Raw genomic sequence first — 72,089 nt, 5'->3', positions numbered from 1 at the left:
GCTGCAACTGCTTCCCGATAGAGTTGGTCGGCGCAAATTAGTGCATCTTTCTTGTTGGAGGGGACGGTGATGATGTTCATCGGCCCGGGCATCTTCAGGATGTTCTAGGTGTAGTGTGAAGCCGCCATGAACTTGGCTAGTGCCGGGCGGCCGAGGATCCCGTTGCAAGGCAAGGTGATCTCGGCTACATCGAAAACAATCATTTCCGTCCTGTGGTTCAGCTCGCCTCCGAATGTCACGGGCAGCGTGACCTTTCCCTTTGGCTGGCTCCTCCCCAGGTTAACCCCTTGGAACGTGTCCGTCTCCTCGAGGTCTCTGCAGCCTTTTGACCACAATAGGCGAGACCAAGTTCAGGCTGGCCCCGCCGTCAACCAACATCTTTGTCACCTTGAGGTTGCGGATTGTTGGTGAAACCAACAACGGCAAGCACCCGACCGCAGTAGTGCGGTCAGGGTGGTCCTCGTTGTCGAAGATGATGGGCGTGCTGGACCATTTCAACGGCTTCCGTGCGTCGAACGATGGCTCCACCACCATCATCTCACGCACCCACTGCTTGAGTTGGCGGTGGGACATATGCAGCGAGGCGCGACCATCGATGCACATGGCCTTTGTGGCTTTCTGAAACTCGTGGTCGCCGGACTCATCATCCTTGTCATGATAATCGTCTTCCTGCTTCTTGCCGCGGCCTCAAGTGGGCCTCTCCTACTGATTATCCTTGCCGCGGCGGCCTCCTTGGCCGCCATGTTTCTTGCCGGATCCCTCGGCACCATCTGGGCCTTTCTCCTTGTCCCGCTGCTCATACTCAGCTTTTTGCTTCTCGGCGAGCAGCTCTACCCGCCGGCAGTTTTGGAGATCATGGCCCTTGGTGCGGTGGATCTTGCAATACTGCTTGTCGGAGCCCCCTGGCTTATCGGCAGCCGGCAAGGCTCAGCAAGCAGCACACCCGGCAACCTCCTTGCCGGGGTCACTTGCCTTGGGTTTCTTGGTGGCGCCGGTATCGTCGGATCCCTCAACGGCAAGCATGGTCTTGCTCCTGCACTTCCTGTTACGGCCCGGGTGGCGGTATCATCCGTGGAGTTGGTTTCCGCACCGGCGTCTTTGCCGGGGTACTTCCTTCCCTCTTTAGCGCGAGCACACCGATCGGCCAGAACATAAAGTTCAGCCACATCTCTTACCTTGTTCATTGCCATCTCTTCATGCATCTTACGATTGCGCACATTCTGATGGAATGCACTGATCACAGTGGCAGGATGAACATAGGGGATGTTGTACTGCACTCGGCTGAACCTTTGGATGTACTTGCGCAAGTTCTCCCCTTCCTTCTGGGGGATGATGTGTAAATCACTCACCTGGCCATGAGCCTAGTGACCTCCGGTAAAGGCGCCAACAAACTCATGGCACAAATCCGCGCAAGAAGAGATGGAATCCACCGGCAAGTGCATCAACCATGACATAACATTAGGCTTGAGTGCCAATGGGAAGTAATTGGCAAGCACCTTATCATCGCAGGCCCCAGCAGCTTGCATCGCGATGGTGTAGATGCTGAGGAACTCTAACGGGTGAGTCTTGCCGTTGTACTTCTCGCCAATGTCAGGCTTGAACGTACGGTGGGAGGGCCACTGGAACTGCCGCAACTCACGGGTGAAAGCCGGACAATCCACCTCGTAGGGTAGGCCACCATAGCCTCCCCGCACTGGGTGGTCCGTAGCAGGCCCTGCCCGCCTGTCCGACTAGTGGCACGCGTGACGTCGGCACTCGATGGTAGTTCGAGCGTCCTCATTGTAAGAGCATATTTATCCCTTAAGTGTTTTGGCGATTGATGACAATGCTTTTGCGGACTAATACTGTGCCTTTAGTTTCTCACACGCTTCATCTCTAGGCACGAGATGATTTGGTGCCCCTCGAAGACTATTGAAGACGGTGTTGTTCTACGTTTCTCTTTGGTGGATTTGAGTCGTAGGAGAGCCGTACTATTAAGAGGGGGTCCGCGTCGGAAAGGTTCGGGTGGAATCAACACATACACATGTCCTTCCTTTCCTTTGCACTTTGGAGCATCTCTCCGTCATCCTAGTTGTGTCTAATCTGACGGCAACTGCTGTACTTGCGGTAGTACTGCTCTAAGGAGCGGTAGTACCGCTGGGAGTCACGGTAGTACCGCTCCTCTGGAGCCTTAGTACCGTGGCTCCCAGGCCTAGTGCCACTCCGATACGGTAGTAGGGGCGGATGTAATTTTTTACATCCGTGCCCCCACGGTAGTACCGCACGTCCTGCGCGGTAGTACCGCGGGAGGCCACGGTAGTACCGCTCCCCCGGAGTCGTAGTACCGTGGCCCTCATACCTAGTACCGCTGCGTCACGGTAGTAGGAGCGGATGTAATTTTTTACATCCGCGACTCCACGGTAGTACCGCGCCTCGTGGGCGGTAGTACCGCGTTGGATTTTTGCACTGTTTCATTTTCAGCGGAAGTAGGCACGGATGTAATTTATTTCATCCGCGCTCTTCGTAGGCAGTGACTTTCCTGCCTTGCGGTATTACCGCAAGGGGGAGCGGTAGTACCGCACAAGCGGTAGTACTGCACCCAAGTCAGGCAAGTCCAGGCCTCTGCTGCTGCCGCAGAAGTACCGTGGTCCTACACGGTAGTACCGCGTGGCCTTGCGGTAGTACCGTGCCCCTAGAGCGGTAGTAGCGCTTGTCGCAGGCTGAACTTGTGGATAACAGTTGGATCTTTTCCATGACTATAAAAGGGGCGTCTCCTACCTCTAGTTGACTACCCCTTCCACCTCCAAGCTCCATTGTTGCTCCAAGCTCCATTTTGGCCCGATCTCTCTCCCTAGCCAATCAAACTTGTTGATTTGCTCGGGATTGGGTGACAAGGGCCCGATATACACTTCCACCAAGAGATATTCGATTCCCCCACTAATCCCTAGCGGATCTTGTTACTCTTGGGTGTTTGAGCACCCTAGACGGTTTAGGTCACCTCGAAGCCATACTCCATTGTGGTGAAGCTTCGTGGTGTTGTTGGGAGCCTACAAGTGTTGTGGAGATTGCCCCATCCTTGTTTGTAAAGGTTCGGTCACCGCCTTCAAGGGCACCAATAGTGGAATCACGACATCTCGCATTGTGTGAGGGCGTGAGGAGATTACGGTGGCCCTAGTGGCTTCTTGGGGAGCATTGTGCCTCCACACCACTCTAACGGAGACGTACTTCCCCTTAAAAGGAAGTAACTTCGGTAACACATCCTCGTCTTCACCGGCTCCACTCTTGGTTATTTCATGCCTTTACTTTTGCAAGCTTACTTGTGTTGTATCTATTGCTTGCTTGTGTGCTAGTTGTCATTGCATCATATAGGTTGTCCACGTAGTTGCATATCTAGACAACCTATTTTGTTGCAAGGTTTAAATTGTTAAAGAAAAGCTTAAAAATTGTTAGTTGCCTATTCACCCCCCCTCTAGTCAACCATATCGATCCTTTCAATTGGTATCAGAGCCTCGTCCCTTTTTAAGGACTTTGCCGTCCGAAGAGTATGGTTGGCACCAACGACGGTGCAGAGGAGCACTCCGGTGTGAATCCTATCTCTTCTACGGCCGATGGGGGAACCTCGGTCTCACATGAGAAATTCAATGTGGCTTTAGACACATTGAAAACCTCCATGACGGCCGAGGTTAAAAGCATGTTTTCTGAATTCCTAGAAGGACTTAAACTATCCACCTCGCCGATGAAAGTGGGTGATCCCACTAACAAGGTGATGGATGCCACCTCCGACAAGGGGGAAGCTAATAGTGAAAAAGATCCTTCTACTAGTGGTAGAAATGGCTCCGGCATCTATGCCCATGTGGAACCTCCTACTTATGGTGGACCGATTCCTACTACTCATTTAAATCATGCCGGCCCCCCTCCTAAGATTGTTAAAAATGAGGATTTTGATGCTTGGGTTTATCGTTTCAAGCGTCATTTAAAACATGTGAATATTAATCTTTGGAGAATTATAGAAGAAGGTTTCTATCCACATGACCCAAGCAACTTCACCCCTCGAGAAGCCGCGGATAATCAATTCAATGAGAGTGCTCTCTTCATCATCCAAGATGCAATCCTTCCCGAAGATCTCCCTCATCTTCGTCCTCATGCCATGGCTAAAGACGCATGGAAATGTGTTGTGTCTCTCTATCGAGTAAGTGCTAGCATTCAACGCTCCAACTATGAAGTGGTGCAAGATGAAGCCGATGAGTTTGCAATGAAAGAAGATGAAGAACCTCGTGAGCTCTTTCGAAGAGTGACCAAACTCGCGGTCGCACTCCGAGATCATGGGAGCAAGGACACGGATGAAAATTGGATCAAGCGCAAGTTCCTCAAGGCCATGATGCCCTACAACAAGGCCATGTCCTCCGTCATTCGTCAAAGACCGGACTTCCACTCCATGACCTCAAGTGAAGTGTTGGATGAGTTCGTTGCAATGAGCATCTTGGACAAGACTGCCGACAATGCGGTGCTCCGTTCTCAATGGGCAAAGAAGCCCAACCTTGCCTTGAAGGCCAAGGTTGTTGTGGAAGAAGAAGAAGAAGAGGAAGATGAGGAGAGCAACCCCGAAGACACGAAGTATGATTATCATGAGCACATGGATCTTGCCTCAAGACAATTTTGGAGTAAGAAGAATACAAGACCCAGCTTCAACAAGAACAAATCAAGTGGCCTCAAGGGCAAGCAACGAGTTAGAACTTGTTTCAACTATGGCAATGTAAGCCATTTCGTTGTGGATTGTCCTTACGAGAAGCGGGAAGACAATGGTGGCAAGTTCATCTGAAAAGACAAAGCCAAGTCCTTCCCAAACAAGAACAACTTCACCAAGAAGACTCCTACACGCAGGTTGGTAGTTCAAGAAGAATACCGTGAGGATGACGATGATGATGAAGATAGTGAAGCAACGGCTATGGCATCCGTTGCCATTGCCACAACTCCCCGGGTGTCTCTCTTTGATTCACCCAACGAGAACATCACCGCCAAGTGCCTCATGGCTAAAGCCACCAACAAGGTAACCCCCAACATCAAAACCACCATTATCCCTAATCCTCCTTCAACGGATGGCTTTGATGATGGTAAGGGGTCTAATGAGGAGGTAAATGAATTTGAGTCCTTAATGAGTAAGCTCAAGGGCAAATCCAAGAAGCACTTCGTTGCTCTCTTGGAACAACTTGGTGAAGCCAATGACATGATCGAGGCTCATGAAGAAACCATCTCTAAGATGGAAGGTCATAGTCGTGACTATGCCGATGAGATATCGGATCTCTCTAATGCTCTTGAGGAAGAGCGTGGGCATCGTTTGGCTCTTGTGGAGTCACACAACGATGACCATGCCAAATTAAAGAAAGATCTTGATCATGCTCTTGTTGTGTCTCGTGTTCTAACTTCTGAGAAGGCTAAACTTGGGGTTGATCATGCTAGACTCAAGGAGAAATTTGATGTACTTGACAAGGCCCATAAGGTCTTGAAAGGTGCTCATGCAAACCTCAAGGAGTCTCATGCTCAACTCCAAGTTAAGCTAACCAAGGAAAAGGCCACATTTCCTCACATGGTCTTAATTGATAATGCAAATGCTACTAACCCATGTTGTGAGCATGTGCATCTTGTGGAGGAGAATGCCAAGTTGAAGGAACAACTCGAGAAAGGTCTTATGTCATGCATACAAGGCGAGAAGAACCTAAATGACCTTTTGAGCAATCAAAAGGAAGTTGTGGGCAAGGAGGGAGTTGGGTTCTCACCCAAGTCCAAGAACAAAAAGAAGAACAAGACCAAACGACCTCCCCCGCTCAAGCAAACCTTTGTGAAGGAGGGAGAGGGTGCTCCTAAGGAGAAGAAGAACAATGCAAAGAGTGGTGATGCTAAAGAGCGCAAAGCCAACTCTCCCAACAAAGCCGACGACTTTAACCCCTCTTATGTGTTGTGCCGTGCTAGTGATGGGCATGTTTATGCTAAATTTGTTGGTTCTTCTTATGAGTACATTGAATGGTCTATTTGGGTTCCTAAGACCCTTGTTACTAACATCAAAGGACCCGTTACTAAATGGGTACCTAAAACCAAGAATTGATCTCTTGTAGGTGTTTGCTTCCGGTGGGCGATCATGGTTGCTTGACAGTGGAGCAACAAATCATATGACCGGGAGCAAGGACTTGGTGGTGGACGTGCAAAAGATCCCATCTATGCCCACCAATGTCGAGTGGGGTGATGCCTCACATTCTAAGGTATTGGGTCTTGGCAAGGTTGTCATTTCTCATGATCTAACTATCGAGAAAGTCATGCTTGTTGAGTCCCTTGCATTCAATTTACTTTCCGTTCGTCAACTCGCACTCATGGGCTTTGCCACCTTCTTTGACATTGATACCGTGGCCCTCTTGTGGAGCAAGACTCTTAAAGTAGCCTTTGTTGGGCATGTCGAGAACGTTCTCTATGTGATTAACTTTTCGGAGCAACCCACTAAGACCGCGACATGCCTAATGGCTAAAGTTGATGTGGGATGGCTTTGGCATCGCCGTTTAGCCCATGTCAATATGAGATCTTTGCAAAGTCTTCTCAAGGGAGACCATGTTCGTGGACTAACAAATGTTAGTTTTGCCAAAGATCATGCTTGCAGTGCTTGTATCGAAGGAAAGCTTCATGAGACGGCTCACCCTCCCACGACTATCATCTACTCAAAGAGACCTTGGAGCTCCTGCACATGGACCTCTTTGGGCCTCCATCCTTTGATAGTCTTGGGGGTAGAAAGTATTGCTTGGTGATTGTGGATGATTATTCAAGATACACTTGGGGTATACTTCTTCAAGAGGAAGAGTGAGACTCAACAAACCATCATCGACTTTGCAAATGAAGCTCAACGTCAACACAATGCAAAGATCTTGACAATAAGAAGTGACAACGGCACCGAGTTCAAGAACTACACCTTGGACGAGTTCCTTAGTGATGAGGGGATCAAGCATCAATATTTTGCACCATATACCCCTCAACAAAATGGTGTTGCGGAGAGGAAGAACCGGACATTGAGGGATGCGGCAAGGACCATTATGGCGGAGTTCAAGTCTCCATACAACTTTTGGGCCGAAGCCATCAACACCGCATGTCATGCATCCAATCGGCTCTATCTCCGCAAAGGCTTGAACAAGACTCCTTATGAGATACTCACCAGAAACAAGCCCAATCTCAAGTACTTCCGGGTGTTCGGGTGTAAGTGTTTCATTCTCAAGAAAGGTGTTCATTTGTCTAAATTTGAGGCTAGAGCTTATGAGGGCATATTTGTTGGTTATGCTACAAACTCTCATGCTTACCGTGTTCTCAACAAGTCCACCGGACTCATTGAGGAGACGTGTAACATGGAGTTTGACGAAAATAACGGCTCCCAAGTGGAGAAAAGTGGTACTTGTGATGTAGGTGATGAAATTCCTCCCCAAGCCATAAGAAGAATGGGTATTGGTCATATTCTACCCATTGAGGAACCCCTTGTGGCCGAAGGAGAAGGATAATGTTCCACTCAAGTGGAGCCTTCACCTACTCAAGACCCACACGCTTCCGAAGAACAAAGTGTAGGCCCTCAACCTTGGGAACAAGACCAAGGGAAAGATCAATCTCAAGATGATGGTGAACCTCCAAATGATGCCCAAGGTCAGGTTCTCCCCCTCGAGCAAGTTCAAGATCATGAGCATGCTCAAGATCAAGAACAAGCTCAAGACGGCGCTCAAGATGATCAAGTTAACCCTCCTCCTTCCACATCCGAGGAGGAATTAGAGCGCCGTGCCGCGAAGATTGCTTCCAAGCTCACCACCAAAGGCCATCTCAAGGAGAATGTGGTTGGAAGCCTAAGAAAGGGGGTAAGCACTCGTAGACAATTAGCAAACTATTGTGAACATCACGCGTTTGTCTCTTGTGTTGAACCCCAAAAGGTCTATGAGGCGCTCGAAGACTCGGATTGGCTCAATGCCATGCATGAAGAACTCAACAACTTCGAGTACAACAAGGTGTGGAGGTTGGTGCCAAGGCCTTCGGGGAACCATAACGTCATTGGAACCAAGTGGATCTTCAAGAACAAGCAAGATGATCATGGGAACATCATTCGCAACAAGGCAAGATTGGTAGCACAAGGCTACTCCCAAGTCGAGGGTATCGACTACAGTGAAACCTTTGCTCCCGTTGCTCCCCTTGAATCCATTCGTTTGTTGATTTCTTATGCTTCCCATCACAACTTTAAGTTACAACAAATGGATGTGAAAAGTGCTTTTCTTAATGGTCGTATTAATGAGTTGGTTTATGTCAAGCAACCCCCCGGGTTCGAGGATCCCTACTTCCCGGATCATGTGTATCAACTCGATAAGGCACTCTATGGCCTTAAACAACCCCCACGTGTGCGGTATGACCACCTTACCGAGTTGTTACAAGATCGTGGATTTGAAGTAGGGCAAATCGATCCCACTCTTTTTACTAAGAAGGTCAAAGGGGAGTTGTTTGTGTGCCAACTATATGTTGACCACATTATCTTTGGTTCCCCTAACAATGCTTTCAATGAAGAATTTGCCGCTCTCATGACCTCTAAGTTCAAGATGTCTCCGATGGGAGAGTTGAAGTTCTTCCTTGGTTTTGATATCAAACAAAGAAGAGAAGGTACCTTCATTAACCAAGCCAAATACACTCAAGACATGCTTAAGAGATTCAAGCTAAGTGATGTCAAGCCGGCCTCTACTCCGATGCCCACTAAGTGCCAACTTGACATTGATCCCAATGGTAAAGCGGTGGATCAAAAGGTATATCGCTCTATGATTGGTTCCTTGCTTTACCTTTGTGCATCTAGACCGGATATCATGTTGAGTGTGGGAATGTGTGCACGGTTCCAAGCCGCACCAAAGGAAAGCCACTTTGTGGCGGTCAAGCGAATCTTTTGATATTTGGCTCATACCCCAAACTTTGGCCTATGGTACCCAAGAGGAGCTAACTTCAAGCTTGAAGGATTCACAGATTCTGATTGGGCGGGAGACAAGGTGGATAGGAAGTCCACTTCCGGAGGGTGCCAATTTCTTGGTTGCTCTTTGGTAAGTTCGTCTTCTAAGAAGCAAGGTTGTGTCTCTCTCTCGTCCACCGAAGCGGAATATGTGGCGGCCAGTAGTTGTTGTGCACAACTCTTATGGATGAGGCAAACTTTAAAGGACTACGGTGTCCTTTGTGACAAAGTGCCTCTTTGGTGTGACAATGAAAGTGCCATCAAGATTTCTCTCAACCCGGTGCAACACTTCAAGACGAAGCATATTGAGATTCGGTATCACTTCATCTGGGATCATATTCGGCGAGGGGAGATCGAGCTCAAGTATGTCAACACTCATGATAACCTTGCAGATATTCTCACGAAGCCCTTAGATGAAGCAAGATTTCGCGAGTTAAGGCATGAGCTAAATATCATTGATTCAAGCAATGTGACTTGAACCCTTGCACCCCCACCACACTCAACTTGTTGTCTAGTTTAGATGTAGGCATGGACATAGGGGGAGTGTTGTTCTCTCAATGAACTCTCCCTCCCCCATTATGCATAAATCGATCAACTCTTTCACATTATCCATTTTTGATGGTACTTGTGCTTCAAAGACAAGTTTTGGTCATGGGCCCAAGGATGATTCTTCGCGGTGCCATACCAACTAACTCAAACATAGGTGGCTCCGGCCACCGCCCTCTCTTTTGAGAGGTTGGGTTGCGCGGTTGGTTCTTGTTGTCTTCCTGCCTTTAGGTTGTTCGTGTTCTTGTGGTGTCGTTTGTGCAAAAAGTTTCTTTGCAAAGACCTCTTTTCGTGTGTGGAAACATGCATTTTCTTGAGATCATGGTACTACCGCAGCCAGCTGTGGTACTACCATGTTAGGGGAGCACGGTACTACCGCCCCCACGCGGCAGTAATTTTTTACTGCCGCCTGGAGAGCGGTACTACCGCTTCGGTGCAGTACTTCCGCCAAAGCGGTACTACCGCAATGATGTCCAGTACTACCGCGACGGCTCGGACATGTGGGGATAAGGACGGGCAGGGGGAGTTCTAACTCCCCCATACCCATTTGTCCGTTTCCCATCTCGTCTCTCTCTCTCTCCCTCGCTCAAGAACGGATCCGGCGTTCGTCGCCGGATCTCCACCTCCGGCTGTCCTCCCGTGATTCCGACCGGTGGGATCGTTCCCCACCACGTGCTCTTGCTATGGACCAAGGTTTTCCCCAACTTCTTCTCGTTTTTGTTGTGCTCATTGTCTCTAGTTTTTGGGGGAGACTTGTGTGTTCTTGAGATTCTTAGGCCTAATCTTAGCAAGAGTAGGATGAAGGAGCGTAGTATTGCGTAGGAATTATACTTGTCCTTTGTCCTGTGCTAGATGTGATCGCCGTAGCACTGCCATGGTTTCGCGGTTCTTTTCAGATTCGAACCGTCGTTTGGATCTAACATGGTGCGGTACTACTGCCCATCTGGAGCGGTACTACCGCTTGTCTGGTACTACCGCCCTCTGGCGCGGTACTACCGCTCGCCCCGCGGCACTAAAAATTTACTACCGCTCCAACCACGGTACTACCACGCCTCGCATGGTACTACCGCGACCTGGAGCGGTACTAAAATTTTAGTACCACGGGATCTGGCAGTACTACCGTGGCTTACATCTATCTCATGGCAACTTTCACGTATACTTCCTATGTGTTTCTTGTGCTTTACCATGGTCTTTGCATTGATCCTTTTGCGTTTCGTGTGTGTTTTGCGTGTGTGTCTCAGGTGATGGCTCTCGCCGTTCCAACCCTAGCCGTGACACAGGCTCCAAGCGTCTGCGCAATCCAGGTGAAGCACCAGAGGGCTCCACTGCCCCAAAGCGCCATGTCAAGACATTAGCTAGTAAGTACAAGGAACCCAACAAGAGCATGGACGAGATACCCCAATCTGAGTTCGTCCGTCTCCGGAAGCTCAACCTGTATGTGCATCCCCGTGCTCCTGCCAGAGGTTGTGAATTGTTTTGGAACAAGCAACAAACTCTCATTTATCTGGATGTCATCAAGAACAAGCAGAATACCTATGTGGATGTCAAATGGATAGAAATGCATCACCTGAGGAAGGACAAGCATCGTGCGTACTTTGGAGAAGCTCTGGATTTGGTGGAGCAGTTTGGTATTGAACATGTGATCTCTTTTCACCTTGACTATGATCCTGAGCTTGTGTGTCAGTTCTTTGCCTCAGTCTACTTTCACCCTGATGAGGAGAGGAGGATGACCTGGATGTCCAATGGACGTCAGTTGACTGCTACCTGGAAGGAGTTCATGGATTTGCTCCACGTTCCTGACGACGGGCTTGACACTCCCGTGGGTGTTCGCTCTCATGGCAATCCTGAGTCTTCTAGCAAGGACAAGCTTCAGCCCTACTATGTTGAGAAGGCGCTTCCTGTCGTGGTTCTAAGTCTGACAGTAGAATAGGGGGTAGGTATGGAGAGGCAAGATCTTAGCTATGGAGCAGTTGTGCACACAAGTGTTTTACGAGTTCAGGCCCTTCTCAGAGGAAGTAACAGCCCTACGTCTCGGAGCCCGGAGGCGGCCGACTGGATTATATGTGTGAGAGTTACAGGGGTGCGAACCCTTCTACCAGTGAAGGGGGGTGGCTTATATAGAGGACGTCAAGACCCCAGCTAGCCCACGTAGCGGAGGGTTAAAGTACATTAAGGTCCGGCATTACTGGTAACGCCTTACATAAAGTGTCATCATGACCATAAAGACTACTTAATTACAGACCGTTTGGATACAAAGTAGATCTTGGACTCCTGGTGGTCGAGTGAGTCTTCATGGTCGAGTGTCTTCATGTTCGTCGAGTGTCTTCTAGTCCGTCGAGTGGAGTTCTTCTTGGTCGACTGGAAGACGACTTCTTCTAAAAGATGTCCTTGGGGAGGGTACCTTGGACAGGTCCATGACCCTACCCTAGGTACATGACTTCATCATTAGCCCCCGAATGGATCGAGGTTTGAGTGAGGAAGGAGTTGGCAAATTTTCTGACCTGTTTCCTGGTGTTGTAAAGGCGTTTTGCTCTGGATCAATGACTTTCAAGTGAGGATGTCAACTTTCTTTCAGTCGCCTTGATCTATTCTTCATATCTGTCGAGTGAACTTTATGAACTTGGAGATTTCTGAGCGACGGATCGCAGGAGATCTTCCGTCTGACAAGTTGCCCTGCGGTTAGCGGATTTAGTGGGATGTGAATTTTGGGAAGCGCGCGAAGCGGAGAAGACCGCCGTATTCGGATGGGATAAGGCAGAGACGCCTCGATTCCCGTGCCGCCTTTTTCGCCACTATTGCATGTGCGACTGTTTCAGGATTTGACAGGATTGCCCGGGCCTACCCGTCAGCCACTCGAAAGCGACTCCATATAAGGGACCGGGCGGAGGTTTTTGAACAGTGCTCCCTCATTTTCCCCTCCCTCGTCTCCAGATTCCTCCGCTACGTTCGCCAACTGCTCAGCACCGTTGCTCCGTTCCATCTTCGTCGGCGACAATGGTGAAGGAGAGGACGTCGGCTTTGGAGCGGGCGAAGAAGGCGACAGCGAAGGTGAAGGGGAGAGCGACCAGTCAAGGCGGATCCTCGTCGCAGTCCCGTCTGCCACAAGGTTGGATCCAGGGTGATTGGATCCACTCGACCATCACCCAAAAGGATCTCGACGACCTGGCCAGCGAAGGCCTGATTGCGCACGGGGCGGCGAGGCTCCCAGGGACGGAGTGGCAGCCGCAGCCTCAGGAGGGTGAGTCTGTCCTCTTAGCGACTCATGTAGATCGTGGGTTCTCTCTGCCGTCGCATCCTTTCTTTCGAGGGTTTCTGAATTTCTTCGGGGCTCAGCTTCACCACCTTACACCCAATTCCATTGCCTATCTTGCCGCTTTTGTATCTTAGTGTGAAAACTTCTTGGGTTGTCGACCGCACTGGGGCCTCTTCAAGCACATATTCACTTGTCGCTCCCAGACGGTGAAAAAGGCCAACCCAAATGACGAGAGAACTCAGGTAATCCAGATGTGTGGGGGTCTTGGGGTCCAGATGAGGAGTAAGAGTGCTTTCCCGGCTATGACCCTTCCCGAGTCAGTCAGAGGGTGACAGTCGACCTGGTTCTCCTGCCAAGACCAGCCGACGCCAAGGCAGTCGACTGGGCTCCCTCCCATTTCTATGAGTCGAGGTGAACAAGCCATCATCTCTGAAAGTAGTTCCGGAGGAGAAGGCTCAAGTAAAAATGCTGATGGAGCGGGTAGTCCAATTGATTCGCGACGGTGTGACTGGCATGGATCTTCTAGAGGTTTTCCTTCGGCGGCGCATCCAACCACTCCAGTATCGGGGCCATCTGATGTGGTTGTATTCTGGTACTGAAGACACCACTCGGGTCCACCCAAAGGAGGTCAACAATGCCACACTGGAGAGGTGGATGATTGCCATCACAGGGAACAAGGACAACCCTCGTGGAGCCAGGAGGATCCCGCCACTCGACCAATCTTATGAGGCAGACAAGGTATGACCACTTTTCTCTGATTGTACTCACGTTCCATCTGTTCTGTTTCATCGCGGACCAGTTGATCAACTTTTTTCTTGTTTGTTATCTTTCAGGAGACCACTGAGTTGTATTCGATACCCAACGGGGCGCAAGCACAGACCGAGGAGGAGGAAGGGAGCGGAGGCGAAAGTCAAGAGGAGTGGGAGTCGGTCGGCGACGAGGATGATGAAGATGCAGACTCCGATGAGGAGGAGGAGGAGGAAGAGGAGGAGGAAGTTGTGCCTCCCCGTTCTGAAAGAAGGTCCAAGCTCACCCACGACCCTGCGGTCGAACGCGGCAAGGGAGTCGTGCTTGCTAGGCAATCGGCGAAACGCCCTCGGACGACTTCACCGGCACCGACTGAGAAGGCGTCGAAGCAGCCCCGAGCGGCCCTGACAAAGCCAGCGAAGGCCCTACCAAAGATGAGGATGGAGATCCCGACTGTTTCTGGGTAACATCATAGCTCATGTTTTTTTCTTTTTATCATGGATATATTCTTCGTCGACTCGATCGATGACCGACTGATTTTTGAGGTCGCAGTGCTGCTACTTCTGAAACTTCAGCCAGGCATGAGGATCAAGAAATGAAAGATGCTGCTACTTCTCATCCTGGTATGATCTGCGCAGTTTCGCTTTCGGTCGATTGAATCTTTATTTTTGACTTTGAACTTTTTCTGCAGCTCCACCTAGCGTTATCATCGATCTCCCCGACGATGATGATGAAGCGCCGCTGAGGCAAAGGAGGAGCAGGAAGTCGACTGCTGGCAAGACTGCTCAGGTTGCGTCAGCACCTGAACCACTGGTTCCGGAGGGGAGCAATGTTGCTCGGGCTACTGTATCTTTTGCGGATCCGTTGACAAGTGCCCGTCCTCCGTCATCGAGTGCTGATCCACCTTCTCTCTTCTCCACATACCACGTCCCGGAGGACCAAGGAGGCGCTGCCAAGGAAGCCATAAGCCAAGCGGGGATCATGATGGAGCAGGTGAAGGCAATCCGAGTCGCCAGCCAAGCAGCTTATGACGCGAGTTCAGCTCTTTAGATCAATGTCCAGGTTAGTTGAACACCGACTGAAAATCTTAGTGTTTGTCATGCACCCACTGGGTGTGTCAATTGGAATGTCTGTATTAGTGGGGGCATGCTGAGTGCACCCACTGGGTGTAGTCCCCGAGACTACGGTGGACTGCTTGTAGTTGACTGTAGTCTTTAAGCCTTGAACTTTCTCATTTTTACTTGTTTCACTCGAACTGGTCGAGTGGAATCATGGAACCGGTGGGGGCACGCTGAGTGCACCCACTGGGTGTAGTCCCCGAGACCGTGGTCGACTGCTGGCAGTCGGCTATGGTCTGAATAATTCTTCATTTTTTTGTGTCTAACTGCTGATAGTTAGTTGTTTCTAGTCGACTGATCGACTCTGAGTCTAGCTGATAGAACTAGTGGGGGCACGCTGAGTGCACCCACTTGGTGTAGTCCCCGAGACTATAGTTGAATGTTTAGATTCAGCTGTAGTCTTAGAAACACTACAATTTTTTTTCTTTAGTCACTCGGAAGTGATCTATCTTTGATGACTGTCGACTGATCTTTCGTAGAAATCTTGTGACCTTGTTTCTCATTATACCGAGTTGGAGAACAAGCATATCCAGCTTGAACTTGATCTGAAGCTTGTCCAGGAGAACTTCACGAAGGCGAAGGAGGGGGCAAAAGCTATGTTTGGTGAGAATCTTGATGACTGTCTTTGCTTCTTGCCTGTCTCTGACTCTGATCTTATTGTGATTTTTGCAAAAAAACTGAAGGATGCTCTGAAGAAGAAGGACCTTGACCTCGCCGAGGCGCAGAAAGCGGCTTCGGACAAGACAAATCTTGCAAAAGAGAAGTTGGCTTCTGTCAGCAAACTTGAAGAGGAAAACACTAATCTGAAAGCTGCTGTCGACGTGGCCAACCAGGAAGTCACTCGAGTGAAGAATGCCAATATGGTCCTGAGCGACAAAGCTGGCGAACTGGCGGGAAAGAAGAATGACTTGGAGGTTTATCTGGGAGGACTCGCCAAAAAGCTGTTCCTCATGCTTGAAGGTAACCCTTTATTTCCGACTGGTAATTACTGACTTACTGTAGGAGCATTAGCTTATCCTTGAATCGTGTCCATAGAATTCTGCCAAAACTTTGAAGAAGAGACTAGTCGAGTGGAGACTGGCTTGGACCCCATCAACTCTCCAGTGAAAGATGAAGCCGCTATGAACATGCTCCGCCTCGAGTCTCGCGTTGCTGCAGTGGTCGACTACCTTGCAAGACTGAAGGATGCAACGTCGCGCATCGATACATCACTCTGGCCAGAAGAAACACTTCAGAACGACCTCGAGTCTCTGATGACTCGATTGAACGAAGTTCCAAGTCGAGTGCAAGAATGGAAAAAGTCTTCTGCCAGGTGTGGTGCCAACGTTGCTCTGTCCTTAGTCCGCGTCCACTGCAAGGAAGCGAGAGAAGACAAGCTGGTGTCTCTCAAGGTGGCCAATACCAGGAAGCATGACTTCCATTCTTTCATGGAGACCTTCATTGCAGCCTCCACTCGGATCGCAGACGGGATCCATCTGGACGAGTTTGTTGCGCCTTCCAGCCCTCCGCAGGAGGGGTAAAAAACTTCTATGCTTGATGCTTTGAATTTGCCTCGGAATGCCGAGTGATTTTTGTAACCGATAAACCTTAACAGGCTTGTTGCTTGAGCACTTCTGGATCCGTAGGACGTTATCTGAACTTGGTTTGCCGCTGAAATATGTTTGCTTCTGCCTTCGAGCAACCATCTTTCTTGGGTTGGAATATATACTAGTGCTTGTGATGCTCTTTTGCAGGTAGGGACGAAGCACAAATTGCAATCGACTTGTACTCGTCATGTTTAGGCGAATGCTGGGCTGCAGCTAAGCCTCTCGAGTGGGAGATTTGTTCTCCACTCGACAGGATTTTCGAAACTTAGGCGAGCACTGGGCTACGACTAAGCCCCCGAGTGAGAGTTTGCTCTCCACTCGGTAGGATTTTAGAAACTTAGGCGAGCACTGGGCTGCAGCTAAGCCCCCGAGTGGGAGGTTTGCTCTCCACTCGGTAGGATTTTAGAAACTTAGGCGAGCACTGGGCTGCAGCTAAGCCCCCGAGTGGGAGGTTTGCTCTCCACTCGGTAGGATTTTAGAAACTTAGGAGAGCACTGGGCTGCAGCTAAGCCCCCGAGTGGGAGGTTTGCTCTCCACTCGGTAGGGTTTTAGAAACTTAGGCGAGCACTGGGCTGCAGCTAAGCCCCCGAGTGGGAGGTTTGCTCTCCACTCGGTAGGATTTTCGTGGCATAGTTTTGGAGGGGAAGATAGCAGTCGACCTGTGCTTTGTCCTCCTTGTGGAGCGCACATTGTATTCGTGGCGTAGCTCGGAAGGAGAAGGCAGGAGTCGACCTGCGCCTCATCCTCTTTGCGGAGCGCACATTTGTATTTTATACTTAGGCGAACACTAGGTTGCAGCTAAGCCTCCGAGTGGAAGGCTGGCTTACCACTCGGTAGGATTTTGTTGAAACTTAGGCGAGTACTTGGACTGCAGCTAAGCCCCCGAGTGGAAGGCTGGCTTACCACTCGGTAGGGTTTTTAAAAAACTTAGGCGAGCACTGGGCTGCAACTAAGCCTCCGAGTGGAAGGCCGGCTTACCACTCGGTAGGATTTTGTTGAAACTTAGGCGAGTACTTGGACTGCAGCTAAGCCTCCGAGTGGAAGGCTGGCTTACCACTTGGTAGGGTTTTCAAAAAACTTAGGCGAGCACTGGGCTGCAGCTAAGCCTCCGAGTTGAAGGCCGGCTTACCACTCGGTTGGATTTTCAAAAAACTTAGGTGAGCACTGGGCTGCAGCTAAGCCTCCGAGTGGAAGGCCGGCTTACCACTCGGTAGAATTTTGTTGAAACTTAGGCGAAACGGATTCGCAGCTAAGCCTCCGAGTGGAAGGCTGGCTTACCACTCGGTAGGATTTTTTTTACAAACTTAGGCGAAATGGATTCGCGGCTAAGCCACCCACTGGGGGACTGATTTATAAGAACAAAAGCAATAACAATCACTGGGGAAATTATGAAACTCTTGTCTTTGATAAATAAACTACAGAAGTACTTTTATTACAATTCATCTGAGTGAAAACTTAAGTATAAAAGGGGCGGAGCAGCTCCGTGTTCCATGCTCGGGGCTCGTCAATATGGTGCTCAACATTGTGAAGGCGGTATGCTCCATTGTGGAGAACCTTGGTGACGATGAAGGGACCTTCCCAAGTAGGAGCAAGCTTGTGTGGTTTCTGCTGATCCACTCGGAGAACTAAATCTCCCTTCTGGAAAGCTCGACTCTTCATGTTTCTGGCATGGAAGCGACGCAAGTCCTGCTGGTAAATGGTCGATCGGATCAAAGCCATATCTCTTTCTTCTTCTAGAAGGTCGACGGCGTCCTGTCTGGCTTGCTCTGCTTCAGCTTCAGTGTAGAGTTCAACTCGAGGTGCGTTGTGAAGCAGGTCACTCGGCAAGACTGCTTCAGCTCCGTAGACCAAGAAAAATAGAGTCCTTCCAGTCGACCGGTTTGGCGTGGTCCTTAATCCCCAAAGCACCGACGGAAGTTCGTCGACCCATGCACCAGCTGCGTGCTTGAGGTCGCGCATCAGTCGGGGTTTCAACCCTTTGAGAATTAAGCCATTTGCTCGTTCTGCTTGTCCATTCGACTGGGGATGAGCGACTGAAGCATAGTCGACTCGTGTACCCTAAGATGTGCAAAAGGCTCTGAATTCCTCGGAGTCGAAGTTTGACCCATTGTCTGTGATGATGCTGTGTGGAACTCCATATCTGAATATCAACTCCCTGATGAAGCTGACGGCGGTGCCGGCATCCAGATTCTTGATGGGTTTAGCCTCAATCCACTTGGTGAACTTGTCGACTGCTACCAGCACATGGGTGTAGCCGCTTCTGCCTATCCTCAGTGGTCCAACCATATCCAACCCCCATATAGTGAAAGGCCAGACGAGTGGAATGGTCTTCAAGGCTGAGGCGGGTTTGTGCGACATATTGGAGTTGAATTGACATCCTTCACACTTGTCGACTATCTCTTTCGCCATCTCATTTGCTCTGGGCAAGTAAAAACCCGCTCGGTATGCTTTGGCCACGATGGTCCGAGAGGACGCATGATGGCCACAGGTCCCCGAGTGGATGTCGTTGAGAATCATTCGACCTTCTTCCAGTGTTATGCATTTCTGGCTGACTCCAGTTGCACTTTCTCTGTACAACTGTCCCCTCATGACGGTAAAGGCTTTGGATCGGCGGACGATCTCTCGAGCCTCTTCTTCATTCTCGGGGAGCTCTTTCCTCAGAATATAGGCGATATAGGGCACTGTCCAGTCGGGAGTGATGACCAGAACTTCCATGATTAAGTCGACCACAGCTGGGACCTCGACTTCAGTCGGATCTGTGGCACTTTTTGGCTGCGGGGCATCCTCGGTGAAAGGATCTTCTTGAACCGACGGCGTGTGAACATGCTCCAAAAACACACCACTTGGAATGGCTTCTCTTTTGGAACCTATCTTTGCCAAGTCATCGGCTGCTTGATTTTTCAATCGGGGAATGTGATGGAGCTCTAATCCCTCAAATTTCTTCTCCAGCTTTCTGACTGCATTGCAGTAACCAGTCATGGCTGGGCTTCTGACGTCCCACTCCTTCATCACTTGGTTGACCACCAAATCCGAGTCACCGTAGACCATGAGGCGACGGACGCTGAGTGAAATGGCCATACGCAACCCGTACAAGAGTGCTTCGTATTCTGCCTCATTGTTGGAGGAATCAAAGTGAATCTGGAATACGTATCTGAGCTTGTCTCCTTGGGGGGGAACCAACACTACCCCGACACCGGAACCATTCAGCATCTTGGAGCCATCGAAGAACATAGTCTAGTGCTCCAAGTGAACTTGAGTCGGTAACTGCTGTTCAGTCCACTCGACGAGGAAATCTGCTATTGCTTGGGACTTGATAGCTTTCTTTGCCTCAAATCTGATATCTAGGGGAAGAAGTTCAATCACCCATTTTGCCACTCGACTAGTTGCGTCTCTGTTGTGAAGAATCTCTGATAAGGGGGCGTCGGTGACGACCGTGATGATATGGTCAGAGAAGTAGTGAGCAACTTTCTTCGTGGTCATATAAATCCCATATACAAGCTTCTGATAATGAGGGTATCGTTGCTTGGATGGGGTCAGGACTTCAGAAATGTAATATACTGGGCGCTGAACTTTGAAGGCTTTCCCTTCTTCTTCCCGCTCGACCGTAAGTACAGTACTGACGACTTGTCCTGTGGCTGCAATGTAAAGCAGCAAAGGCTCTTTGCTGATCGGGGCAGCAAGCACCGGCTGGGTGGAGAGCAGAGTTTTTAGCTCTGCAAACGCTGCGTCAGCTACAGGAGTCCACTCGAACTTGTCTTACTTCTTCATCAGTCGGTAAAGAGGCAATGCCTTCTCACCGAGACGAGAGATGAATCGACTTAAAGCGGCCAAGCAACCGGTAATCTTTTGAATATCGTTCACACGTACAAGTCGTTTCATTCGGAGTATAGTGCCTAGTTTCTCTGGGTTTGCATCGATCCCTCGTTCGGAAACGAGAAAGCCAAGTAACTTTCCACCAGGAACTCCGAATGTGCACTTGGATGGGTTAAGCTTGATATCGTACCTCCTGAGGTTGGCAAATGTTTCAGCAAGGTCAGTCAGCAGTTCGGAACTTTTCCGTGACTTGACCACAATGTCATCCATGTACGCTTCCACATTCCGACTAATTTGAGTGAGCAAACACTTCGGAATCATCCTCATGAATGTGGCTCCGGCATTCTTGAGGCCGAATGGCATGGTGACATAACAGAAGCACCCGAATGGGGTGATGAAAGCTGTTTTGATCTCATCGTGTCCAAACAGACGAATCTGATGGTACCCGGAATAAGCATCCAAGAAAGACAGTCGCTCACACCCCGCAGTCGAGTCGACTATTTGGTCGATGCGGGGAAGAGGAAAATGATCTTTCGGGCAGGCCCGATTGATATTCTTAAAAATCGATGCACATGCGAAGCGAATTGTCCTTTTTGGGGACCATGATGACATTGGCGAGCCACTCGGAGTGGTAAATCTCTCGGATAAACTCCGCTGCTAGGAGCTGAGCCACTTCCTCGCCAATAGCCTTCCTTTTCTGGACGGCGGACTGTCGCAGATGTTCCTTCACAGGTTTTGCTTTTGAATCGACTCGCAGACGATGCTTAGCCAGTCCCCTGGGTACACCCGACATGTCAGAAGGTTTCCATGCAAAGATGTCCCAGTTCTCATGGAGGAACTGGATGAGCGCTTCTTCCTATTTGGGGTCGAGTGTTGTGGAGATATGAGTCGGAGCAGCGTTTGGGTCGGTCGGGTGGATGTGAACTGGTTTTGTCTCACGGGATGACTGGAACGATGATTCCGTAGCAGGCTTTTTGGCTCGCAACAAATCACTCAGGTCTGCATTCCTCTGGTGTTCCTGCCACTCTTCTGCCACCATCTGAGCATCGGCGATCTTTGAGCCTTTCTGGAAGCACTCTTCCGCCTTCTTGCGGTTACCAGTGACAGTGATCACGCCTTTAGGGCCAGGCATCTTTAGTTTGAGGTACACGTAACATGGTCGGGCCATAAAACGTGCATAAGCTGGCCTGCCCAAAATAGCATGGTAGGCACTCTGGAAATCCACAACCTCAAATGTCAGTTTCTCTTTGCGGAAATTCTTTGAATCACCAAAAACCACGTCAAGAGCAATCTGGCCGAGTGATGCGGCCTTCTTGCCAGGGATGACTCCATAGAAACTCATGTTGCTTGTGCTCAGTCTGGACATTAGAATGCCCATCCCTTTCAGCGTCTCAGCGTACAGTATATTCAAACTGCTGCCACCATCCATCAACACTTTCGTCAGTCGAGTGCCCTCGACGACTGGGTCGACCACCAATGCTTGCCTCCCAGGGGTGGCTATGTGCATCGGGTGATCAGATTGGTCAAATGTAATGGCAGTCTGAGACCACTTCAGGTAATTGGGTGTTGATGGAGCAGCCATATTCACTTCTCGGTTTATAACTTTCAGTCGGTTTTTGCTCTCAACGTCAGCAAAAATCATCAAGGTGGAATTGACCTGCGGATATTCCTCGTCACTGTCCTCCTTGTCCTCAACCTTGTCCGACTCTTTTTCTTTGTCCTTGGGCTGCTTCCCTTGGAACTGCTGTATCAGGAGTCGACACTATCGAGTGGTATGCTTCGGGTAAATGAAATTACCCTCTTCGTCTTTCTTGGTGTGGATGTGACATGGTAAATCCATCACATCATTTCCTTCTTTATCTTTTACTTTCTTGGGGTTCCAAGGCCCCTTGGGTTTCCCTTTGAACTTTCCTTGATTCAGGGCCAAGGCTTCTCCAGGTGCGGCTGGCTCGGCTTTACGCTTTTGCTTCCGACTGGAATTTCTGCCTCCGGTGTCCTGGGCGACTGACTTCTGCTTGCCGCTCCGGAGCTGATCCTCTTCCTCAGCATTGGCATATTTGGTGGCTATTTCCATCATTCGACTCAGAGACATGTCTCCGGTTCGACTGAATTTCAGGCTTAGCTCTCTGTACTTTACGCCCTCCTTGAAGGCGCAAACTGCCTGGTGATCAGATACATTCTCTACCATGTGATGCAGCGTGGTCCATCTCTGGATGTAATCGCTCAGAGTCTCATTCGACTTCTACACACAAGATTGAAGCTCTGTCAGTCCTGCCGGTCGCTTGCACGTTCCTTCGAACGTCCTGACAAACACTCGGGAGAGGTCCTCCCACGTGTAAATGCTGCTGGGTGTCAACTCATTCAGCCATGCCCTGGCTGACCCTTCCAACATGAGAGGCAGATGCTTCATGGCCACCTCGTCATTCCTGCCGCCGATCTGAATAGCCACTCGGTAGTCCTCAAGCCAAGTATCAGGCTTGGACTCACCGTTGAACTTGCTGACTCCAGTCGCCAACCTGAAGTTGGGAGGAATCACCGCGGCTCTTATGGCTCTGCTGAAACACTCTGGTCCAGAGACATGCACTCGGCTGCTGGTGGGTATATCTCTGTCATTACCCTCTCTGTGGGCTCTGTTCCGGTCGACCAAACCTTGTACGATGATGGATCTCGCATCAAAGCCTGGTTCCCTGGGGTCGACTGGAATCCTTCGCCCGCCACTGTGCTGGCGTTTGTCATCCTGCTGTCGAGGCACATATGATCCACCCCTCGGGGGAGGAGTGGGCACTCGACGTTGATTGTTGCGATCGAATCGGTGATCATACTGCTCATAGTTCCTGTACTGATCGTGCCTGTCACCACGCCCTTCACGCCTCGGGGGCGATCTGGGGCTATGAGCTGACTGGACCGTATTCGCCGCCACGGATCTGCTGTGAATCCTGTTCCGTGACTGCGATACAGCTGAATTCTGATCTCCTGCTGCCCGGAGCAAATCTCTGATCTGCATCAAGCCTCTGCCAGCCTCTGACTGGGAAGGCTGAATCGACTCTGCTATACGGGTTGCAGCTGCTAAATTCTGAATCGGAGTTCGATATACATGAGTCGGAGGTTTAAAGAGTTGGCGTCGACTGGAGTCTGGAATCCATTGCCACACGCGCTCGTCGAGTGCCCGCTGAAGGTTCTCCAGTCGAGTGCGCTCAACCAGGTTGTCCAAGCACGTGTCCTCTAAGGCACGAGCCTCAGGGGTTTCTCCAACGATCGGAGTGTGAAGCGCATCGATGTTCCGGCGGCGAAGCTCTTCCCTCTGCTGTGAATTGAGGGGCTCGGGGAGATATTCCTCGTGGTCGTGCGACGGATCGCCTCCGCCGTTGCCTCCCTCTGCGCCAGGAAAGCCGGGGGGAGCGTGCGGTCCATTGACCATCAGGACCTCCACCGCTGGATCACTGCTGTCGCACTCAGATGCAGTCTCTGCGGAGCCAGTTGACAGGTCGAACAGGCCGTAGAGAGATTCGTCGGGCTCGATTGCCGCGACTTGGGCGGTGGTCGGCTGGCGAGCACCGTGTGTCTCACCCACCGCTGAAGCCTGGACTGACCGGAGCGCTTACACCGGCGGGAAGCAGGGAGGGAGGATGACACGAAGACCGGCTGATACTGGGTCGACGGTTGCCGCAGAAGGACGCCGCGGACGCATGCTCGAAAGTGCGTAGCTCCGCGGACCGGGAGCGCATCCACGTCGAGCGGAGCCTCTTGCAGCCAGGAAGAGTCGTCGGTGACGAATGTGAGCGCGCCGAGACGGATCTCGCGGCCCTCAATCAAAACTCCACCGGAAACCATGATGATGGGAATCAAAAAGATTGCAACTTCTCCAATAAGTCGCTAAGACACCTGCCCCAAGGTGGGCGCCAACTGTCGTGGTTCTAAGTCTGACAATAGAATAGGGGGTAGGTATGGATAGGCAAGATCTTAGCTATGGAGCAGTTGTGCACACAAGTGTTTTACGAGTTCAGGCCCTTCTCAGAGGAAGTAACAGCCCTACGTCTCGGAGCCCGAAAGCGGTCGACTGGATTATATGTGTGAGAGTTACAGGGGTGCGAACCCTTCTACCAGTGGAGGGGGGTGGCTTATATAGAGGACGCCAAGACCCCAGCCAACCCACGTAGCGGAGGGTTAAAGTATATTAAGGTCCAGCATTACTGGTAACGCCTTACATAAAGTGTCATCATGACCATAAAGACTACTTAATTATAGACCGTTTGGATACAGAGTAGATCTTGGACTCCTGGTGGTCGAGTGAGTCTTCATGGTCGAGTGTCTTCATGTTCTTCGAGTGTCTTCTAGTCCATCGAGTGGAGTTCTTCTCGGTCGACTGGAAGAAGGCTTCTTCTAAAAGATGTCCTTGGGGAGGGTACCTTGGACAGGTCCATGACCCTACCCTAGGTACATGACTTCATCACTTCCCAATGGCAAGACAGGGAGGGTGCTCAACTCCTTATTGGATATCATGTATCGCATCTTCCGCAACTCCTTATTCCCTCGCATTGGTGAGAAGGACAAGGTTCATGCCTATATGGTGGATATGATGCTCATTTGTGAGGAGGCTCGTTCATCTCTGACTCAGCCACTTGATGTCTCACACATCATGTGGTGTGAGCTTCGGTTTGTGGTGTTCAACCGCAAAGTGCCTATCTATGAGCCCTATCTGTTTCTGCTGATCTCGAAGACTTGGGAGAAGATGTTCCCCGGTGAGGAGTTCCTTGCTCCAGAATGGATTCGCCATGATCCCATCTGTCTCCGTGTCAAGTCCAACTGGGCCAACACTACTACTCACGCCGAGGCGTCCGCTGCTAGGGCTGCTGTTGATGAGGAGGATGTTGGTGCTAAGGATGTTGCTAAGGACCATGCTGCCAGGTCTTCCCATAGTTCCTCCATGCCCTCGTGGGCCAAGAAGCTGAAGGACAAGATGAAGACTCTTTTTTGCATGCAAGCCAAGGGCCAGTACAGGACTCACGTGGCTTCCAAGGAGAGTCGTCGCCGGGACAAGAAGATCTTGCAGCTCTATGGTGAGGATGTGTCTGGCGGTTCTGAGGATCGCATCACTCCAGAGGCCGAATGGATGGAGAAGCAAGGCTATAGGTGGACTGATTCTGAGGAGGACGTCGAGGAGACCACCCCTGCTGCCGACGAGTCCGATGGAGAGGGTTGGGATGAGTTCCCTGCTTGAGCCACCCCGTGTGTGTAGGTGTCCTCTCTGCCTTTTTGGCGTCTCGATGCCAAAGGGGGAGAGAGTGTAGGGATTTGCTTTGCGAGTCTTGTGTCGTCATTCGGTGTGTTTGCTACTTTCTCTTTGAACCTCGTTTCAGTTGCTTTGGGTTGCTTTACTTCATATGGTGTAAGACGTACGCACTCTATCTATCTTATGCACTCTATCTATCTTAGCAAGCTTGTGATATGTTGTGCTACCTTTGTGATATGCTCTGCTTAGATGTTAGTTATCATGCCTTTGTCTCTATAATATAGGGGGAGTGTTGATCCTAGGTTGTGTGCGATGCAGTCCAAAGCATCTATCTAGATTGCACACATCTAGGGGGAGCCCGTCTATATCCTAGAGAGGAGGGGTTTGCCTGTGCCCTATATTATCTCATCTATGTGCAAATCCCGTATTGTCATCAATCCACCAAAAAGGGGGAGATTGTAAGAGCATATTTATCCCTTAAGTGTTTTGGTGATTGATGACAATTCTTTTGCGGACTAATAGTGTGCCTTTAGTTTCTCAGACGCTTCATCTCTAGGCACGAGACGATTCGGTGCCCCTCGAAGACTATTGAAGACGGTGTTGTTCTACGTTTCTCTTTGGTGGATTTGAGTCGTAGGAGAGCCGTACTATTAAGAGGGGGTCCGCGTCGGAAAGGTTCGGGTGGAATCAACACGTACACATGTCCTTCCTTTCCTTTGCACTTTGGAGCATCTCTCCATTATCCTAGTTGTGTCTAATCTGACGGCTACTGTTGTACTTGCGGTAGTACTGCTCTAAGGAGCGGTAGTACCGCAAGCACCTGCAGTAGTACCGCTGGGAGTCACGGTAGTACCGCTCCTCTGGAGCCTTAGTACCGTGGCTCCCAGGCCTAGTGCCGCTCCGGTACGGTAGTAGGGGCGGATGTAATTTTTTACATCCGCGCCCCCACGGTAGTACCGCACGTCCTGCGTGGTAGTACCGCGGGAGGCCACGGTAGTACCGCTCCCCCGGGGTCCTAGTACCGTGGCCCTCATACCTAGTACCGCTGCGTCACGGTAGTAGGAGCGGATGTAATTTTTTACATCCGCGACTGCACGGTAGTACCGTGCATCGTGCACGGTAGTACCGTGTCGGATTTTTGCACTGTTTCATTTTCAGCGGAAGTAGGCACGGCTGTAATTTATTTCATCCGCGCTCTTCGTAGACAGTGACTTTCCTGCCTTGCGGTAGTACCGCAAGGGGGAGCGGTAGTACCGCGCAAGCGGTAGTACTGCACCCAAGTCAGGCAAGTCCAGGCCTCTGCTGCTGCCGCGGAAGTACCGTGGTCCTCCACGGTAGTACCGCGTGGCCTTGCGGTAGTACCGCGCCCCTGGAACGGTAGTACCACTTGTCGCAGGCTGAACTTGTGGATAACGGTTGGATCTTTTCCACGACTATAAAAGGGGCGTCTCCTACCTCTAGTTGACTACCCCTTCCACCTCCAAGCTCCATTGTTGCTCCAAGCTCCATTTTGGCCCGATCTCTCTCCCTAGCCAATCAAACTTGTTAATTTGCTCGGGATTGGGTGACAAGGGCCCAATCTACACTTCCACCAAGAGATATTTGATTCCCCCACTAATCCCTAGCGGATCTTGTTACTCTTGGGTGTTTGAGCACCCTAGACGGTTGAGGTCACCTCAAAGCCATACTCCATTGTGGTGAAGCTTCATGGTGTTGTTGGGAGCCTCCAAGTGTTGTGGAGATTGCCCCATCCTTGTTTGTAAAGGTTCGGTCGCCGCCTTCAAGGGCACCAATAGTGGAATCACGGCATCTCGCATTGTGTGAGGGCGTGAGGAGATTACGGTGGCCCTAGTGGCTTCTTGGGGAGCATTGTGCCTCCACACCGCTCTAACGGAGACGTACTTCCCCTTAAAAGGAAGGAACTTCGGTAACACATCCTCGTCTTCACCGGCTCCACTCTTGGTTATTTCGTGCCTTTACTTTTGCAAGCTTACTTGTGTTGTATATATTGCTTGCTTGTGTGCTAGTTGTCATTGCATCATATAGGTTGTCCACGTAGTTGCATATCTAGCCAACCTATTTTGTTGCAAGGTTTAAATTGTTAAAGAAAAGCTTAAAAGTTGTTAGTTGCCTATTCACCCCCCTCTAGTCAACCATATCGATCCTTTCACTCATGAACCCGCTCCCGAAGGACATGATGCTGATCGCGGTTGGTTTGTGGGTCGAACAACGCGATGGAGATATCATTTCAAGCGTCGTCGCGACGAACCGACGTCCGGGGTGGCCGGGATGGAGGAGGGGAGTGCACCGTGGCTACATCGCCTCCGGCGTGGTCTCCACTGGCATGCGGTGGCCCGATGGAGTGACGGCCTACGGGTCCCACCGGCCACAACACATCATTGTTGGCGATGCCGACGAGGCTCCGGACGGTGGCCCTCCATTCGTCGAGCTTCTCCGTGGCGGGAGGAAAATCGAGGAGCAGCTGCGCGCGTGCTAGGGCTTCCGCTGGTGTGGGTGGCGGCGAGAGCTGGGTGGACCATGATGCGCCTTAACTTCTAACCATGTTAGAAGGAGCTGCGTCACGGCCCCGCAGCCGTTCGCCACCTCCGTCAGCACCTCGGCGTGCATGCTGACCCTCCTCATCATGTGATGGGCGCACGGGACTCTTCCCAGGGCAGCGCGCAGGGTCACCAGCAGGGTGACGCTGCTCATCACGCACAACCTGGGAAGAGCATGTCGTGGGTGCTAGTGTTGGTGTCTTGGAGGCTGCCGTGCTGCCGTCTGGCGGGATGGCGGCGCCCCTGGAGGGCCCCGCGCCGCCTGCAGGGGGCCCGACTCCGTCTCTGGAGCCTGCAACTGGTGGCTCGTCACCTGGCGCGTGAACGACGCCACTCGCTAGGCCCGGACCGCCAGGGTGGTGTGGATGTTCGTGGGCCGCGCCACGGGTTCTCTCCGTGACTGGCCCGCTACTGGTCTGCATCGGTACTGGCAACCCGGTCCCGTACCAACCGATCACCGTGGTCAACTGCTAGACCAGATTCTCACAATTACGCGCCCCCTACATGTCGCGCCAAAGATGTCGGTGGGAAACGACACCTATGGGATCACTGGAATCCATACTATAGTTGCAGGGCACGGGGATCGTGAGAAGAGCGGGACTAGTAGACAGCACCAAGGGGATTTACCCAGGTTCGGGCCACAAAGATGCATAAAACCCTACGATCCTGCTTTGGTGGATGTATTTAGTGTTCTGGAACTCTTGAACTAGCTCTGGGTGCTGCTAGGATCGAAAGAGCCAAATCCTTCTTCAATGCGTCATGGGCCTCCTTTTATAGGCGAAAGGGGCTGCCACAGTGGCACATAGGAGGTGGAAAGTGCCACAGCGCTATGCGCGTATCGCTGGTATTACAGGACAAAGTGCATTTAATGCAAGGCTTAGGTGTCCGTTCACTTTATCGGGGACGGGAGCGAGGTCCGCCCCATCCGTCGCCGCTCCTCCTTGCTTTGACACGCTCCCTGGCCAGCGATGCATGCGGTGCCATGTAGGCAGGCAAGCAGCTGAGGTGGCGCGGTGGTGGAGCCTCCACGAAGGGCTGCATGCTGCCACGCAGGTGCCTGCCGAGCTAGTTGGGTCGGCAGCTGCATGCGAACGGCGGTGGAGACTTGGCTGGCGCGGGCCTAGCAGTGGCCCTGCTGGTGCGCTTGGCGAGGGCCTTGCCGGGTGGCCCGACAAGGGTCTTGCCGGGTGGCCCGACAAGGGTGTCGGTGTCAAAACCGGCGGATCTCGGGTAGGGGGTCCCGAACTGTGCGTCTAGGCGGATGGTAACAGGAGACAAGGGTCACGATGTTTTTACCTAGGTTCGGGCCGGTAAAACCTTACTCCTGCTTGATTAATATTGATGATATGGGTAGTACAAGAGTTGATCTACCACGAGATCAGAGAGGCTAAACCCTAGAAGCTAGCCTATGGTATGATTATTGTTCGTCCTACGGACTAAAACTCTCCGGTTTATATAGACACCGGAGAGGGCTAGGGTTACACAGAGTCGGTTACAATGGGAGGAGATCTTCATATCATATCGCCAAGCTTGCCTTCCATGCCAAGGAAAGTCCCATCCGGACACGGGACAAAGTCTTCAATCTTGTATCTTCATAGTCCGGGAGTCCGACCAAAGGTCATAGTCCGGCCATACGGACACCCCCTAATCCCGGACTCCCTCAGTAGCCCCTGAACCAGGCTTCAACGACGACGAGTCCGGCGCGCAAATTGTCTTCGGCATTGCAAGGTGGGTTCCTCCTCCGAATACTTCATAGAAGATGTTTGAACACAAGGATAGTGTCCGGCTCTGCAAAAATAAGTTCCACATACCACCATAGAGAGAATAATATCTGCACGAATCTAATCTGCTGACGTATTCCGCAGCGTGACATCACGCCACGGCTAAGCCTTTATTCGAGTCGTTTTACTGTTCCACCTCAGCGCGTTTAGCGAGGCGGTTTCCTTGGCACGTCTTGTCAAAGCAGAGATCGTGTCCCCTTATTCCGGGATTCTCATCAATACGGGCGTGGGTAACCCGACCGCACCATTAACCGCGGCGCTTGGGAGATAAGCGAGTTTTATTAGGCCGGTGGGGGCTCGTAGTTTCGGCCGCCCATATAAGGGGATAAGGATCTACCCTTTCCATTTGCGCCTTCTTCCTCCTTTGCTTATCCGTCCCTGCGCACTCGAGCTCCAACGCCCAAGCCCACACTTCCCACCTCAACCTTCTCCAATCATGTCCGGAGCGGGAGGTAGATGGATGGCCTCCTCCGTCATGGAGGGGCAAATCAAAAAGTTGAGGAAGGCTGGATAGTTGTCTGACGACATCGCGCACCGGCTTCCAGATGTGAGGCAACTCATCCCCACCCCCAGGCCCCATGAGAGGGTTGTTTTTCTCCCCCATTTCCTTCGCGGACTGGGCTTTCGTCTTCACCCGTTCGTCCGGGGGCTCATGTTCTACTATGGCCTGGACTTCCACGATCTGGCCTCAACATCTCGGCGTTTATCATCGTGTGCGAGGCCTTCCTCTGCATCCAGCCCCACTTCGGCATATGGCTGAAGACTTTTAGTGTCAAGCCGAAAGTAGTGGGCGGCCGCCAAGCGGAGTGCGGAGGCGCCATGGTGGGCAAGATAGCCAACGTTACATGGCTCGAGGTCGCCTTCGTAGAGACCATCAAAGGATGGCAATCGGGGTGGTTCTATATCACCGAGCCGCGTGACCCTGAATGGGCAGTGACCCCCGAATTCCGATTTGGCATCCCCACACGGCTCACATCTTGGAAAGAGACGGGCCTGTTGTGGGGTAATTTGGCAGAAGTGGCCGGACTTTAGACCTGCATCAAAGACTTGATCGATAGGAAGGTTAAACTTGTCACCGTAGTCCAGGTCATGCTCTTCCGCCGGATTCTCCCGTGTCAACGACGGGCTTTCAACTTGTGGGAGTTCGACCTGGCCCAGCACTAGACTCTGTCCCGGCTTTTCGACACAAAGCACGAGGATGCCTGGAAGGTGCTATTTAAGAGCTCCGAGGTCTCCCCTCCCGTCACCGAGGATCACAGATTCTGCGCTAAGCTCCAAGCCAGCACGGTGAGCTTAATTTTCCCATTACGGGGTATTTGTTTTCCATAGATCTGATGCTATGTGGGATCTAAACCCCAATCCCTCTAACAGGACTGGCAGAAGAAGGCCGGACAGATCAACTGTCCGGCTCCCTTGCCCGAAGACCCAGCGGACGCTCACTTGACGAAGCTACTAGTTCCGGCACCTCATGTGGTGCCGGAGAAGAAGGCCAAGAAGAAGGCCACGGGGACTCGAAAGAGTTCCCGGCGCCTGGTGGTGTCGGATTCATCGCCTGACAACCCCGAAGCACCCTCCGCCTCTGAGGACGAGGAGGAGGAAGAAGAAGAAGAAGCCTCTCCCCCTCCAATAGGGGGAGGCAAGAAAAGGAAGGCCGCCCCAACTGGAGGGGCCAGAGGGTCCAGGAAGGGGAGAACCCTCCTGCCGCACTACTCCTCCGATGCCGAAGACGACGGGGAGGAATGGCCATCTAGGGTCAAGCCCCTGGCAAAATCGTGAGTATCCGGATATCCGAATAACTTATGGCGCTCCTCCATTATTTGATGTTTTCTGACGCCGAATTTGATCATGCAGTCCGCACAAAGCCCAGCTCGGCGATTCCTCGAGCGGCTCCCTGAATTCGTCGGATGTGAACAACATTTCACTTCCGATGGCCTCCTCCCCTCTCCCTATGGACGACGCCGACGTGGAGTCCCTAAAGGGACCGAACCAGGAGGAGGTGGTCCTGGAGGCGCCGCAAGGCGACCTCCCGGACTTCAGGCCCAAAGGGGGTAAAGCCCCAGAGGGATCTGAGTCCAGCCCTGGGCCGAACACTGCTCTGGAACCATCAACAGTTCCCGAGACCTGTAGGCAGCGCCTTCGCTAGAAGGGCACGCCTACTACGCCAGCGGCCTCCATCCAACCGGAGGCACCGGACGATTTGGTGGAGGCGCTTAACGGCGCCTCCATTGACGAGGAGCACCGCACTGTTATGAGTGCGGTGATTCAAAAGGTTCAGTCCACCAAGAGCGGGCTGACAGAAGCCTGCACAAGTCTGTTAACAGGCTTTGAGGTATGTGTTCAAAACATATGAAAATGTTACTGCATAGACAGTTGCCCTTGCTGCTCAGTTCAGCGTTCAGAAAGAAAAGCCGAGCTGAGGATCTTAAAAAGATATACACAGGAGTCTAACATAAATATGTCAATATGGGGCAGGCTGCGCTGCTGACCTCTGCCGCACTGACTGCGGAGGTCAATATATTGAAGGAGAGCCTTGAGCGGTCCGAGAATGAGCTCGGCCATGCCAAGAAGCAGCTCGAGGACAAGGAGGGTATGTAATACCGTATGTGAATGTATATAGAAATACTTGGTTGCAAATAATGACAGGACCAACGTAAATGTTGTAGGGGCCATGACCGAGGTGGCGACCCTGAAGGAAGCGATGTCCAAGGCCGAAAACAGTGCGGCCTTGGAGCGCACCGAGCGAGAGAAGCAGGAGGCGCGGGTGGCGGAGGTGCGGCAAGAGCTCCAGGCTCTCGTGGAAAAACATGAGAGTTTGGAGCGTGACTCGAAGACTCGAGAGTTCGAGCTCGCCTTGGCTCTTGAGAGTGCCAAGACCGCTAAGGCCGAAGCCCAGAAGGCCCTCCAGGAGATCGAGGCGATGAAGAAGATAGCGGCGGGTAAGGCATTCTTTATGAAAAGCAAGAATATAAAAGTAAATTATCTGTTACTTACCCAAATCCAGAGCTCTCTAAGAGCGTTCGCCGATCTGCCCCGTAGTGTGTCTGATGCTGCCATGTTCTACCGAGCCGAGGAGGGGAGCTCGATGGAAAAGGTGTTCTAGTCTCAGTATGCTGAGGCCGAACATCCGGTGCCCCTGAGCGACCAGCTGAAGCAGCTGTTCGAGCTCCACAAGGTGGCCGAACAGGCCATGAAGGGCCTCATAGTTCGGCTGTGGCCTAGGGAAGCCATGCCTGGGAGCTACTTCGGTCTGGTGCGGCGGCTGGTGGACGCGTCTCCATGGATTGAGGTCATCAAGCGCTCCGTCTGTATTGAAGGTGCCCGTCGAGCCCTCGCCCGTGCTAAAGTGCACTGGGGCAAGCTGGACGCGGAGAAGCTTTTGACGGACGCGCCACCGCCGGGCAAGGAGTATCGCACGCCTGAGATGTATTATAAGGGCGTCCTGAAGGGTGCCCGCCTTATAGCGGGTGAATGCTCCAAAGATGTAATTTTTGAGTAGACTCGCATTTGTTATCCTGTACGCTGAAAACTTTGTTCATATGCATTAAGCAACACTTTGTTAATTTAAAATATTACCTTCTGTGCGGCCGTTTATCAAATCTGAGAGATGCAAGTCGTCGGCTTCTACCCCCATGCCACGAGTGCTGGGGTGTTCGGGATAAACCTGAGCGCTCTTGTTCCCATTCTTGGGTCCATCTAGGGAGGCACTCAGCACAACGAACCAGGCCAGCGGACCTATAATGCTTTATCACTCTCACTTAGCCATAGAATTCTATAATTTTAAATTTCGGCGAAGCCCCAAGTATTCGAAGACCGAGTTCGGGGCGCTATCCACGCCTAGGCCAGATAAATCCGGCACCTCGCTCTAAGCGGCATAAGTCTTTAAGGACTCGAAAAACCTCGCGAACAGCGACCGGTCTCTCGCACTATCATGACGGTCAGTTTTAGCTTTCTCTACTGAGGTGTTAACCCAGCTCAACTGGGGCACAATCACAGTAGTTCTCCCGGCGCTACCTTAGCCAACATTGCGGAACGTAAGGTACCAAAACATGGGAGCCAGGCAAACCCAACTATTGACCCAAGACATGATTCGGAGCCGATGCATATAGTGCTATAAATTCGGGGTGCCGCACTCAGAAGAGTGTTCGATCTTCTCACACCACATTATGGGGTTCTTAAGCCCCTGGTGTATTGGCCGTACCAAAGTGTACGGTTGCATAATGTCATGACTGAACATATATGTATAAAAATAGATGAATACAATAATAGATAAGAGCTATGTCTTGTTTATTAAAAAGGGCTGCTATGAAAGCAGAACAATACAAATAGTGCGATAAGCAAGAGGTGGGATTATTTGACATGTCCCCTTCCAGGGGCAAGCTGCGGGACTTTAAGTAAAAACAGGTATTTAACTCGTTATAGAGACCACCTGGACATTCGACGCGGCTTGTTCTTGCCCTGGCTGTTGCATCGTGTGTTCAGCGAGTGTATTGCCGGACAGGCCCTCCGACTAGTTGAGTCCTGAAAGTATATAAAAAAAGAAACGGCAGAATAGGGAGCCCCTAAGTGTGGTTGAGCCGCATTCTGGGCGTGCCGTAGTTGTGCCCCTCCCCTTATGCCCATGGTATTTTCAAAGCGTAATTATGTACGCGTGGTACCTTTATCACCGTCTGGCGGGGGCTAGGGTTGGTGCCGCACTGCTATGCTTGCTCGGAACGCGCCAGTCGACTTTGTTGTAGGTTGCTTCAGGCGCGCTTGACGTTGTCCGGACGCTTAACACCCGGATTGGGGAGTTGCCTTGAGAGGCTGCTCTGTACTTCCGCCGCCAGGGCCGCCGTGTGCTCCTCCATTCGGAGAGAGCGTTCGGTGTTTCCATTTACCGTGATCACTCCGCGAGGGCTTGGCATCTTGAGCTTGAGATATGCGTAGTGCGGCACCACATTGAATTTTGCAAATGCGGTTTGTCCGAGCAGGGCGTGATAGCCACTGCGGAATGGGACTATGTCGAAGATTAACTCTTCGCTTCGGAAATTATCCGGGGATCCGAAGACCACTTCGAGTGTAACCGAGCCTGTACAGCTGGCTTCTACACCTGGTATGACGCCTTTAAAGGTTGTCTTTGTGGGTTTAATCCTTGAGGGATCTATACCCATTTTTTGCACTGTATCCTGATAAAGCAGGTTCAGGCTACTGCCGCCGTCCATGAGGACTCTGGTGAGGTGAAATCCGTTAATGATTGGGTCTAGGACCAATGCGGCGAATCCGCCGTGACGGATGCTAGTGAGGTGGTCCCTTCGATCAAAATTGATCGGGCAGGAGGACCATGGGTTGAACTTTGGGGCGACTGGCTCCAACACATAGACGTCCTTGAGAGCACGCTTCCGCTCCCTTTTGGGGATGTGGGTTGCGTATATCATGTTCATCGTCCGCACTTGCGGGGGGAATACCTTCTGTCCTCTATTGTTCGGCGGCCGGGGCTCCTCCTCGTCATCGCTACGCAGCCCTTGTCTCTAGTTTCGGCACTTAACTTTCCTGCCTGCTTGAACACCCAACAATCCCTGTTGGTGTGGTTGGCTGGTTGTTCGGGGGTGCCGTGTATCTGGCACGAGCGATCGAGTATCCGGTCTAAGCTGGATGGGCCCGAAGGGTTTCTTTTGAATGGCTTCTTCCGCTGACCGGGTTTAGAGCCTCTGAATCCGGCATTGACTGCAGTATCCTCAGTATTGTCGCCGTTAATGCGGCGCTTGTGCTTGTTGCGGCGTGACCTATCATTGTTGTCCTTGGTATCCGAATTGCCAGGGTTCTTGGTTATGTTATTGCTACGAGATAGCCAGCTGTCTTCGCCCGCGCAGAAGCGGGTCATGAGTGTCGTGAGGGCTGCCATAGATTTCGGCTTTTCCTGTCCTAGGTGCCGGGCAAGCCATTCGTCTTGAATGTTGTGCCTGAAGGCTGCAAGGGCCTTGGCGTCCGGACAGTCGACTATTTGATTTTTCTTGGTTAGGAACCGTGTCCAGAATTGCCTGGCCGATTCCTCTGGCTGCTGGATTATGTGGCTTAGGTCATCGGCGTCTGGTGGTCGCACATAAGTGCCCTGGAAGTTGTGAAGGAATGCGGATTCCAGGTCCTCCCAGCAACTAATTGACTCTGCTGGCAGGCTATTAAGCCAATGTCGAGCTGGTCCTTTAAGCTTGAGCGGGAGGTATTTGATGGCCTGTAGATCATCACCACGGGCCATGTGGATATGAAGGAGATAATCCTCGATCCATACCGCGGGATCAGTTGTGCCATCATATGATTCGATGTTTACGGGTTTAAAACCCTCGGGGATTTGATGATCCATTACTTCGTCTGTGAAGCATAGTGGGTGTGCGGCGCCCCTGTACTAGGCTATATCGCGACGCATCTCGGATGAGCTTGGTCTGTTGTATTCGGCCTGGCCGTATTTATCATATCCGGTGTGACGATTATCGTCACGTGATGTGGGGCGCCCGTGCGATCCGTAGACCGATCTTGTTTGCCTTGCCTTATCCTCCAATATGTCTCGCAGGTCTGTTGTGTTTCCCCGTGCTCTGGTATTCTTAGAGCGGCGCCGGGGTGCGGCTTGGATTGAGGGCCGAAGGGCCTCTCTGTCGCGGCCACGGGGTGGCCGATCGGGCGCATCGTACGCTGGTGATGTAGGTTTAGTAGCTTCCTCCTCTAGTTGGGGTAGCAGCCTGCGCTTTGGGTAACTCTTGGAGGGGCGTTCGAGTTTATACTCTTCGGCCGCCAGGACTTTAGTCCATCTGTCGGCTAGCAGGTCTTGGTCAGCTCTAAGCTGCTGCTGTTTTTTCTTCAGGCTGCTTGCCGTGGCCATAAGCCTGCGTTTGAAACGCTCTTGTTCGATGGGATCCTCTGGCATGACGAATTAGTCTTCATCGAGGCTTTCCTCGTCTTCGGAGGGAGGCATATAATTGTCGTCCTCGACCTCTCTGTCGGCCACTCTCTCATGAGGGCTGGCTCCTTCGTCCTCCTGCGCTGAATCTTGCTGGAGGGGGATGTCTTCGACACTGTACGGGGTGTTGACGTCTCCGGTGCCGGATTCGCCGTTCATGCTTTGGCAGGATTTAGAGCGACGCCGTAGATGTCGGCGCTTGGGTTGCTTCTTGGAGGGGTTATCCTCCGCTTTTTCATCGCCATCCCCTGCTTTGGGGGTGTCCACCATGTATATGTCATATGACAAGGTGGCCTTCCAGTGCACTATAGGTGCTGGTTCTTTTTTGTCTCCTTCATCGGCGTCCATACCGTCGATGTCTTCGGAGTCGAAGTCGAGCATGTCGGTTAGATCGTCGACAGTGGCTACAAAGTGGATGGTGGGTGGGTTTCGAATTTCTTCGTCGTCCGCATCCCAACCCTGTTGACCATAGTCCGGCCAGGGCTCTCCTGACAAAGAGAGAGACTTTAGGGAGTTCATGATATCGCCGAAGGGCGAGTGCTGAAAGACGTCCGCGGCGGTGAACTCCATGATCGAGCCCAATCGGGTTCGATCGGAAGGGGTGTAGAAGATTCGGAGTCCGGGACAGAGTCTGGCACCTTGGAGTCACGGGCCTTGCAAAGGACTAGGCTGGTATTCGGCTCTATCGCCATAGGTATTGCGGCTCCTGGGGCAGCGTCCAACAGTCCGTCCCCAACTAGCGCAGTCGGCTCCGAGATGATGGTCGGAGCGGACACCTGAGCGGCACTCTGGGCGCTATCCGGCGGCAGAGTTAGATCATGCCCATCGGGACAGTGCAGCACGCTCAGCCGTGGCTCGAATCCGTCGAAGATCAAGTCCCTGCGGATGTCAGCCGTGTAGTTTATGCTTCCAAACCTGACTTGATGGCCAGGGGCGTAGCTTTCTATCTGCTCTAGATGGCCAAGCGAGTTGGCCCGCAGTGCGAAGCTGCCGAATACGAAGATCTGTCCGGGAAGAAAAAGTCTCACCCTGGACCGCGTCGTGGTTGATGATCGAAGAAGCCATCGGGCCTAAGCGTGACGACACAGAGGAACTCTCAATGGAAGCACCAATGTCGGTGTCAAAACTGGCGGATCTCGGGTAGGGGGTCCCGAACTGTGCGTCTAGGCGGATGGTAACAGGAGACAAGGGACACGATGTTTTTACCCAGGTTCGGGCCCTCTCGGTGGAGGTAAAACCCTACTCCTGCTTGATTAATATTGATGATATGGGTAGTACAAGAGTTGATCTACCACGAGATCAGAGAGGCTAAACCCTAGAAGCTAGCCTATGGTATGATTGTTGTTCGTCCTACGGACTAAAACTCTCCGGTTTATATAGACACCAGAGAGGGCTAGGGTTACACAGAGTCGGTTACAATGGGAGGAGATCTTCATATCGTATCGCCAAGCTTGCCTTCCACGCCAAGGAAAGTCCCATCCGGACACGAGACGAAGCCTTCAATCTTGTATCTTCATAGTCCGGGAGTCTGACCAAAGGTCATAGTCCGGCCATTCGGACACCCCCTAATCCAGGACTCCCTCAAAGGGCCTTGCCATGGCGCGCTGGTGTCCCCGGCAAGGATCTTGCCGGGGGTCTTGTGGGTTCCTTCGGTGAGGATCTCGGTGAGGATTGTTGCCTTCTTATCCTCATTTGATCTTGACTGTTCTTTGTCTTCACAAAGATCTGCATGCCACCACGGAGGTGCCTCCCGAGCCTTGTCCCAATGCGTTTGTCTAGCGTTGGGGGCTCAAAGGTGGCTCACTCAGCTGGTGTGGGCGAGCTGCCCCGGCAAGGGTCTTGCCGGGGCCGCTGAAGCTGCCCCGGCAATGGTTCTTGCCGGGGGAACCTGCTTCGTCCATCCGATCTTTGTGGCCTTGGTCCTTGTCGTTGCTTTGTTTGTCTTGTGCCTTTGGCTTCTCTCCGGCTTCCCTTTCCTGCCCTGTTATGCGTGGCCGTGGTGGGTGGCTCTGACTGGCCGTGCACAAGTAATGGGGTCAAAAGGAGAGCCCCTACTTTTGTACACCGACATCCACGGTCAAACAAGGCAATTAGCTTGAAGTCTGCGTAATTCGCATGTCGTGTGGGCACTTGGTAGATTACAATCTTCTGCAAAACAAGGTCCGTCCAACTAACATGGTAATCTAGATGACTTGGACCGCGATGGTAATACTCTATATAATCCAACGGAGGAAGGATAATCTCATGGGAGGTCTGGAAGTTCACGAGCACCAACTTTTTACCATCTTCTCTCAAGGCAGCCATCCACTGGGAGTTCATGCCGACCCAGTACATGCCTGCCAAGAAGTTTCGGGCGATGGTGATCGGATTGATGTCGAGGGAAATGATGTACGGCGACCCACTACATACCTGCAGAGAAGTTTCGGCTAATGGAGATCGGATTGAAGTCGAGGGGCATCATGTACGGCACCGTATCATGGTGAGCCAATCTCGCAAGACCAGATAGCAGCAAGCAGGGTGTCTTGAAAAGCTTAGGCCTCGCTTCGATGATGGCCGTGTGCATGTCCCTCAAGCATGCAGCCAGCCGCAGGGTGCTCAACATATCCATAAACGAACAACAGAGGTCGAGGATGTCACTGGGGAGATTGATCCAATCGCGGCTCATATGGATGCTACGCGGTTCGCGTTCGGCCATGGTGGAGTTTGGAAGGTGGGGCTTGATTTACGGGGGAGAAGGTTGTCGGTGCTGGAGCGGCTAGCGAGGGAATAGTGGTACTGGGGGAGGCGAGTGAGGCGATGGTACATGGGGGCACAGTGAGATGGAGACGAAGACAGAGAAGGAGATGGAGATGGAGTGTATGGGAGGGGAGAAGGAGACGAGGTGAGGCGCCAATGTGCTATACAGCAGCGGTGACAGAGTGCACAGTGCACAAGGTGAGGCTGACTTTGGTAACCCGAACAGAGTGCACAGTGTCAGGCGCAGGATGGTGTCAATTCACTGTGAGGACCGGATGAATAGAATTTTGACCATCAAGTGTACCACAGTTGTACTACTACTACTACTACTACTACTACTACTACTACTACTACTACTACTACTACTACTACTAGTAGTAGTAGTAGTAGTAGGAACATGAGTACCCCAGTATTCTATAGCGGAAATAGGTCTCCCGTGCTAGCATGCCTGTTCACTTCATCGTTCAGGTATCATCCATATTGTGAGCAGAACCAAATTCTCGTGCATGCCCAATCAACGCCCTTCCGTGATGCATGCAGTGGTCGTTCTGGTGCGTCAAGGACGGCATGCAGATCGTTCCACACTTGAGAAGAGGAAAAATGGAAAGGTAGAACACAGCAACAGAGGAAGAGAACACTGACTAATGGGGCTGGGAGGGAATCGAGTAGGAAGTTAATGTTCCATGCCTAAAGGTTTTGGGAAAACCCGATTTTCATAAGGTGACTTATACTCACCTAAACGGAGGGAGTATTCCTTAACCAGAGAATGTTGTGTCTCCCACTCACGCGCCAATATCCATCTAAACCAGCTATGACATATTATTTTATCTGTTTGCATAGGTCCCACCTATCAGGAAGGATGGGCACGTACACGAACATGTACGACTCATCAGTCTACTCGCATAGCCATTTCGTTTATACTACCTAGGCGTCTAATCAACTACCTGCACGCCACTTCTCCCATTTACTTCTCCATCGGGAACCGATTTTCCTCGGCTTCTTCACCTCCCCTTCGTCTTCATTTGCATCCAAACCCCACTGCATTCACATTGTTTTAACCTCTTTAAATAATCATCTACTACTTCAGTTAGACTAGCCATCTAATCCTAATTCTCCAAACCATAGCCCTCCGTTCCAGCGGTTCCAAATGGCGAAAGAGATCGAGATGCAGGTTTTTAGCGTCCAACATGTCCTCGTCGAAGGCTCGATGCGCATAGTTGCCACCATCACCGTCCACCCAAGGGTTGTTCGGCAGTGGATCAACAATGTATCCAACTCCCTCGAAAAGGTAGAGACGAGGGTCATCAGTCTCGACACAGAGTACACGGAGTGTGACCCTAGGAAGATCCAACGCGCCGCCGTCCTTCAGCTGTGCCTCGAAGATGATGTTTTGGTGTACCACATCATACACTCGCCCTCCATACCAGGTGAGCTTCACGATTTCTTGTCTCGAGAGGACGTATACTTCTGTGGGGCAGCCATCGAAGGGGACAAACAGAAGCTGGAGCTGTACAACCTTGATTTGAAAAGCATCGCTGACCTACAAACCAGAATCAAAATTCCTGTAGAAGATTGTGATAAAAAGACACCATCCCTATTCGACGTAGCAAATTTTGTGCTCGGTACAAATCTTCAGAAGGGTGACAAGACGGTGGCATTAAGGTCGTCTGGATGGGAGAATTATCCCTCGACGTACGAGTGGATAAAATATGCTGCCCTCGATGCCTGTGTGAGTTTCTGATAGCTGCAAGGTCCAAAGAGCTTGTTGCGAAGCCGTCTCCCACAGAAAATGAGAATAAGAAGAAGAAGAAGAAGAAGAAGAAGAAGAAGAAGAAGAAGAAGAAGAAGAAAAGGCTGCACCAGCAGGAGGGCATTATGGATGGATGAACTATTTCCTCTCTTGTAAAAAAAATTATTCCCTCTCGGTGTATATTGATATAGATGGACTATTTCGATGGTGTGCATGTCTTTGGAACAGAGAAGTAGCATGGGTCCGCTTGACTATAAGGAACTATTTATCCGCATATATAGCTTTCTCTGCTACTCCTTCCAGTGATCGGTATGCAGTGCATGTGTCCGTAGACATGACACATTGTCCATGGAAGTTCAACTACGGTGACCATCACGTTTCATCTTGCGATTCCCACGACGCCTCTCCAACCCACGGCACCACGTCCCCCGACGTGCGCCTCACCCCTCTCGGCTGCATCGCCCCTCTGCCTTTGTGTGCATGACATGTGGGCCACCTAAAATGTGGCGAGCATCAAGTTTCTATCACAGCCACACGTGATTCCCACGACGCCGCTTGAACCCATGACACCACACATCCCCTGACCTGCGGCTCACCCCTCTTGGCCCCACTACCCCTCTGCCTTCGGGAGCATTACATGTGGACCAGTCACCTATCAGGTCCACATGTTATTGACTCAAAGTTAGGTGTAGTAAGGCGCTGAAGCTCAGTCCCGACGGCCCTGAGAGGGAAATTTTTTTGAAACAATTGAGAGGGAAATGTAACTCCTGCACCAGGGCTTGTGGTACTACCGCTGCATGAACTCATGCCAAACTCGAGATTTGTTTCTTTACTATACATGCACACAACAATTTAATGGACATTGTAATCTCAACATGTGACGAGGAGCTCTAAATTTGAATTTGAAACTTATAAAACGAAAAGATTCAAAACAAATAAACTGGGAGAGAGGGAGTATATCGTAGGATGTGTCCCATAAAAAATAAGTCCCCTGGTTTGTCACTGCGAGGATGCTGTTAGAAAGGAGCATAACGTCTTTGTACTCGTACGGCAACAAATCGGCCGCAGACAGCATGGTCCACCTTTGACCGCCATGTGCAAGGTTTGTGCTATCTTATTCAATCTCACTGTGGTCCATCGTACCAATTCATGCGGTGGCCCATTGCATGGTTGATCCCAATGTTTGACAAAGGTTCTACGAGAACGGTGTCACCATTGTAAATGTTGTGCAAATTGATGTTGGTACCCTCCCGTACATATGCAAGCCAATATCCACTCGCACCGAGCCTAACCTGTGAAACAGTGGGCAGGGGGAAAATTAGGAAATGGACACGGAATTAGTCTTTAGAATGCATTTACTACGTGATCAAACTCATCTTACCTGCTCATCGGAGGAAATCCGAGTGCCCCTCAACGTCGGCATCTCAAGGGGCGTCAACTTGCAACTACGGCCACGCCGTGCTGGAGAGACCCCCAAGGAAACATCATCGTGCGTTCCATGGAACATCAAGATGCATTTGTATGAGTAGTTTATCTTGTGAGAGAAAAGGATGAAGGAGGGAAGGCCTCTAGAGATAGACATGGACACTACTACTACCAATGTTCTGGCCCATAAGTTGCAATGGATCCAAAGTAGTAGAATAATGCTTGTTCACGTGCTTGAAATATAAACACTCTAGTTTTGATATCCATGTGTCAGCAGACATGACAGCTTGTCCATGGAAGTTGAACCATGGCGACCATCACGTTTCTTGTTTCTACCACTGCCACACCCACACGCGATTCCCACGATGCTGCTCCAACCCACGGCATGGCGTCCCCCGACGTGGACATGGATCCTCTGACGTGGCTATCACTGCCTTGCCCTGCCTTTCTTTCGCGGACAGGTGGGAGCCACGCTTGTGGGTCCCACATGTCAGTGACAGAATGGTAGGATTGTTCGCGTCAAGGGATCCTCATCCCCCCGACGTGTCCCTCATCCCTTTCGGCCCCACCGCTCCTCTGCCTTTGTGTGCATAACATGCGGGCCAGCTGAACTGTGACGACCATCAACTTTCTACCATAGACACACCTGATTGGACGCGGTTTGCCTACTCCGCTGCTGTGCTCCGATCCGTACTCCCGCACCATCAAATTTTCATCCAGCGGCTGTCTCACATTTCATCTCGGGCATCAATCCTCAGCTAGAGTACTTCTGTACTACAGGTAGTACCCACCGGTGTGGCCATCTACGCCTCGTAACGCCCCGACGCCCAGCTGTGGCACCCTCGCCACGGCCACGCCACCATCGGCCGGTTCATCTCGAACGAGTGAATCACGAACCACACCACCACCATGAGAATGACATGTCGGCCAGCCGCATTTAAGGTCCGCATGTCATTGACTCATAGGCCAGGCACTAAGCCACTGAAGTTCGGTCCCGTGGGCCCCAAGATGGAAATGTAACTCATGCGGCAGGCCTTGTGGTGCTCCCGCGGTACAAGCTCGTGCCAAAACTGGAATTTGTTTCTTACTACTACCAACTAGTACTAGTAAGGTACACGTGCATTGCACGCATGAGATTCTGGTGGTTTGTGCATTATGCTTCTACATGTGGAGTTTTCTAGATTCTACATGTGGCAAAATCTGGTGGAATGTAGTAGATCATATCCAACGAGCCCCATGTAAGGTTAGGCAAGTTTGATTAACTTAGGTGAGTGTTTGGTTCAAGCTACACCTTAGGCAAGCCACACTAAGGCCCCACATGACATACACACAACAAATGTGGCAAGATTCCCTTAGGCTTGCCAACTTGTGGCTCTCATTTTGAATAACTAATAACTTTGCCTTAGCTTAGTTGTGGCAAAGTTAGTCATGAATTAAGTTCAACCATGGAGTCTTCTAGATTATACATGTGGCAGAATCTGGTGGATGATATCCAACAGCCAGTAGTGCTCGGATTTGCCATCTTTGTACCGTCGGATACTCGGATTGGCTTCATCCAATGACCAACTTTCAAAGTTTTTCACACACTATATAGGGGGTATAGATATAGATGTGCCGGTCCGTTGCAATGGATGCAAAGTATATCTATTTAGTGGAGTGCACTCTAAACACATTATCTATTTATTTTTCTCTAACCTTTCGTAGCCATGCAACCAAGCCACATAAGCTTCATGGGTGCCCCCACATCATATTATTCATACTACGTTGATTGAAAAAAAGATAAATCACCCAAAACAAGATCTTCCCGTTTTTTGTTCCTACAATGTTGTGCCGTGCACGTACCTACTAGTTGTATAGTGGTAGTACTAGTAATATAGTATTAGGAGTAAAAACTTGGTACTAGTAGGACTAGTACTAGTACGGAATGCTCCTACTCTATCAACGAGCCCCATCGGACACCAAATTTCTTGGCTTCCGTGCTACAGCTAGATCTTCCCCTTGTTTCTGTTTTCCAACCCGGCGGCGGGCGGGGTGTCAGTTTGCTCAACGGCGGTCCCACATGAAAGTGAAAATGCTAGGCAACACGCCTTCCCTAAGCTATGTGTCATGCCGGACGGGCCGTGGAGTACTCCCGATTCCCGGGCGTGTGGGGGTGCGACGCGAACGCGGCAGGCCTTTTCCTTTTACTAGCAATGTGCCCGTGCGTTGCGACGGATCCAAAGTAGTAGAATAGTAGTATTTGTTCACAAACTTGAAAGAAATCACTCTTGTTTTGATATACTCCTAATATATTACTCCCTCCATACCTAAATATTTGTCTTTTTAGAGATTTCAAATGGACTATCACATACGGATTATATAGACATATTTTAGTGTTTCTAGCAAGATGCCTGTGCGTTGGACGAAGTTGATGGAAAATGTAAGAACAACATATAAATTGACGGATGGAGTACTAGTTACAGTGATGCATATAATTAAGCAAAGGGATCGCACATGTCGGTATTGACTGGAACGAGAATGCAACATCACAATAAGAATTAAGGCCACGATGATGCGATCGCAGTGGTGGTTACAGAAGGCAAGAAGAAAGATGCATCCATGAACGTATGACCTCCTCCTCCTCAACTTAGTGTGCAGGGCCACCGACCGGCGGCTAAGGAGCGGCGACTTTTGTGGCGAGGTCGAGGTGCTTCTCAGCAAAGGCATCCAAGGCTTCCAGCCGGTTGAGGAAGGCCAACGTCGTAGCATCCTCACTGGCCTTGTAGATACCAATGTACACGATTTGCTCGTACACGTGGATGTGTAGGTCGGCGAATTCTTGCAGGGCGAGGCGCCTCGCGGCGAGCGCGACCTCCAGGTGGACATTCTTCGTGGCGTCGGCGGGCAGTTGCAGGGCCACCAATGCTTGAAATAGGTTCTGGCCATGGAGGCCGATTAGGGTGGCAGGCAATGAGGAGCTCGGGCGTGCAGGTTGGAGGAGTACATCGATGTCATCCGCGAGCTTCTTGAGGACGGTGAACTTGTTGCTGGTGGCAATGATCATCTGGTCCAACTAAGAGTCGTAGTTGGCATCGACGGCGGCCATCCACCAGCCGGTCTCCAACACCGTCTGGAGACGATCCTCGGTGCCATGCCGTAGGCCGGCGTCGTGGACCATCTGGCACAGCCGCTGGCCGCTCATGCGCATCGCCGCCATGGGTCTGGAGTGAGCTCTTTTGCACTTAGTGTAGGTGCTTAGGAAAATTCTTAGGTGCGTACGATGTGGTAGATGCATTGGAATGGAGGGGCGCCTTTATATGAGGGCAAAGGGAAAACTGTGTTGCATTCACATCGTGCAACCTCTTTTCCCGGACCTCCTCCCATTACTTCCCTCATGCATTAATTAAAGGAGGATGCATTAGCCGTTCAACATTTCGGGAACCGCTATGCCCTCCCTCGTCTGCATTAAAGCCATATCGGGAACTGCGCCGCCCACTGTCAAATCGATTACTCCTTTCGTCTAGGTGAGTATTAAGTCATCTTATGAAAACCAAATAGTAAACACATAGGCGTGGTGCATTAAATCTCACGTTGTTTCTTATTTTTTGACATAAATAGAGGAATCAAGCAATAAGAGATGTGGGGCTTGTATGCTTTTAATGACTTGAGACTATCAAACATGACATGCAGTGGTTAGTTCGTTGCACGCAATGATATTAATAAGGGAGTACCTAGAACTCATCTAGATGAGATATAATTTGGTCTCATTCACTTTGAAAATAAGAACAAATACAACCCACGCCAGCACACACGCATCTTATAGCATCACATCCAATGGCTATAAAAGATGAATGAGACAAAATTATATCTCATCTAGATGAGTTCTAGCAAAACTGTATTAATAATACTTAGTACTCCTGCGCCATGTATCATATATTAGTATCATGTAGTACTTTATTTATTGCCATGTATGACACATAGTACTCAACTCTCTCTCTTTCTTCATTTAATTCTATGACACCTCATCAAAATTTCTAAGGCTAGTACCATTACAACCAGCCTTAGCAAATACTAAACATTAAGTTCTCTCGTTTTCCTCTCCACCTTGGTCACCTAGATGGAGGGAGTATACTGCGCGGGCTTTTCCTGCGTGGTAGGCGGGGCAGTTCTGCCTAGTCGGTTCGACAGAGAGGCGAGAAGATGAGGGAGTAGGCTGCTGCAAATGTAGGGCTGTGTGATTTGACAGCAACTTACTGCTGGACAGGTGGGGCCTAGTGATTTGACTTGCCATTATCATTTTAACTGCGGCGCTACGACCGGCATGAGTCTCCCGATTCCTGACGACCTCCATACAGGTGCCTCTCCCAATGCTCCACCATGTAGTAGAGGCTGGCTCTTGCATGGGATCCCACTTCTCCACTTTTTCCTTGCCTCTCTTTCCTCCACATATGCAAAAATGCCATGTAAAGCACACTATTGTACTTACTTGCTCCTACAGGTGCTAACCTTGCCACATAGGCATAAAGTCTGATGTGGCAAGTTAATCAAGAAGAGAGAGACTAGTTTGGTTACCCAAGGAAGAAACGGTGATAAGCGCGTGTACCTAGGTGAAAAGACAACTTTGAGTCTATAGATAATTAAATGAAGCAAACTTAGCAACAAAAAACTGATAAGCACACCATTTCATTGGAAGAGGTCACTCCTTGGCAAATGCAATAAATACTAGTACTCCTTGTGTCCATAATATAAGAACGTTTTTTGGCACTACACTAGTGTCAAAAACGTTCTTATATTATGGGACGGAGGGAGTAGGAATAAAGAGATAGAGAGAAGTAAAATAAATACACTTATAGCCAACCTTATAGCTAACCTTGTTGTAGTATGAGTGACTAAGTGATGACTATGTATGACATGCCAACATTAGATAGCCTAACGCACCATGTTAAATCTCCAAGGGCGCGACCGCGCGACCGACGCAACTGTCGTGGTAGGCGCGACCATGATACGGGCTGCTGGCAGCCCATGGACCTGAGATCAAACGGTCGCATGCTAATTAAGTTGCTGTAAATTTGCAGAATAACCCTCTAGGATAGGATATTCACCCATAGGTCTAGAATCACGCCATGCAACTGTTCGATCTCAGATCCAAGGGCTCTCGGAAGCCCGTATCATGGGAGAATGGAAAGCCACTACCATGCCATTCGCACGCTGGCAGTTCGCTCCTACTCGTCCCCGCACGTCCTTTAATACTACGATGGTTCACTCCTATTCGTCCCGTCCTTTCACATTATGGCAGTTCCAGTAATCCTAACCCTCCTCCCAAATCCATGGCGTCCCAAATCTCCACGATCGGCGGTGAGTACAAGGTTAGAACCATCACCGGTGATGAGTTCGACGTCATCTACACCCGTTCTTCTGCGACGGTGAAAGGATGCCATTCTCGCTTCAGACGCATGTTCGAAAACTCAGATGATGAGTGGGTCGCCGGGCTAGATGTTGAGTACACCACAGTCCTGGGACGAGAGAAGGATCTAAAGGACGAAGAGAGGAAGAAGCCCGCTATGATCCAGGTTTGCGTGCATGACTTATGCTTGGTCTACCACATATGGCATGCCGACATTGAATGCCTGGATTTTAAGAACTTCCTTGAGAGCAACCAAGTCAAACTCATTACTGTAGACTTTACGAACAACGAATAAGTCCTTGGTCGGATAGGCCTGGTTGTAGGCAACCCCTTCGACCTCCAGAAGTATCGGCTGCTGCCCTCCGGTGGCCAGCCTTCAATGCTGACCCTGGCAGGAGCCATGGTTCATCCTTCGTACGGTAAACTGGAGAAACCTTCATACACGTTTCATCGTTATGCATGGCAGCGGAATGTACTAGATATAGACCACATCCACTATGCTGCAATGGATGGCTACCTTTGTTTCAATATCTACAAGGGTTGGATGAAGAGCAAGAGCCAAGTGTGCGGTTCAAGCAAATAAGTATCGGCAAAGAGGAAGAGGGACAAGGACGATGTCGAGGACATGGATGAGGACTCCGAGTAAGGTGGCAGTGTTGTTGCTCATGGTGGTTCTAATGCAGTGTCTACCGGAGTAGTTGCAAAGTTTAATTTCAGGTGTGCTTGTTTTAATTTGATTGGTGTGTTGTGCTGAGCCCCTAGCAGAACTATGTTTATGTTTCTTCTCGTTACTTTAACTCTTTAGTACATACATACTAGTATTTCTTACATTTCATCTTTAAGTTGGTATAGTACTACCACTCGTTTCTTCACATTACATACGTACAATATATATGGCCAACATCATATAGCCAGCAATATAGTTGTCAAAGAATTTCAGGGTGCTTTGTTTTGTCAAAGAATTCCAGGGTGCTTAGTTTTATTTGAGGGGTGGGTTGTGCACTTGTGCTGGACACCATTATTGTGACAAGCCTTCTTAATAGTACTATATGCATAATTTGGCGACGAGCGCTCTCTATATGTACCACCTTTTTTTTTAGTTTCAAGTTTTGCTCCATGGCACAATCCATCGATACTACTACTATACAAAAGTGGAGTATATACATTTTTTAAAAGGCTAGAGGGCGGGGCAGTCTAGCTTGGTCTGTTTCACGAGAGGCGAGGGCCTTTGTGATTTCCCGGCTCATTACTGTTGTCAAATCGAATAGTACTGCACCGCCCGCTGCATGCCCGACGCCTCCACTAAACCCCTCCGTTAAACCCGCATGCAAATCGAGAATCCTACTCCGGCCACACGTCCATTCATGAGCGGGCCGGAATTAATCGCAACACCGGCCGAGCTCCTCCCGTCCGCCCTCAGTTTAAATGAGGCCAGACACCGGCCAAGCTCCTACCGTCCCCCCTCTATTTATACGAGGCCAGACAAACAGCAGGCAAGAATCGCACCCCTCCGCCGCTCCCCCATCTCCTCCTTCACCATTTTCTCCACTCTTCCGATGGCTTCCGATGAGCCGTTCTCCCGCATATTACCCGGCTGGGTAGCCCGCCGAGCCCTCTGGATACGGGCGAGGCCGCTCGGTGCTTCACAAACCTCGATTGGCCCAACAGAGCCAGTTGCCGCCCCAAGCAGGCGCGTGGTTCAACAACTCGCCGCTCCAGTTCAGATCGATGAGGAGTAGCGAGTTGCTCCACGTTGGCACGGCGGCGAGCATGCCGGTACGGGCGTCGTCGCTGCCACGTCGTACCGCACCACCAGTATCTACGGTTGCCGTGCCTCCCGTGTCTGTGGGCGCGCCTCCTGTGCCTGCGGCAGCGCCATGCAAGCAGAGACAGAAGCCGGGTGTGTGGAGAGCGACGAGTCGGTGGCCAGCTTCTCCGTGTCCACCGCCATCATCAAGGAGAAGTAGAACACGGGAGGCCGCCACCACTTGGGACCCACGAAGGCCACCACCGAGGCGACGACTGCGCATTCAAGTGGTTTCTTTGCTGCTTCATCTCTTCTCAGGACCTTCGTCAACCCCGCAAGTGTCTGACGGACATGAGGAAGACAAAGGGATCAGCGGGCGGTCATTTAGATTACGTACTCCCTCTGCAGCTGGTGGGAAATATTTGTTGTAAGAATGGATAAATTGTATGTATCTATAACTAAAATAATTCTAGATACATCCATTTCTAGGACAAGTATTTCCGGACGGAGGGAGTATTAATTATACAAGAGAGCCGGATTGGCACCGCTTTAGTTCATGTAAATGTAATGAAATCCATCATGTTTGTATGAAGATCCGGCTTTTTTATATGAAATCCTTCATGCTTATATGAAATCAGTCCGTGTTTGCGCGAATTTCATATGGTTGGTTAGAGTTGTAAAAATGTATGCCGCTAGTGTTTGATATCGTCCTCCACGGAAGGAAGCGGGAGGAAATTTGCCGGCTGCTGTTGGAGATGCTCTTTATGCTGGAAATAATAGATTGACATCCAATCCATTTGAGTTAATTGCATGTATGATTGTCCCTCTATAAAAAGGTAATTGCATGTACAATGTATACGTGACTTGCAGGGTGGATACAACTTCGTACAGAAAGTTAAAAAGAAACAAGTCCATCCTTAATCTTGTATTATAAGTACTCTGTGGGTTCCACTGTCAGTATAGTAGCGAAAGAAGTATATATTAAATAAGTAATATATAATATAAAAATCTAAAGTTAAAAGACAGAATTCGAACTCATGTCATCGCGTTGCGAGCATCCGGCGCTAACCAGCCCAGCACATTTTTGCTGTAGACCATGCTGGAGATATATCTCTATGTCTACTCTTATACTCCATTCGTTCCTAAATATTTGTCTTTTTCAGATTTCAAATGGACTACCACATACGGATGTGTATGTAGACATATTTTAGAGTGTAGATTCACTCATTTTGCTCCATATGTCTTTTCAGGAAGGGGTCAGATTTGTCCTTGATTTATTTATGAGGTATCCAGACGGCAGTGCACCACCAAGAAAAGAGGGTAACATCAAAATTATGGACTACTTTTTTGAGTATGTTGGTAAGGTCCGGTCATAGTCACTTTTTGAAATCTCTAAAAAGACAAATACTCCCTCCGTACGGAAATACTTGCCATCAAAATGGATAAAATGAGATGTATCTAGACGTGTTTTAGTTTTAGATACATCTCTTTTTATCCATTTTGATGACAAGTATTTTCGGACGGAGGGAGTATTTTGGAACGGAGGGAGTAGAAAACGGAGTTGGTGATGATGGTGTGCGTGCCATCCTGCAATATAGGCAGTCAGATTTATACCTAACGGATAGGAAAGAAACTATGGAAATTTTGAAAAAATATACCCACACGTCTCTCCATGTTCGCAAATAAGGCCTTCCCTCTTTCAGCCTTTTCTCTCACAAGATAAACTACTATACAAATGCATCTTGATGTTCCGTGCAACGCACAGGCAGCTAGCTAATTTCTTTTAAAATAGTTGCTGCGATAATTGGGTTGAAGTGATATATTTTATGTCTGCCCTGAATGATTTCAGATTCACTAGTAGTAACAAAGAAAAGGTTGCCTTGTTAATTAACAGAAAACAGGGTGAAAACTATCACATGAGGCTGGTAAAAACAAGGCACACTGGGTTCAGCGTCATCGTCACTATAGCTGTGCACGCGCGAGAAGTCTACATATCGATGGGGCTACCGAGCGAGGCACCGAGACACAATGTTTGAGAGAGAAACAAATTGATAGATTATGATCAGATCGAGTTGTCACCCTTCTGCTGTCATTGTTGGGGGGGGGGGAGAGAAAGACGTATCGAGAGTGTGCGCGGTAGGCACAGAGGCACAACTAGTGAGTGTGTGTGTGTGTGTGTGTTTGTTTGAAAGAGGAGTAGATAGATTATTATCAAGATCGATCTGCCATCCTACTCCTTCGGTGCCGGGTAGTGTGTGTGTGTATGTTTGAGAGAGAAGCCAGTCGATAGATTAGTATCAAGATCGAGGTGTCACCCTACTCCTTCGGTGTTGGGAAGTGTGGGTGTGGGGGGGGGGCAGTGACACTCACATATCTCCTACTCTTATAAAAAATAGAGTTGCTGATGATGGTGTTCCTGCCATCCTGCAATATAGGCCATCCGATTTATATCCGACGGATAGGAAGGAAACTATGACAATTTTGCAAAAAGATACCCACACCCCTCTCCGCATTTGCAAATAAGGCATTCCCTCGTCCATCCTTTTCTCCCACAAGATAAACTTCTCTTACAAATGCATCTTGATGTTCCGTGCAACGCATGGGCATCTGGCTAGTAGGGTGAAGGAGTTTGTGTGACACATATCTAGCTATATTAAGGGATAGGTAGATAGCATTCGTGCGAGGCATACTTAAAGCCTCACGAAGATAAACAAACGGTGTGTGTGTGCATGCAAGTGCCGGAAAAAATGAAGCAAGAAACAACGTGCACGCGCGCGTGTGTGTGTGTGTGTGTGTGTGTGTGTGTGTGTCAGAGAGAGAGAGAGAGAGAGAGAGAGAAATATCAAAACAAAAGGTGCTCTATTGGAATCCCATTGTATGTATTCGTATGGTTCCGGAACTCGAGTTAACCTTAGGCATATGTGTGAGAGACATTATTATACTTTGAGACATTAGTGGCTGTGGGTGGGCGGAATTAAAGGGGTGGGCGTGTTAGACAGAGAGAGCGTGTGTGTTCCTATGTGAGAGACTTGTAGTACAGGGTAGAAAGACGAATTTAACCCTGACGGAGGGAGAGAAATACGTGAAGTGCGAGTGTGTGATTCCGATGCCCACTGGGAAATGAGATATGTATGCGTGTGAGAGAGATTGCACAATTCATTCACGTATCACTATCTAGCGATCGTGGACATGCATCGCTTGAACATAAGTCAATATCTACTTCGTATCGTGGCCAAAGGTACAATATCGGTTCAACGCTATAAAGATTGGACACTCACATATCACATTTCTTTCTATTTAAATAAACCTTTTCCATTGTGCATGCCAAAGTTACAGTGATGTTTCTTCAAACAACCAATGTAGCTATCATGTACATGCACCATTGTTACTCTTGCATTCAAATTCATTAGTCTTGGATGATTTAAGTTTCTATTTTGAAGTAATATATGTAATATTCATATATGAATTCAATGGGTACGCAATTTATGAAATGGAGGCTATGCAATCATATGAGGTAACACTTTTAAGTAGCGGACTACAATATCCATTTCTTTTTGTGCGCCTCTACACTAACACATCAATGCATTATGTTTAAAGTAAATAACCAATGGCACTGAACTATCTATTTACATGAGAAATACATAGGCTGAGCGTTTGATCCCTTTTTTGTGAATGCGCCATTACACCCGTACGACTGGCCGCGCTCGTGTGAACGTCCAAGTTATCGGCGCATCATCCCAAGTTATTGTCTTTTTTTCTGGGGTGGACTTCACACCAGTTATTCACTGCTGACGCGTGCCCCGTGTACACAGTCTAGCATGACCTTCCCGCTAGCACGGTCCAAAATTAGTTGAAACTGAATACGAACAATCCCGCGGGCAGCAAAATCTCCCGCCTCCTTCTAAAATTTCCGCCACCTTAGTCTTTAGCATGAGAAATTCCCCTTTTGTCCTTGGTGCATGGAGACCAACAATTACAATACAACCCTCATCTTCATGATAGGTCGGGGCTGCTTTGGTAACTTCCGGTTCCCCCCACTACACGGCACCCCATTTCCTCTCCCCTCCCAGAAAAACGACTAACTCCACATCACCAGAGCATCTTACGTCACGTCATCCGTACTTCATCGCCCTTTCTCCCCTCCCCTCTTAAAACCCTAGAATGCTCATCCACCGACGTACCATAGCCCATTCACTGCCAGTTGCGTCCACCTCGCCGGATCTGCTTCTGCGGCCGCATCTACCCCTCCCACCTCCCCTAGAAACAAGTAGACTGCTCATCCACCATTGTACCACAGCCCATTCAGTGCCGGCCTTTGTCCACGGTGTCGGATCTGCTTCGCCGGTACTCTCGTCAACCGCCGCGCATCTGCAGCGGCTCATTCGTACTCCCCTACAAAGACGCTTTGTCCACACCCCCCGGAGCCGCCCCACCGACGCCCCAGTCGACGGCCTCTGATCCTCTTCACCGACACCTTCCTCAACCCTACCGGGGCCGCTTCGCCGACACCTTCCTGAACCCTATCAGAGCCGCTTCGCCGACACCATCGTCAACCCTACCGGAGTAGCTTCGCCTATACTATTCTCAACCCTACCGGGGCCGCTTTGCCAACTCACAAGTCCACGGCCTCAGATCCGCTTCCTCGCACCCTCATCCAACCTACCGGAGCAGCTTCTGATGCCCCGTCCACGGCCGCAGATCCACATCGTCGACACCATCCTTAACCCAACCACCGAAGCAGCTTCTGACGCCCCATCCACGGCCGTAGGTCCGCGTTATCGACACCATCCTTAACCCAACCACCGGAGCAGCTTCACCTACACCCTCGTCCACGACCACAGATCCGCTTCGCCCACACCATAGTCCACCCTACCGGAGCCGCTCAACAAACACCCTACCCGATGGTTCTAGATCTCCTTACCGGACCCCGACAGCCAGCGCATCATCATCACCCTTGACGTTTCTAACCTTATTCCCACCGTCTGGAGAGATGCCAAGCATCCGCCACGGCCTAGGTACTTGTCACCTTTAAATCCGTCCAGCATCACCTGCCCGATGTACTTCAAATATACTAACCGGTCGCTGTTACCTGTTATGCAGCTGGAAAAAACTACAAGGACGATGTTTCTTTTGGATCTAACAGCTTGGCCAACCAAGATCCTGTACCGAGGCATTGCTATGATCTTGTAAGTGCGTCTCTCTCTCTCTTGTATTGTTCTGTGCCTACCAGCGTGCTTTGCTAGGATTTTCGACCAGTAATCCCTTTGTGTAGACAATGATTTCTACTACTGGCTGCTAAATTAGATATGTAGATGTCATACATGATACTACCTCATACCTCTGTTCCTAAATATAAGTCTTTCTAGAGATTCCACTATAGACTACATACGGAGCAAAATGAGTGGATCTACACTCGAAAATGCATATATATACATCTGTATGTGGTCTATACTGGAATCGCTACAAAGACATATATTTAGGAATAGGGGCAGTACATTACACAAAATCGTAGGTGGCATGTAGGAATTCCAGTGCACTACATTAGGCTCCCTTAGAGTGCCTGCTAGTCCAGCATACAGAGTCATGGCTAGTTTATGGTATGCACACAATCGTTAATTGGTGGTTTAAATATGCGCAAGGGATATGCAATGTAGTATCATGTAATGTCTGAAATTAGCCGTGTCAACTTGCAGATATGGTTACACAATGAAAAAGTACAAGATGTATGTGGCAATTTCATGGAACATCGCATAAAAGGAAAGGCAGTGGTGAGCCTATAAAGTGTGCTATGGTACGTCACTCCTCCATTGCAATCATCGTGGCATGTTATTTGTATGTCAGTTCTATTAGCCAAGTTTCTTAGGGATAGTTATTACGAGTTATCCTAAGAAAATAAGCACCTACGAATATAAGCTCCATGTAATAAGCCAACCAGTTCTTTTCATTGCGTTTTTAGCTTATCTTTGGTATGATCAGTGGAAAGTCTAGATTGCATTATATTTTTTTTCATTTTGCTGCCCATATGAAAATAAATTTGACTTGCAAACATCACAAATTGAACCGAGTGCAGTAATTAATATGATAGGAAAACATACCATCACTATTTGCTCAAAATGCAAATACAAAGATGCCATCTACTTGGCACAACCTACTTTGGTCAATGTTTTCCATAGAGATCCCATTGCCTAATTTAAATGAAGAACGCATGACCCACATTTAAATGAAGAACAATTATTTATTGAAATTCGATGGTCCAAGTGGCTGGTTATTACCATATAGCAGCACCACCTGAAAGCATCATATAGCAGCAGCAGCAGCTCATAGCAACTCATCATACATCAGCAGCAGTTTGCAATTCATCATATACCGGCAGCAACTCATAGCAATTCATCATATAGCAGCAGCAGGAGAAGCTCATAGCAATTCATCATATAGCAGCAGCAGGAGCAGCTCATAGCAATTCATCATATAGCAGCAGTAGGAGCAACTCATAGCAATTCATCATATAGCAGCAGCAGGAGCAGCTTATAGCAACTCATCATATAGCAGCAGCCGCAGCTCATAGCAATTCATCATATAGCAACAGCAGCTCATAGCAATTCATCACATAGCAGCAACAACTCATAGCAATTCATCATATAGCAGCAGGAGAGCAGCTCATAGCAATGCATCATATAGCAGCAGCAGAAGCAGCTCATAGAAATTCATCGTACAGTGGATCAGAATGAAAATTTAGCAAAAAATCAGAGGAGATCCTTACCTTGTTGGATGAGCTCATCCTTCAACAGCACCTCAAGGCCATGGCCTGGGAGGATGGGAGGGGGAATAAGGTGCCTTCTGCCGCAGTGTGGCATCAACCGTACTTGTGCAGCACCAGCCGGAGTAGTGCGTTGGACAAACCATAGTGGAGCAGCTGCTGGAGACCATGAGAATGAGGGGCGGCGCCAGAGGGAGGAGCAGCCAGGGAGATTTGCCCCGAACCACCGACCATGTAGCCTAGCTGGACAGAGCATCGTCGAGGACCAGGCCAGATGGGACCAGTGGCGACGGCTCGCTGGACGAACCCTAGTGCTGTAGGCAGGGGATCGAGGTAGAGGGAAAGGGGAGAGGAGATGCAAGCGGGCAGGGCAATGAACGCTTGCATGTTTGTTTTTACATGAGAGTCAGGTGTGACACGGGCGTCAGCAATTGCATTTTGAGTGTAATATAGGCAGACAACAGAGTCATTTCACTATTCCCCTTCCCTTCAATTTTTAGTGAGGTTCTACCCGAAACACCCCCCTCCAAAGCGAAATTAGTTAAGCCCAATCCCATAACTCAAAAATGAATTCTTTACATCTTTTATGGCTTAGTTTGACAATAAGCCCTGAAAAGGCGGAATCGAACTGGCCCTTAACCTGCAATTCAATTGTGCGTGCAATGATGAATCACTCCTGCCTGCTATCTGTACATTTAGGCATCATCATACATGGCATAACCTAATACATGTGCATTCCATTGTAGAATCTGGAATATGCAATGTTTATGTTAGTTCATACGTTGCACATGATGTTTAAATGCCCCTTAAATCTGCCAGTCAAGTGATGGTCTTTAAGCCTCCTTCTTTGCTTCTTTTCTTGATATGTAAGATTTGCTCACACATCTGTTCAATTGCTTGTTTGCATCAGCCAACCATACTAGGACTGTTTGCTTTGATTACTTGCTGTTCTTGACCTAACACTCTAACAGAGCTTGTTAACGATTTAAACACTAAGGGTTGCTATAGTGGGGCCTTGTCTAACTCATAGGTGATATAAAGGTTTGGCTGTACACTAAAGTTGGCTCTCCAAGAGTACCTGGAGATCTAGTTCGAAGGTATGCCTAGTTTTTACATAGTGTAGACATAGTAAATGCTCATTTCATTGTGTGCAAGTGCAAGAGATGCGGCAGGTTTGATTATGTGGTGTTGTTTTGTTATAATCTCATCCTTTTTTGTTCACAGACTGGAAAGTATGCATATTTATCTTCTAAGGAGACAAGTAACTAGTTTGTGTCACCTTGCAGAGGGGGTGCAATGAAGATAAGATTGAGGATTTCCAAGTACAAGATGTTAGGAAGGAGCCTTGCAAAAGAAGTAGGAGCTGCGCTGAGCCTCTTCAACCTGCTAAGGTAAGTCACTGTATGCAACTCAATAGTTCAATTCCTTGTTCGTTTCAGGCATAGTTAATTTGCTCTTTTCAATTGCTTTATTTGTCCTCAGTTAATGAGATGCCCAAAGAATCATGCTTGATGTTGGGTACTTGTATAACTGTTAGTTGACATAATTAAAGGCCTTACCATTTAATTACTCCGCCGAAGTGTGCCTGAAGCTTTGAAGTCTATTAACCAACTATTATTGCATGAGGCTCACAATCTAGTTTATACTATGCTAATGATTGCATAGTTTTGCCTGCTGTAGTATGTTTGTATGAAATCCTCTTCTGTTCATTATGCTCCCTAAGACATTAATTGAGCTACAGAATGGTCAACTGCTTTCTTACGTATACACAATGTGCTGTCTAAATTTGTAACTTGTTTGTGTTTTTGATTGGGCCCCAACATCATGCTCCTCTGGTGAGCTAAGAGGGATTTCTGTATGCAGGCTGCACAGACTATCTTTTTTATAATTTTTAAAATATCACCTGCTTATGCTTCATGTCGTGTAACATTATTGTTAGTCCTGTTTTACCATGTAGTACAAAATAGTGTCTTGCTCGCTTCATTGTTGTAACTATATTTTTGCCCTAGTCATGTGTACTTAGAAAAATTTCAGGATGAAGTGACATCAACACAAAGATCTACGAGCAGTGCGGCATGGCCGTTACCGAATGCTTATGGTTTTGAATTGGAATGTGCTGATGTTCTCGAGCATCAACTAGAGGTGGCAAGACAACGTGTACATGATTGTCAACGTATAATCAACAAGTTGAGACTGGACATGCAGGTATTAGATGCAGGAGTCAAAAAAATGAAACAAGACACTGAGGTAACCATGAAGGAATTGGAGATTTTGCAGACTGAAATTTGTGCTATCTGAATCCGGCCAATCCTATTTTTTGAAGAGATTATAGTTCAAATGGAGCTAAGTTGATGCACGTCCATGATATATGAGCTGTATTTGCCCAGTGTATGTAATTTGCTGTTTGTGTATGCTTTATTATCACCTGTGCCGAACCATAATGCCCAGTGGGTATAATCAGCTGTAGTTTCTTTATTGTATAGTGTAGGATTATTCTACGTTTCTATGCCTTGGTCTCTTTGTTCTATAGTGTATGTTTTTTAGAGGTGATAGTATTGAGTAGGATAATTCTTTGAATATGCTATATCGTTCAAAGGGGGGCCAACTCGCCCAAACGTTGTAGTGACCATGTCCGTCCACGGGCCGTACGGTCCATGGGCCATGTATGGGCCGTCGGATCCATGGGCCTTCAATGGGCCGTCGGATCCATGGGCCTTCAGTGGGCCGTCGGATCCATGGGCCTTCTATGTCTCATAGGATCCATGGGCCTTGTATGGGCCGACTCATTTATGGGTCTTGTATGGGCCTTTAATGGGCCGTAGACGGGCTAGAGTGAAAATCGTACGTTTTATGGGCTCACCATAACGGGCCGTTAATAGGCCGTATTTGGTGATGCTATGAAAATGGCCCAACAGATTAACGGTCCACAAACGAGCCATCTGTAATGACGGGCTGAATTTGGCCCACAAGCAGAAAATGACAGTAACGGGCCGTAAGTAACCGAATGCAGCAAATGAGCCCAAGAATAAATGGGCCCTCAGAAGGCCAAAAGATAACTTGGGCTGGAAATGGCCCAACAGAATAACGGGACGTTAATGGGTATAAAGTGATACACTGTTCATTACGGGCCAGTTTCACCACGGGCCGTTAATGGGTGTAAAGTGATACACTGTTCATTACGGGCCAGTTTCACCATGGACCGTTAATGGGCCAAGAGTTACAAAGGGCCTCATATGGGCCGAAAGACGTCATGGGCCATACATGGGCCAGAAGTGAAAACGGGCTGGAATCATATTGGATGGCCCAGATGATGCTACTGGGCCTAACTCGGATAGGGCGTAACGGGCCTTGGGTTAGCGGGCTATAAATGGGCTATATGCGAACATGCCATTAACAGGCTTTCCATGGGCCAGCCCGCCACCTTTTGACCAAGTAAGACGGGCCGGCCTTTTCATATGAATAGGCCTCTGTTGGGCTGTTCCACGTGTCGACGTATCATAGGCGCCTTCTGTCCAATGAGTGGATGAAATCTATCCCAATGATGAGCCGACATGTGTTTCCTCCAGCCAATGATGATTTTACACGTGGAAAATCCCCATTGGTCGGGGCTGTTAACGGGTTATCGGATCCAAAACCCGACCCGATAGCTTAACGGCGTTCCGTTACGGTGGATGCCACGTGTTGGTCACCCTTGATGAAAGCACTTTTGTGACGCGCGATTTATCATCATGGAAGTGGACACTTCTGTGATGATAATTTTTGTATTGTCATGGAACACTTCTACGACAGCACAGGTATGCCTATCTTGATTCTGTCATAAAATCGTCATGGATGTACATGCATGACAAAAAACGCGACCTACTATGACAAACACGTATCATCACGGAAGTGTATTTTTTTTGTAGTGATATAGAAGAACTCCCCCTGAAGATGTGCATAGTGAGGAATTTGCTTTTGAAGCAATGCACATTTGAAGAGTAGAATCATGGAGATCTCCCCCATATCTTGTAATTCATACACGCATGTAACATATGGTATGAAGAATTTGAAATGCATGATGAAATATGGTGACTGATGTAATTCAGCATGTGTGCATAACATTAATGAGGAAGTAGCATGCAGAAAACCATAGCAAAAGTATCAGGTCACCATCGGACTTAAGTTTACAACTCATTCAACAAACACTTCAGAAGAGCGATAGTTGCAACTTAACAAAAAATGCCCATATATAAAGACCCGCTTGAAAACTAACTCAAATTTATCCCCCTTTGTCATCAAATGACCAAACGGGATGAAAAGTGCGGACTAATTCCCCTGAAGAATTTCATCACGAAGTCGATGGAGGAGCGTCAGCATTGTTGGGGTCGGTTGTTGGAGTAGGGCCTGCCGCAGTGTCGTCCAAGTCTTCATTTTCACCAGTCTCACGGGATGAGGAATATGAGCTAGGCAGCAAAGGAGGAACTTCAACCTTCCTGAATTTCTTCGGTGGAGACTTAGACCAGCTGAAGTCCTGCTTGAAGTCCATCTGTTTGAGATCTTCATCACCGTAGAGATGAGTCAGGACAACCCAGGTGCGATCAAAAACTTCATTGATGTAGTAGTGGTTCTTCTTCACTGAATATATGTGGCATTCATGTTGTGAAGAATTGAACCAAACTGGCGTTTGACCCATTTATGATTGTGATCCACCTTCTGGTGAAGACCGAGGAGAAGCTCACGATCAGTCATCACCCTTGGATCTATGGCTTGAGGACTTTGCTTTGAGGCATTGGCGGCAGAGTCATGAGTAGAAGAGTCATCATTGGTGGAATATGAGGCAGCTTTGCAGAGCTATCCATCCAATGGTCGACCGCCCTCATCAATAATTGCAGTGGCCTTGCCCTTTTCATAAGCTGAGGAAAATGTCCGCCTGAGAACTTCAATAGGGGGCAAGAAATTTCCATGATTGAGTGTATCAGCTTTGAAATTGAGTGAGGACCTTGATCTGAGGCATCTCATAATCCAAGGAGCGTAAGGCTTCAACTCAAAGCGAGACATTGCAACGTTTGCCAAAGTCCTCATGAAGAAGTCATGGTAGTTCACTGGAATACCATGCATGATATTGAAAGGCAGATTCTTCATGATGCCAACAACTTCTTCATCATTCGAGTCATGGCCTTTGATAGGACTCAGAGTCTTGGTCAGAATGCGGTATACTATCCTTGGCACATATTGCAATTCCTTCACAAGGAACTTTGTCCTTAAGGCTTGACCAGGCTTCAATGGCTTCATCAGAACTTGCATGAAGTGATCAGACAGCCCAGTTTCAGAGTAGATGAGACGCGCACATTCTAGGGGAGGACTAATAGGCATGGCACGAAGCAATTCAGTGGAAGGTGCCTTATAGTGAGTGTTTTCAGTCATCCAGTCCAACACCCACGAGTTCACATCCTCAGCATTTCCAGTGATGTGCAGCATCGCATAGAATTGAAGAATAAGTTCTTCATTCCAATCACAGATGTCCGTGCAAAAGTTAAGCAGTCCAACATCATGAATAGCAACGAGGACTGGTGTGAAGCAAGGCAGTTGTTCCATATCAACATGAGGAATATGCTCATGGTCGAAGACTTTGTCTTTGTTGAAGAGCAATGAGGAATAGAAGTTGGCATTCCTGGCAGTTCAGAAGCGCTTCCTTCTCAAACGAGCAGAGTCATATGGATTATAGTCAGTGAAGAACACAAGCTCATTGAAGAAAGCATCAGCCTTGAATTTTGGAGTCTTGGAGAAGGGATACTTTGGCTTTGGCTGAGGAGTGTTAGTCAGTTGAAGAATAACCTCTAGAATCTCACTCTCCGGAGCCGCAAGCTGAGGAATATCAGCTTCTGCTTCAGTAGCAGCCTCGGCCTCCATTTCTTCATCAGCTTTATCATCAGCACTAGTGGTTGGAATCTCTTCATGAATGGAAGGGGTAGCATGAATTTCTTCAGAGCCCATCAGAACTTCAGTTGGTGCTGGGGACTCGGGAATTTGTTGGAGTGGTGTGAACATAGGAGAGTTGGGGTGCTGACTATCCCAAAATTCATCGTTCATCACTGGAGTGGTGCTCCCAATGTCCACATCCTCATCCTCTTCCATTTCTTCAACGCTAGCCTCTTCAACTATGAACTGAGGCGTTGGCGATGATACCTGGGGAGTTGAAGTGATAGCATCCACTTCAATTTCTTCATCCATCTGCTCTGTGGAAGCAGCAGAGGGATCTTCTTCAGCAGATTCATCAGGAATCTCATAATCTTCACCATAAGGAACAAGTTCCTTTGAAGGCATGCTTGAGAGAGGAACAACATCGATAGGGTTCTCAATAGAGCTCGCCAAAATCTTCGCCTTCTTGGGTGCAGAAGATTTCGAGGAAATATATGCTTTCCTTTTCTTCAGAGCGGCTCTCTCCGCAGCTTTTGTTTTCTTCACTTCCAGAGCAGAAGGATGAATTGGGCTTGGTGTTGGTGCAGGCGAAGCAGAGGGAATCAGATCAATTTCTTCAGGCACAACTGATGCAGTTGGCATGTCTTGTGGAGTTACTTCAGGCACAACTTTAGTTTCTTCAGCTGTCCTGACTTGTTCTTCAGGTGCAACACTAGTGGTTGCCTTGGTAGTTTCTTCAGCGGCTGGTATTTCTTCAGCCCTGGTACTAGCAGTTTCATCAGCAGCCTGATTTTTATCAGCGGTGATGGCATGACCTTCAGTCGGCTGGGCAGATGCTTCAGCCGAAGGAGTCTCAATGTGCGATGGATCAGCAACATTGGGGGTGAATTTATTCGCCATTTTGACGAATCTGACTTTGGCTCCCAGCCATTCTGCCTTGTAGGCGTCAAATTCATCACTGAGCTTCTTTATCTCAGATTGCAGTGCAATGAGCTGCTCAGGTGATAACCTCAGAACGTTATCCTTCAAATAGCATTGCTTCTTGTACTGGACTTTCTTACTAACTCTGGCTTGATCATATTTCCACTTTTCTTCAGCTATGAACGCCATCACCATGTGACTTTGTCCAGGAGTGAGGCCCAACTCTGGCATTGGAGCATTGGGATCTTTGTGCCAGAGGTCAATGAAATCCAGGATCTTCTTCGGATCCAGTAAAAGGGGCACAACACTCCCTTTGGCTCTAGCGGCCCGCTGCTGTCTGTCCTTGATGATATCAGCTAATTCATCATCATCAGCCTCATCATCAGAGGGCACTTGAAAAGTGACCTGTTTCTTGTGAGGACTAGGTCTAGTGCCTCGTCCTTTAGTGGCTTTAGTCTTTAGCAGAGTTGGCCTCTTTGAAGACAGATGAGGAACTGAAGAACTTGCTGAAGCTCCTGAGGCAATAGATATGCCTGTGGTCCTTTGGAATGTGGCGAGATGCACAGGTGCTAAGGACTTTGTCGGAGCAGCTGAGGGTTTTGAAGCCCAAGGAACTGGTGCCTCTTGAGGATTTTGCCTTTGAGGCACAGAGGAGCTTGGCCATGAGGGCATTGCTGAGGAACTTGGCCGTGAGGGCATTGCTGAGGAAGTTGGTTTTCAAGCAGGCTTCTTGGGCATAGCCTTCTTGCTCATGGTGGCCTCTGCAGCGGCAGTAGCAGAATCTTCATTGAATTTCTTCACTGCTTCTTTGGCCTGCTTGGCCAACTTAGCTTGCCGCCTGGCCCATTCATCTGCATAATTCTCATCACGTTTAAGGCTTGTTGGATCAACTCTTTTGGCCAGGTGACAAAGGAGGTCTTGAGCATGGAGGGTGAAGAGCGAATTTCATCATGTATTTAGGAGATATCTGTACTCCATCCATTCTCATGCCCATCTTCTTTCAATCCTCAGTATGCGCACATTGCGCTCATTCTTGGTTTCTTTTCCATGAGTTACCTCATCAGGCGTGCAGTACCCTGCATAAATGTCATCAGGGATCTCAAATGCTGTGTTGACTTCCAGTTTCTTTCCTCCTTTCTGAGGCCTTTTACAATCTGCCATTTTCTTCAGCTGAGGAATTTGAACAATAGAGTTCTCTGAGGAAGTATGCAACTTTTCTTCGAGGAACGCTGCAAATGAACTAAGTTGATGAGAACCTAGTAATTCAGCATCTCACATGTGTACCTGTGAACAGAGTATAGGTGCGAAGAATTTGGAGAGGTCATATGCGTTCTCAGAAGTTTCTGCAAAATAGAACAAGTTTGCGGAAATTGACCAGTTGTGTCTTGAATAATTTCACTAAGCGTTCTTTGTCTTAGGTTCCAGAGTTGTGCGAATTGTGAGATTCACACAATTGAGGAATCATGAAGAAAAACTTTACTTAGAGAAACATATCAAGTTCAGAAGATTTGTGCAGGGTTGTTTAGAGTGTAGAAGTAGAGGAATAAATACCTTTTGAGGATTTGATGAAAATCATCAGTAGTAATAAAGGCAGTAAAAGTAAATTTTAATTATCCTTGACGAAGAACACAATGAACTGGAAGTGTAGATTGAGAAGTTCGTCGGCTCAGATCTTCCACGCCCTAACTTGGCGGCAGAAGACGTCTATGGCGACGGCAGAGAGAAGATGTCTGCGGCCGGCGCGAGTATGACGACGATGAGGTCGAGGCAGTGAAGCTCTTCCTCACCGGCAACGATGGAAGTAGCGGCGGCGCTAGGTTTTGAGAGCTCGAGCGAGGGAGTGAGGTCGAGCGGAGTAAAAACAAAGTGAGGAGGGGAGGGGGTATTTATAGCTGAGGTGAAAAACCGCTCGTCCGAGGAAATTGGACGAACGTGCCCCTGACCCTTATCATTCGCACGACATGTGTCACCCACGTATTGAGAGGTGGCGATCGTGTGAGATCATGGGGGAATAGATAAGTATATCGTGGGATGTGTAACGGTTTGAGTGGCAAAAGCCGAAAATTCAGATATTAATATTTTGAAGTTTCATTCGCCATTTCTTCAGCTGACAAGGACACCGTGAAGAATTTGAATGAGTTTCAAATAGAACACACATGAAGAATTTGTGAACAGACTGGGTTGAGTTTAGCACAGAGGGGGAAAGGGTCCGATCACATTCACTTAGCAGAAAAATCAACTTGAAGAGTTAGTAATAAGTGAATGCTGTAGAGGACATAAACTCATATATATAGTCAATGAAGAACAATGATGCAAGAAGTGAAGACATTCCAAAGTTGAAGAATTGGAAAACCTGAGGAATTTCAAAAATGAAGAAAAACTCAAATTGAAGATTTTCAACTTTGGTTGGTGGCGTAACCCACCGTATAAGAAGGATGATTTCAAACACCGCATACAACTCTTGTAGGGTTCAGAGAATCAATTTCTTCATTAATTTCTTCACACTTAGAGGGTTAATCTTCATTGATTGAAGAAAAACGTTACTTCGTATGTTGCACATCCAAGTTATCAAGTTAGCATAAGTGTTAGGATGTGTGTCCTGTTCAAGGAACATTGGAAGATTCTAGGATATTTAGCTCACACCGCAACTTGCTAAATCTCTTCTCATCCAAGGGTTGTGTGAAGATATCAGCCAACTGGTCTTCAGTATTTGCATGGTTGATGGAGATGTCGCCTTTCAACACATGGTCATGAAGAAAATGATGACGAATCTGGATGTGCTTTGTCTCCGAGTGCTGAACTGGGTTGTGAGCAATCTTGATAGCACCCTCATTGTCGCAGTAGAGTGGCACATTCTTCACATTGATGTTGTAGTACTTGAGGGTTTGCTTCATCCATAGAAATTGAGCACAACAAGATCCAGCAGCAATGTACTCAACTTCTGCAGTGGAGAGTGATACACAGGTCCGCTTCTTCGAGGACCAACATACAAAGGACCATCCGAGGAAATGACATGTGCCTGACGTTGACTTGCGTTCCACCCAATCACCAGCATAGTCAGAGTCTGAATATCCAATGAGATCGAAGGAAGAGCCCTTGGGATACCATAATCCAAGTGTTGGTGTGTGCACTAGATATCGAAGAATATGCTTCACAGCCTTATGGTGTGATTCCTTCGGTGTAGCTTGAAATCGGGCACACATGCAAACACTAAGCATAATATACGGCCTAGATGCACATAGGTACAATAAAGAGCCAATCATGGAGTGGTATACCTTTTGATCGAAGTATTTACCATTTTCATCAGTGCATAGATGGCCATTTGTGGGCATAGTGATTTTGACGCCTTTGCAATCTTGCATGCTGAATTTCCTAAACACATCCTTGAGGTATTTCTCCTGAGATATGAATATGCCATTGTATTTTTGACGAATCTGAAGACCTAAGAAGAATTTCAATTCTCCCATAATAGACATTTGATATTCTTCACTCATCATATAGGCAAATTCATCACTATAACATTGGTTAGTACAACCAAAGATAATATCATCAACATATATTTGGCACATGAATAATTCATCATCATATGTTTTGGTGAAAAGAGTTGGGTCAAGTGAACCGGGTTTGAAGCCTTTCTTCATGAGGAATTCCTTCAGTGTGTCATACCACACCCAAGGTGCTTGCTTGAGGCAATAGAGGGCCTTGTTGAGTCTGTAGACGTGATCTGGAAATTTTGGATCCTCAAAACCTGGTGGTTGAGCAACATATACTTCTTCCTCAAGATTACCATTGAGGAATGCACTTTTCACATCCATTTGATGTAAGATGATATTATGATGGTTAGCGTAAGCAAGCAATATGTGAATAGCCTCAAGTCTAGCAACAGGTGCAAAAGTTTCATCGAAATCAATTCCTTCAACCTGTGTGTAGCCTTGAGCTACAAGACGATCCTTATTCCTCACCACGAGGCCATTTTCATCTTCTTTGTTGCGGTAGATCCATTCGGTGCCGATGATGTTGTGCTTGCGTGGGTCTGGTCGCTTGACAAGCTCCCACACATTGTTGAGCTCGAATTGATGCAATTCATCTTGCATGGCTTGAATCCACTCAGACTCCATGAATGCTTCATCAACTTTAATGGGATCTGTGATAGAGACAAATGCAAAATTCCCACAAAAGTTAGATAAATGTGAAGCTTTTGAGCGCGTGAGAGGACCTGGTGCATTGATGTCATCGATGATCTTCTCGGTCTGCACTTCGTTTGCAACGCGGGGATGTGCGGATTGACGACTTTGCTTACGCCCAACAGTTTCTTCAGGACCAGTTTCTTCAGCAACATTGATGACCCACAAGTGTAGGGTATCAATCGTAGTCCTTTCGATAAGTAAGAGTGTCGAACCCAACAAGGAGCAGAAGGAAATGTTAAGCGGTTTTCAGTAAGGTTTTCTCTGCAAGCACTGAAATTGTAGGTGATAGATAGTTTTGTGATAAGATAAATAGTAATGAGTAACAAGTACATAAAGTAAATAAAGTGCAGCAAGGTGGCCCAATCCTTTATGTAGCAAAGGATAAGCCTGGACAATTTCTAATAATGAGAAAGGAGCTCCTGAGGACACATGGGAATTATCGTCAAGCTAGTTTTCATCACATTATGATTCGCGTTCGGTACTTTGATAATTTGATATGTGGGTGGACCGGTACTTGGGTACTACCCTTACTTGGACAAGCATCCCACTTATGATTAACCCCTATTGCAAGCGTCCGCAACTACAAAAGAAGTATTAAGGTAAACCTAACCACAACATTAAACATATGGATCCATATCAGCCCCCAACGAAGCAACACATAAACTAGGGTTTAAGCTTCTGTCACTCTAGCAACCCATCATCTACTTATTACTTACCCATGCCTTCCTCTAGGCCCAAATAATGGTGAAGTGTCATGTAGTCCACGTTCACATAACACCACTAGAGGAAAAGACAACATACATCTCATCAAAATATCGAACGAATACCAAATTCACATGACTACTAATAGCAAGACTTCACCCATGTCCTCAGGAACAAACGTAACTAGTCACAAAGCATATTCATGTTCATAATCAGAGGGGTAATAATATGCATAAAGGATCTGAACATATGATCTTCCACCGAGTAAACCAATTAGCATCAACTACAAGGAGTAATCAACACTACTAGAAATGCACATGTACCAATTTGTGGGTTTGATATAGGATTGGATACAAGAGATGAACTACGGTTTTGAGAGGAGATGGTGCTGGTGAAGATGTTGATGGAGATTGACCCCCTCTCGATGAGAGGATCGTTGGTGATGATGTTGGTGAAGATTTCCCCCTCCCGGAGGGAAGTGTCCCCGGCAGAACAGCTCCGCTAGAGCCCTAGATTGGTTCCGCCAAGGTTCCGCCTCATGGCGGAGAGTTTTGTCCCGTAAGCTTGCCCACGATTTTTTCCAGTGTAAAAGCTATGATATAGCAGAAGATGGACTCTGGAGGCCCATCAGGGGGCCCAGGAGATAGGGGGCGTGTCCTATAGGGGGCGCACGCCCTCCTATCTCCTGGACAGGGTGTGGGCCCCCTGGTGTATTTCTTTCGCTCAAAAATTCTTATTAAATCCAAAAAGATGTTTCGTGGAATTTCAGGACTTTTGGAGTTGTGCAGAATAGGTTTCCAATGTTTTCTCCTTTTCCTGCCAGAATTCCAGCTGTCGGCATTCCCCCTCTTCATAGTAAACCTTGTAAACTAAGAGAGAATAGCCATAAGTAATGAGATATAATGTGTAATAACAGCCCATAATGCAATAAATATTGATATAAAAGCATGATGCAAAATGGACGTATCAACTCCCCCAAGCCTAGACCTCGCTTGTCCTCAAGCGGAAGCCGAAATCAAAAAATATGTCCAAATGTTTAGAGATAGAGGTGTCGATAAAAAAATAAAATACGTACTTGAGGAAATCATGATCATTCTTATAACAACAACATAAATAGATTTTATCATATGATTTGCTATGCTCAAGTAACAATCAATTCACAATGTCAAGTATGGTTCAAAAACTTCATTGGGAACTAACAAACTATAATCTTAGTCATTGAAGCAATTGCAATTTATCGTAACATCAGAAAGAGTCAACAATAAAGCTTTTCAGCAAGCTCACATACTCAACTATCTTGTAGTCTTCTATAATTGCTAACACTCATGCAATACTTGTGGTTATGGAGTTTCAGCCAGACACTGAGAAAGATAGGGGCTTATTGTGTTGCCTCCCAACGTATTCACCTTTAGGTGATGTCAACAATAATAGCCCATGCTAACTAACATCCAATTGGATATATATATCATGATGTTTCAAACACGAGGAGCTTGCCAAAGGATAAAATGAAAAAGGGAAAGGTGAGGATCACCTTGACTCAAGCATAAAGTAAAAACATAAAGTAAAAGATAGGCCCTTTGCAGAGGGAAGCAGAGGTTGTCATGTGCGTTTAGGGTTGATGCACAAAATCTTAATGCAAAAGAATGTCACTTTATATTGCCCCTTGTATGTGGACCTTTATTATGCAGTCCGTCGCTTTTATTACTTCCATAACAAGTTTGTACAAAGCTTATTTTCTCTGCACTAATAAGTCATACATATTTAGATAGCAACTTTTATTGCTTGCAGCATGACAACTTACTTGAAGGATCTTACTCAATCCATAGGTAGGTATGGTGGACTCTCATGGAAAAACTGGGTTTAAGCATATTTGGAAGCACAAGTAGTATCTCTACTTGGTGCAAGGAGTTTGGCTAGCATGAGGGGGAAAGACAAGCTCAACATATTTGGAAGGTCAATGACAATATACTTTAACTGAGACGCACGAAAACATAAACCATTACGTTGTCTTCCTTGTCCAATGTCAACTCTTTTAGCATGTCATACCTAATGCGTGCTCCCAATTATAAAAAGGTGTCCAAGATAATATATTTGTATGTGAACCCCTCTTTCCTTATCACTTCCTATTAATTGCAATGATGACCAAAACTACGTTCATCAACTCTCAACAACTTTTATGCCTCATACTTTCTATATGTGTAGTTATCACTATCCATAAGATCAATATGAACTCTTTTATTCTTTCTACTTTCTCAACATCATAGCACATAGCAAAGCTGTCGGTGTACTAGAGTAGGGGTACCTTAGTATCCCGAACTTGTGCACGGGCAGTCGCAGTGCCCCGCGGCAAGGCTTGCTGGGCGATCGCCAAGGTCCTCCATGGTTCCTTTGGAGCCATTCAAGAACAAAGTATTCAAGACAAGACCCCGGCAAGAGGAGCTTGCCGGGAAGGCCAACCAAGGCATCCCAAGGAACTTGCCGCGACGCGCCATGCGTCCCGGCAAAGCGACAAGACCCCGACAAGAGGAGCTTGCCGGGAAGACCAACCAAGGCATACCAGGGCCCGGTGAGCGACAAGCTTCCGGACCCGACAAGACAACGGCCGCGGCAAGGCGCTTGCCGCGGCAGGTGGCCACTCTGTACCCACGCTCCAGCACATCCGCCGACGTGTCGCTCTGGGGGCCTCTCCAGGCGCACGTGGCGTGAAGCTGTGCAGCCAGCGGTGCGCGGTGGCATGCAACACTGACAAGATCGCCATCGTGGCGAACGGTGGCGCCCCTGACGGTCCTTTTGTACACTGTTTGGGCGATGCAGACGGGCATTTAATGCCCTTGTCCCCCGTCGTCAGGGTTAGGTAGGAAACACTATACAAGTAACTGTACCAACCACCTCGCTTTTTACATTTGTACCCTTGTTTACGTTGCCACCTGTCGGTGACCCCTTGAGCATATAAAAGGAGGCCCATGCGCAACGTAGGGGGGGTCGGATCATTCGGAAGCCAGAGAAACACTTACCTCACTCTCGAGCAAGAACCTAATAGAATCAGACAAGCAGCAGTAGGAGTATTATCTCTCCGGAGAGCTCCGAAGCTGGGTAAACTGCTCGTGTGCTTCGCCTCGATCTGCTCTTCGTGCCACCTCCGCCTCCCGCCGAACCGAAAGGGGCTCAGTCCGCCGGCCCCATAGGTGTTCGTGGATCAGTTTCCCCGACATCTTTGGCGCGCCAGGTAGGGGACGTCGAGGTTGTGTGAACCTGATCTGGCATCCACACAAGCTAGATCTTTGTTTTCTTCATCAACATGCCACCGAAGAAGAAGACTTCGGCGGCAGCAGCTCCGTCCGCGTCAGTTCCACCACCCCTGGAGCAAACAGGTGGTGGGAAGGACGCCGGCGGAAGGACGGACGTCGACGAGGAAACTCACGATGCTGCCAAGTCCAAGGGCAAGGCGGCGCAGACTTCGACGTCCGCGCTTGTTCCGCGCCCATCTCAGGAGGCGCAGGACTGACAGCATCATGGTACTCGCAGTACCATACGTTTGTTGGGCCAAGATCAAGCTGGTGGATCCCGGGGCGCTCAAGACCAGCATGCACGCCAACGTGCCAGCACGAGCGAGACACGGTCGCCCGGACGGGATAATGCTCCTTCTAACATAGTTAGAAGTCCGAGCACATCCCGCTCCTCGCGCCGTCCGCCACTGCCACCCACCACTCCGGCAGAAGCTTTGGCGCGAGCTCAACTGCTCCTGGATTACCCTCCGACGTCGGACAAGATCGACGAATGGAGGGCCACCATTCAGAGTCTTATCGGCTACGCAAATGGCGACACTCCGTGGCAGCCGAGCGCGTCGCTGCCGCGGCAGGGTTGCCAGGCGCGAGCCGGTGGCGACGAAACTGGTGGGGGTGCAACAACCATGCAATCACCACCCCGAAGGCCAAGATCGCCGACTCGCCGGATCCACATCGACAACGACTCCACCGCATCGTCGGATCCACGAGCTAGCCGCGATCAGCGCCAAGTTCTTCACGATCGACACCAAGAAGACGCTCGTACTC

The sequence above is a fragment of the Triticum dicoccoides genome, chromosome 2B, assembly GCF_002162155.2.
Source record: "Triticum dicoccoides isolate Atlit2015 ecotype Zavitan chromosome 2B, WEW_v2.0, whole genome shotgun sequence".
NCBI classification, from domain to species: domain Eukaryota; kingdom Viridiplantae; phylum Streptophyta; class Magnoliopsida; order Poales; family Poaceae; genus Triticum; species Triticum dicoccoides.
Note: the sequence above shows the minus strand (reverse complement) of the source record.